Raw genomic sequence first — 60,948 nt, forward strand, 5'->3', positions numbered from 1 at the left:
ACTCTAACCCCAGACGATTTACACAAGTTCAAAATCTTTCGACCAAAAATGTTAGCAGGCTTTATGTCGCTCACTTGGTAAATCAGGTGTGTAATCAATTAAACCACTTATATCACTTTGTAATTGAGTACTCAATAGATCATGCCATATAAAGTCGTTTGTTTTACCAATTCGTCCATTCAGGTCACCAATTATAGCAATGTTACCTAATGCACCATAATGCTCTATATGTTCCTGTAAAACTTCAAATACGTCACAGTCATATTTGCGGTAAAATACATTTTTATTTGATGGTACATATATAGCACATAAGTATTAATCTTTACAATCAGACATTATAATATTGCTTATTTTCAACCATATCATACTGTCTGCACGACATTTTAAGACCTCAAGATACGGATTTAACCACTTTTTATGAAAAACAAAAACACCGCCTCCATTGCACTTCTTCCTTTGCACATAAAGTTTTTCGTAACCTGCTATCTCAAATTCTTTTGGCCATTTAACCCAACATTCGTTAAAACACAATACATGTATGTCATAATCAGCAATTTCATGTTGAAATTCGGCGTCGACTTATTTTCTGATCAAACCTTTAGAAATGTTCCGAACATACTTTTAATGAATATTTAACGGATTCGTTTCTGTTTTTATTTGTATCATTCCCCGCTTATTCCTATTCATTGTATAAAACTCCCTCCACGAATAACTTGTCCCCAACCAAGTGCGCAAGTTCTTTTCGTTTTTCCAACATTACCGGTATTAACTTCTTTCGTTTGGCTAACACTTCTTGTGAATATTGTGGACTAATTCCGAAATCTGACCCCTTTAGTCTTTTTGATGACTTTCGTACTATCTCGCGGTCACTGTACTTTGAAAATTTTTCACTATTGGCCTAGGTCTACTTTCTCCGTCTTTTTTTTTTACCCAGTCTGTACGCTTTTTCTAATTTAAGGTTCGCTTTGGCATTTTCAATTTTCAATGTTTGTTTACAGAAGTTTAAAATTATGACTAAACAGTTTTCTTGAATGTTTTTCTTTCCTTCTCCGATATAATCTTCATCTACATTACCCAGAGCCCCGTTCGTTTCATTTCTACATTAACTTTTTTTTCAAGTTTTGCGCCTCAACACCTGCTAATCTCTCCTTCACTGAATTACTGGTAGTTTTTGATACTTCAAAACTTTTTGTCAGAGTTTGAATTTTAGCTTTTATCGATTTGCGTTCATCTTTAATGTGTGACATAAATGGAGCGCTATGTTCCAATACACCAATTCTTTCTTTACATGTAATTATTTCGGTATCGACATTGCCATATTTCTGTTCAAAATTATTCAATCTGTGTTCAATAGAATCCAATTTATTGAGTCTACTTTACAACATAAAGTTTTTAGCATTAACTCAATATCACACGTATTTTGAAGCTGCTGTGATGTTGGAGGGGGTGGTGGGCCTGTGAAAGGATGTGGGTTCTGTTGGAACTGGTGTACAGGCGTGCAATGGTATGCCACATTTGGAGTACTGGACTGAATTGGCGTGTATTGATTGTTACCTTGATTCATAGTATTATTTTGATCGTAACTATTCGTTGGTGAACTGTTATTAAATGTAGTCAACGTATTTTTAGTAAATACTACCTTGTTTTGGTCACTCTTTCTTTTAGCTGTACTGTTTGTAAACAAAGAACTTGTTGTAATTGACTTGTCCGGATCTGAATATCACCGAACCCGGATATTTACCTCTAGTGTTACTGTCAACTTCCGGTGGTGAGTACTAACCAACATTGCAGAATAACCAGAGAGCTTGATGAAGACAGATATCTAATCCTCAACTCGTATCTGCCATTTGCCATCTACGTACTTGGATAACTCAAGGTAACCTTACTTATTATATAAGTCGAGTAGCAAATACTATATTGGTGTCAGAAGTTTGTTTCAACTCACCTGGAGAATACCGGAAATGATTTTGTAGCGGCAAAATATTTTCTTTTTCAATTTTGAAACAAGAAAAGATTCGAAATTGACGAAATATACGGATAATTTTCTAAGTGTTTTAAAACATTGTCAATAATCCTTTGTCAGTTTCACTGATTATTCATTTGACAATTATTTAATCATTTTAGGAACTGAAGTTTGATTGATATATTTTTCTTTGTCATTGTCAAAGGGATGCAGGCAAGTGTCAGTGTTACTGAAACTTTTAAACCTGTTAACAATTTAGTCAGTGTTACTGATTAATTAGATAGCAAGACATTGTGTCTTACATTTATTTCATTTTATAAGAAATAGATTTATTCAATCATGACAGAACCAGTGAATATTAACACAGCTACATTTGTACAACTGAAGTCGTTAAAAGGCATTAGGGAGGCTAAAGCAAATGCCATACTAAGGGCAAGAGGAGAAAAAAGTACACCTACTGAAGATAACATCTTGATATTACAGAAATTTCTAGTACTCTTTGGACATCTTTATTATAAGATAATCTAATAACTTTTAAAGAAGTTAAGTCATCGGGGGAAGATATTGCGTCAAAGTTAGCATTACTAAGGGATAAAATATCTAGTTTTGAAAAGGATCGTTCTGAAATAATGGTTGTTAGTTTTCAGTTACAGGCTGACCAGATAAGAGAGAAGAACCTGGCCATATTGGAACAACACAGGTTGCAGTATGAGCAAGAGCGAGATGAATACTTACCAAAGGTAAAACTAGAGTTAAATCATTTTAGAGAAATGGTAGAAACTAAAGATAAGGAATTAAACCCGTATCATGAAAAAACATAGAAAATGCAATCTCAAATAGAACAGCAAGAGTTTCTTGCTAGAATTCAAAAGGTAATAACTGACAGGGAATCTAAATCAGGAGTAAATTATAAACCTTCTTCAACTACCGACAAATATGGTCCATCTGCTCCAAAGCTGGCTATTTTTGATGGCAAAAGTGACTGGCGACCATACTCTTTACAGTTGTTTACCATAGCTGATAGATATGAATGGACTGATGAGCAAATATTGTTCAAATTAATAGAACGTTTAAGAGATAAGGCTCTAAAGTACTACAGTAACCGGGTTAAATCATTACACTCAGGCAAATTATAAACAGAAATTTAATGAGAAATTTTGTAAAAATGAATTTTTACGTAGATTATTACAGAATTTGAGTCAAGAGAATGAAAAGAATTTGAGAGATTTTGCAAAGAGGGCACATGAGTTGGCGGTTGATGGTTATCCTGATGCTCCCGAGAAGGTTGCTGAGACGCTGGCTACTGATGCATTTTTGAGAGGTTGTCTAGATAAAAGAGCTGCTTTGGTTGCCATGGACAAGAACCCAGAACCCTTAGATCAATCAGTCCAATTTGTACGTAGTGCTGCAGTTAACCAAAAAGTTATTATGGGCGGTAAGAAGTCTGAAGTGAAAAGAGTTACATTTTCAGATACAGAAGATGTCCAAGAGCAGGAATACAAGAGGGGTAAATGCTAGTATTGAGAAAAAACTTAAGAAAACAGAAGATGATCTTACAGAGACAAACATTATTGTGAAAAAAATTCTCATTATACTTAACCAAAACCAGGGTCAAAACCAGAGATCAAGGAGTACATATTGGTCTCCTACACCATAAAGGTCCAGGCAATTATACCGTACAGATAAATCAAGATCTTATACCCGCCATTTGTTTAGGTGATAAGGAGGGTAAAATTTCACATGTTTATAGAGTAACAGTAGGGAGGAAAACAGTTGTTCCACCTCAGTCAATAAAAATAGGTGAGGAGGTCTCAATAGTAGTACGCAATGGCTCCAATAAGTTTGTCACTTTGAAAGGAGGGTTGAAATTGAAGTTGGAATTTGCACAGAAATAGAATGCACAATACCTTTGACAGATGTAGTTGAACTTAACAGGTTTTCTGACAAGTCACTAAATAATTTTGAACCATATTTTGTAACAAATCAAGCTGCAGAGGCTGACAGAATATCTGATAGCCTGACAACTGTTTCAGAGACAAACGAAAACTCAAATATGGTTCCACAAGCACATACAATTATATCCATTAAAGCTGACAATAACCACTCTAATGCAGAATTAAGTTCACAAAATCTTAATAAAAACATGTCTCTGTCAAACAAGCCCATTCAATTAAAGATTTAAATGAACTTATCCCAAAACATATACAAGATCTGAATTCAAGGACCATTAAAGGTATGGCACTGTCAGAATGTAAGGACATAGCAGAATTATTGATTCAATTTCAAGACGTGTTTGCGAAAGGGGATATGTATTTGGGCCTATTTAAAGGGGAAATTAAACACAATATCCACACAGGAGAGGCTACTCTAGTGAACATCGTCTGAGGCGGACTCCATTAAAGTTTGAAAGTGTCGAACAAAAACATTTACAGGATATGTTGGATAAAGGGGTTATTCAGCCATCAATATCTGATTGGGCGGCATGTCCGGTCCTAGTACGGGAAAAGGGTGGCTCTATCAGTTACTGCTTAGACTATAGAGGGCTCAACAAGGCTACAACAGAAGATTTATTTCCGATAGCGAAAAAAGAAACCAGTCTAGATACTTTGCGTGGAAGCCAATACATGAGTACGGTGGATATGGCTGCAGGATATTGGCAGTTGGAAATAGACGAGAGAGACCGCTATAAGACCGCTTTTGTCACTAAGTATGGTTTGTTCGAGCACGCCAGACTGCCATTTGGTCTCTGTAACTCTCCAGCTACTTTAAGTAAAGTTTTTCAGTAAGTTTTGCAGGGTTTTACTTGGGAGGAGTGTTTGGCATATCTGGATGATCTCATGATTTTGGATTATAGTTTTGAGGATCATCTACAGAAGCTGAGACATGTATTTGAGCGATTCCAGCAGTATAATCTCAAGTTGAAACCATCAAAGTGCAATCTGGTTCAACAAGAGGTACATTTTTAGGTAAGATTGTTTACAAGGATTGAATCTCAATAGATCGTAAGAACATTGATACGGTGCAGAAATGGCCAGTTCCAAAAAGTAAGAAAGAACTAGAATCATTTTTGGGATTTGCTAATTACCACAGGGATCATGTGTCTCATTATGCTGCTCTGGCCTTACCTTTACATGTCCTTACAGGAGGAAAAGAGTTTAAATGGGAATCAGAACGTCAAGATGCCTTTAATAGTATTAAGAAGGCTTTAACTACACCACATGTATTGGGATATCCTGATCCTAACTTTCCATTTATTTTGGATACTGATGCTTCTGAAAATACTATCGGAGCAGAATGGAGTCAAATTCAAAATGGCAAGTGTGTAACGGTAAACTATGCAAGTGGCGTATTGACACCAGCTCAGAGAAAGTATTGCACTACAAGGAAGGAACTTCTAGCAATAGTAGCCTGTACCAGACAATATCGTCATTATCTTCTTGGTAACCAGTTCACTATACGAACAGTTTGAAGTGGCTCATGAACTTCAAAAACATAGCTCGCTGGTTAGAAAAGTTATCACAGTATAACCTGATCAATCAACACAGACCAGGTAAGAAACATTCAAATGCAGATGGCCTTTGCTCACACTACAGCTCAGAGATACCACTTAATTTGCTTCCTTGTGGATGATGTAAATACTGCACTCGAGCAAGGAACCAGTGGCAAATATTTGAAGAAGATGTTGACTTTTTGGTACCTTTGACAGTGAGATCTGTCAGCTGTACTTCACCAGTCGGCATTATAGGATAAACCATTAAGTCAATAAGGAATTTAACATCAGACAACAATTTGAGTATAATGGGAAGGCCTACCAGTAATTATTCAAATGATGACTTGAGGCAATTGCAAAATCAGGATAAACACCTAAGTACTATTATTGCATGCTTAACACTGAATTATACTCCTTCTAAGCAGGAATTACAGATGCAGAGTCCAGGAGTTAGACATCTTGGCAATGAAAGTCACAACTAAGATATCAAGACAGTATACTGACTTATATCTGGGAGGATCCTGTGGGTTCTTTTTGTGGCCCCAGGGCCGTCTGAAGTGCTGTCATGATCTTAGTTCCTCTGGACATTTAGGGCAGGACAAGACACCATCAAAACCAAGAAAGGCAGCATACAGCTGGTATAAAATGTTAACAGATTGCAAAATCTATGTAAGTTCATGTCATGTTTGTAATAGACAGAAGAAGGCATGCAGAAAAGTAAGAGCAGATTTGGGGCAATATCACTCTGGTGTCCCTTTTGAAAGGATACACATAGACATTTTAGGCCCTTTACCTGTAACTAAAATGGGTAACACATATATACTTGTGATCCTTGACCAATTTACCAAATGGATTGAGTTTGTGCTTTACTAAACCAACATGCAGAAACAATTGCCTAAGCTTTTATGGACAGTACGATATCAAGATTTGGAGGTCCCTTGAAGATTTATACATATCAGGGGAAAAACGTTGATGGTAATGTGATACGACAGCTGTGTGAACTCTTAGAGATAACGAAAATAAGGACTACAGCATATCATCCAGCTTCAAACGGTTAAGTTGAACGTTATAATCGCACTCTTGCGCAGATGATACGGTGCATCACTAAAAAACGACAAGATAGCTGGGATGTTCACCTACAGCAACTTACTGGTGCCATTAGAGCTACAGAAAACAGAAAAACTGGGTTCACACCAAATTTCATGGTTTTTGGCCAGGAAAATATTCAACCTATTGTCCTAGTTTTGGGTCTTGATGCACCTAACAGGACTAGGGAACAAAAAGAGCTAACATAATATATAAAGATTCTTAGAGAGACGCTGACAGAGGTACATGTCCTTGCCAGGGAAAAAATTAAAATGGCTCAGTGGAGGCAAACAAGAGACTATGACCTGAATGTCAATTGTAAGTTATATAAGGAAGAAGATACTGTTTTTAAGATAGATTCAGCCAGGAAAATTGGGGTTTGTCCAAAATTGAAGGCACCATGGAAAGTGCCCTTTGTGGTAGCTGAGGTGAAATCACCGGTCCTGTACAAAATTAGGAACAAAAAGACGTCTGAAGTTGTTCATCATGATAGGCTCAAACTCAGTCAAATTCATGATATACCTATCTGGACACAAAGGCTTAAGAAAAGAATACTAGAAAATGTGGAGTGGAAAATGCTGGAGGATTTAACTGACAAAGAAGAACACTGTGACTAATGCTTTATTGGCTTTTCAGTAACAATGCGAAAATGTCGGGGAACATGATGGACAGTAGCCTTGCACAGTCAGACTCACTGACTAGTGGAAGCAGTACTGGAATTGGACAGTCTGATTTTCTTACTAATAAAAGGAGCTCACAAGAAGCCGAACATTTTACACTACATGATTGGGAAACCCTAATGAACCTTGATGATAATTTTGGGGATCAGACAATAATCTATAATGTAGCTGATAATGTGGAAGCACAAGTTAAACTGTCTGATAGGAACAGAGGGAGGGACAGGAAGGCCCCTGCCCACTTAAGAGATTTTGAAATGGACTAATGGTGATGTAGTATGTGTATAGATAGTGTATATATGTTATATGTTTAATTAGTTTTTTCTTTATTTTATTTTTAAAGAATGGAAGAGGAAGAGCTAGACTATGAGCCAGAAGAAGAGGAAGTAAGTTTGCTGAAAGAACAAAGGATTAAAGGTAGCAGTAATAATTAAAAAAATCAAGACCTTGCTATATATGTACTGGGAGGTTTGTAAAATAAAGAAGACATGGCTCATGTACCCTGGTATACTGCACCTCTGTTGGTATGTGAGACCCGCCAACTTCAACGACTATCATAACTCTGAGCAAACACACGGATACAAAGAGGAATTTTTGGTACACGGTTTTTCCACCAACTTACATCCATTCACTCTTACATTGGAAGGTTTTAGTTTTATTGATTAAATCATCTGAGGATTCTGAAAATGTACTTTCATACAATTGTAAATTGTATCTATGCAAAATAACCTCACATCCTATACACACAGTTATTGACACTCATTTTCATTGGGACAAATTCTTCCTACAAGCTAGATTTTCTGGCTTGCCATCATACATTTGGGAAGAACAGATAATGAGAAATTTCAGATTCGGAAACTAATATCAAATTTTGTTTTTCAAAATCGGTGGACAGCTTGTCTACAATGTAGATTGGGATTTGTCAAAGGAGGATAAGATAATTCTTCATACTTTTGGAATCCATCCAAAGGTAGCAGGGAACCAGTTGGGTCGGCATTATAATGAATTGAAGAGAAGAATCCCAGGTAATTTTATAGCAATAGGGGAATGTGGATTGGACGTGAGTCAGGGGGAGAAATTACTGAGAGAGCAAGGTAAGGTACTACGAGTACAATTAGTGTTTGCCAGAAATTGCAAGTTGCCCGTCGTGATTCATTGCAGAGGTAAACACATAACTGACAGGTGCTTGGATATTATGTCAGGGATACTTGACAAGGATCATGGGGTCCACTGGTACTGTTTCTCGCAAGATAAAAGAACATACGGACATATTAAGCGGTGCTTTCCGAACACCAAATTTAGTATTTGTTTTTCATTGTTTGTTTATGTGTTACATATTTGTTTTTCGTTCATTTTTTTACATAAATAAGACCGTTAGTTTTTTCGTTTAAATTGTTTTACATTGTCTTTTCGAGGCCTTTTATAGCTGACTATGCGGTATGGGCATTGTTCATTGTTGAAGGCCGTACGGTGACCTATAATTGTTCATTTTTGTGTCATTTTCGTCTTTTGTGGATAGTTGTCTCATTAGCAATCATACCATATCTTCTTTTTTTATATATAACATAAAAAAGAAGACGTGATATGACTGCAAATGAGACAACTTTCCTGAACAGACCAAAATGACACAGAAATTAGCAACTATAGGTCATCGTACGGCCTTCAACAATAAGCAAAGCCCATACCGCATAGTCAGCTAGGAAATGCCCCGAAATGACAATGTAAAACAATTCAAACGAGTAAACTAATGGCCTTATTTATTTTGAAAAATGAACGAAAAACCAATTCATTACACATTAACAATTGACAATGAATTACTGCCTCACTGGTATCTGCTGGAATATTTGCTGGAATAGTACTTACAGTAGTTGTCGTTTGATTATGTAATTTATACGTGTTTTTCGATTCTCGTTTTTTAAAAAGATTAGACCGTTGGTATTCCCGTTTGAATGGTTTTTCACTAGTAATTTTGGAGCCCTTTATAGCTTGGTTTTCGGTGTGAGTCAAGGTACCGTGTTGAAGGCCGTACTTTGTGTTGTGTCGTTGTTCTCTTATATTTAATGCGTTTCCCTTGGTTTTAGTTTGTTACCCCGATTTTGTTTTTTGTCCATGGATTTATGAGTTTTGAACAGCGGTATACTACTGTTGCCTTTATTTGACCTATAATGGTTTTCTTTTATAAATTGTTATTTAGATGGAGAGTTACCAAATTGGCACTCTCACCACATCTTGCTATATCTATGGAATAGTACTTAGTTTAGGTTGATTTTCTTCTTGCTTCGATGTTCATAAGGGCGACACTAGCTCCCTCCATAATACTCTGTCTTTTGCTTTCTTCGCAATGACATCCCAAAATTCTTCATCTCGCTTTTCATTGTTTTTCTCATGTTTCTTTAGGTCTTCCCCTTTTCCTCTTGTCAGTTGGAGTCCACCTCAGTGACACTTTAGCGATGTTTGGTCGTTCCTTCCTTAAGACATGGCCTATTCATTTCCATCTTCTTGTTTTTATTTATCTCGTATGTATCTTTGTGCTGTCAGTTTGAATAGTTCCTGATTTATTTTTTGGGCCAAAATATTTTGCATATTCTTCTCAAGCAGATATTGTGGAATGCAGCCAAATTTGTTGAAGTCAGTTTGTATAATTCTCCAACATTCTGAGCCATAAAGCAGTACAGATTAGACATTGCTGTTGTAGATTTTAAGTTTTGTGTTTCTGGCAAAGGATGACGATTTCCAGATTGGTCTGAGTTGACAGAAAGATATTCTAGCCTTACTTAGTCTTGCTTTGATGTCTTTGGTGGTCCCATTATCACTGCTGCTTATTACACTGCCTAGGTATGTAAAGTTTTCTATTTCCTCGATTTTTATGGATCTTTATTTGATTTATTTTTGATTGGTCGTTGATTGATATGACTTTCGTTTTAGAGGGTAAATATACGGTACATGCAGCCTCTGTTATTTCTGAAACCTGCCTGTTTTTCACACAGCTTACTGCTGATGGAATCAGTAATTCTAATCTTAATGACTCTGAGGAATACTTAGCAAGGAATGGAAAGTAGTGATATACCTCGCCAGGTTTTGCAGAGTTTCAGGTCTCTCTTTTTTTGCATTTTTTTTAATAATTCCTTTGTCCTATTCAGTTGGTACTTCTTCATCTGTCCATATGTTGGTAAATAAATAATGTAGTACCTCGCTTGTTGACTGTATGCATGATTTTAGATATTATGCACTGATGTTATCTAAAAATGCCTGGTGCTTTATCCTTTTTTATTTTTTATTTTTATTGGCTTTTGGATTTCATCTTTGCATACAGCTTCTGTGTCATCTCCAAACGGTTGAAAGTCAGGTATATCATCGTTTGCATCAGCCCTATTTAGGATACTTTTGAAGTGTTCTGCCCAACGATCTAACTTTTACTTAACTGTAGTAAGAAGCTTCCCGTCTTTGGATAGTAATGGTGGGTCATTATTATGAACTTTCCACAGAGCTGCCTAATGATTTTGTATACGACACTGATCATGAGCTCTCCACGCTTTGACGTTTTTTCCACTTCATTTGCAAGTTCTTCAACATAGTTTCTCCCATCACTCTTTCCACCTTTTGTAACTTCTTTGTCTTTATCTCTATAGTTTGATTGCAATTGGAATAGTACATGCACCTTAAATTACTGGAATAGAGACATGTTAAAGAAATATGCACAGTGTTGTTGTTAAAATGTTATCATTATAAGATTGTTGCATTGTATTGCTATTAATTTTACGTGCAAACAACCTCACATTTCCGTCTAGCTATTGGTTACATTTGCACGCCTCGGAAGTGCTGTTTCGAGCAGGATAAGTTTGTTTTATTACTTAGACTGTGATAAAAAAATTATCTTGACGATACGTCCCTTTTCATAGTAGTTGAAGATGGATATGACTGAACCTAAGATAATTTCTAAGAAATCGGTTAAACCCTATCATTCATTCATTTTTATGAACGACAGTTTAATTTTGGAATTACAAAGCCATTAACATTAATGTTTAATGACATATTTGATAAGATAACACCCAGAATGAACGTTTTTCTAGCATTAAAGTTCAAATTGAAAAGAAATCTGTTCCAAACTATATATATTTAAGTTTTATCCGACCATCATTTGAATATGCAGATATTATTTGGGACAATATTCCTGATTATCTAAGTGATAAATTAGAGAATGTACAAGAAGAAGCGGCTATGATAGTTACTGGTGGTACCAAACAGGTATTTTCCCTTTTCTTTTGACAGGGAGACGGATTAATAGAAGGGAAATCTTGTAACCGGATCCCTTTGTAAATACAAAACACTGCACTAACATTTATATACATTGTGTAGGTCATATATATGAGTTTTAAAATAAAATATCTTTTAAGTAAAATGTGCCAATATTTGGAGTTTGAAAATTCGTAGGTGAAGTAAAATATAGCTCAGGTGATCAGTATATATGCTAGTCATAATACAGATTACAACGATAATAGAAAATAGAATGAAAAGAAACTTGTACCGCATTATTTCGATTGAAATGATTCCAATTAACAACAAGGGATTAATTAGAGAAAATTTCTTCTACTGAAAGACACACGAACGTCTTCAAGAATATACAATTACATTACGAAGCCATCAATCTTATCGTTCTTTTGTTATCGAAAACATGTATCAAAGTTACAGTAATCGGGCTCCTTTTACAAAGAACAACCTATATACTGCTTAAGGATACAACGGAAATGCACAAATAAATCAATATTTCTATGGTTTTCTTTTGTTGTTTTGTTGTTATTTTTTTCAAATAGATATCTGTTTATTTAAAAAGAAACACATATTTATAATTTCCTCATTCGCCCGGGATGCAAACGGGGGATTCCCATTTACATTTAAAACTAACTGTACGGGAAGCAGAAGGCTGAAAAAGGTGCACTGTACTACCAGAAAAGTAATACAATACTACAAATATTATTTTATATGACAATGAATGAAAAAGAACATCTTTCTAGGATATTTTACTAGTAATGAATAATAAAACATTATGAAATTATCCAGTGCACCTCTAAACCATGGATTAACTCGTTCAAATTAAAGAGAGACAAAAGTAATTACCACATAACATTGTGACTGTTATCTCCTACAAGGTTTGTAATTATCATATTAAATTGAGTTATGTTTTTTTTTCTTACACTATTGTATGATTTAATTTAGATACATAAAAGGGTACATATTTCAGATTTGTTATTATGTATAATTCAAAATATGTATAGATAAAAATTTTATCGCATTATATTTTATTTGAATTCTTATATTCTACAAGTACCATTTTGTCAAAATAAAATAAGATTTACAAGTAGAGTGTAGTTCGTTTGACGATTGCTATCTCCCAAAAGCATAAAATGTTTTCAATTGTCGTCATCTATGATTAACCTAGCGCGTCGATGAATCCTTCAATTTCAACTAAAAGTTGCCCTGCTATATAAAAAGTGTAAATTGCATCAACATTGTCCACGTTTAATGAAATTGAGAATGGAAATTGGGAATGTGTCAAAGAGACAACAACGCGACCATAGAACAGAAGGTCACCAACAGTCCTTCAATGTAGCGAGAAATTCCCGCTATATAAGCCTATTAAAGGTATCAAGGGAGTGTTTCTTCAAACAGTCGCTGAAAGTGAGACTGAAGGCTGGCTTTTCCGGAAGACCGCAGTTAATACCTGTACTACCATTACAGAGAGAAAACATCTGGATACCTATGTCGACTAAGCTAATATAGAAGAAAGAATGGCAATAGGGAATTTTCAAAGAGTCAACAACCTAACCAAAATATGCAAGTCAATCCACAGCCACAAAAGGGTCTACAACCCCATCACAAATTTCATACCCACAGGCAGTCCCCAAAACATAATTTGCACTAGACAAAGAAAAATGAACGCCATTCTTTACTCCGATTAATATAGATGCCTATGCACATATGATGTTAGCCTTTTGAATTGTATTTACGGATTATGACCTTGTACCGATGATAAAATTTTGTTTAAAGTTTTGACAAATTTGTGATTCGAAAGCCTTGGTGTTATAACTTTTTCGATTATACAAAGGACATACCTATAATTGTTAACTTTAGATATATTGTGACTTAGATGGAGAGATGTCTTATTGGCACTCATACCACATTTTATTAATTTATATATATTAATTTATATATCTAGAGAGAGCATGGCCATGAAAGTGCAAGCGGAGACATATCATTTCTTTTTATTGATGAATGTAGTAGAAATACTTGTCAATGGGCAATACTATTCGAAATGCGAACAACCGGAAGTGACTACATTTATCAAAGGTCCTATGCTTACCAACAGCTGTGACTCAGTCTTATATGGGAGTATAATGTGCAATAGTATACGTGGATGCGATATGTTCAAAATGACAGGGAACACATGTATATTTTACAGAAGCAATACTGGGTGTAATGAAATCGGTGTACACAATACGAGAATGTTTAAAAAGCGTAAGTTAAAATTTAAAATCACAGGAGAGGTTTTATTGTATACATCTTTCCGCCATCGGAATAGAAAGTACAAAAGACTAACAAACCATCAAATTCATTCAGATTTTCAAACCAATCATGTCAAAAAATGTCATTGTTTCTAACTACCTCTCCGTCTTCTATAAAAAAAAACTTGTTACACATTTTTGTAATAAATTATATGAAAATAATGGTATTAATAATTTTAGGAGAGTAAAAATTCTTAAGAGATTTTAGATGAAATACGTGCTTTTGATTGTCCTCTGACATCTGTTGATCGTTATGATTTTCTACTTTCTATACTACACTTCCAAACAAAATGTTCTGAAGAAATAGTTGTCATACTTATTTAAATGGTCATTTGAAAAAAATCATTGCAAAATGTTTTGCTATAACTCCAACAACGATAAACAAAGGTTTGCTAGATACAAGTACTAGAATACAAGTACTAGAAATGTGATAATATGATTGAAACTGTTCTCCTGGATAACGTTAATGTACGTTTCGGTGATAAATTATATCGACGGGGAATAAGTATTTCTATGGCACTAATTGCGCCTCTTTAGTTATGTTAATAGCAGATTATTTTGTCCGGCATTTGTATGCATCACAGTTTATGACTAAACTCAGTAAAGACACGTCATTGTTACATTAGGTTGACATAATGCATACCATTATCTTGAAGAGATGTTACAGTTTTGTTTATATAGATTAGACCGTTGGTTTTCCCGTTTGAATGGTTTTACACTAGTAATTTTGGGGCCCTTTATAGTTTGTTGTTCGGTGTGAGCCAAGGCTCCGTGTTGCAGGTCGTACTTTAACCTATAATGGTTTTCTTTTTAAATTTTTATTTGGATGGAGAGTTGTCTCATTGGCACTCACACCACATCTTCCTATATCTATATCTCTAAATGTGCTGCCGAAAGTACTTTAGATAAATCCAACAGCAGTTGTCCTTTTGTACAATAAGAAGTTTTCATTTCTAAAGGGATTTTCAAAACTAGATAAAGGCAACAGTAGTATACCGCTGTTCAAAACTCATAAATCCATGGACAAAAAACAAAATCGGGGTAACAAACTAAAACCGAGGGAAACGCATTAAATATAAGAGGAGAACAACGGCACAACACTGAAATGTAACACACACAGAAACGGACCATGCATCAGACAAAATCCCACGAGAATAACAAATATAACATCAAAACCAAATACATGAATTTGGGATAGACAAGTTCCGTGCCACGTCTTATCTTAAAATCTCAAAAATAAGAGACAACAAACGACGCAACTTTAAAATGTAACACACACAGAAACAAACAATAATATAACAATGGCAATCTAAATTTACGACAGAAGAGACGATTGTTCTTTTTTTAAGAAAATAAATTGTTTACACTATTGAAACTTTTTTGTACAGCTTCACATAAACTGATATACGATGTGATGATTCAAACAATATGGATAAATGTACTAAATAAATGACGAAGAAATATTCACAATGTAATAAGGATCATAATGTAATGTCTGGTTATAAAATGTTAACTTTAAGGAAGTGCAAGAAAAACGATTTCAAGGAAGAAAACCAAGTGAATAGTCTATATATTGGTAAATTTATCTTATTGCCGATATACGCCTACCGTTTCATTCTAGAATAAAAAAAAAGGCTTTGCATATTTATGTCAGTTTCATATGTTCCTCGACACGTATGCTAAACAATTTGCATTTAAGGTTACAATTATAATGAACTGCAGTTTCAGTGAATTAAAGGAGTGGTTAGGGCCGATTTTTTTCTTTAAATTTCAGGTTCGTCTGACAAAAGATTTTGACCACTTTTTAAACACTTTTGTGTCTATTTTATTTGAATCAATTAGTTTATGTGAAAGATTTTAACCCATATAGTAATAAAATACGTACTAATTCAAGCTGAAATATGAAAAATCTACCAAATATGCCGGAAAATGTCACTTTTCGAATGGTTTCAGAAATAAAAGTGGCCGCATCCGGGTTCATCCTCAACCTTTATATATGTTATGTATTATCATAAAATACAACTTACATTTTATTATTAAGGATGAACACGAATGCGGCCACTTTCGTCTTACACGAAAAACGTCTAAAATTTGACTAAAATGCTAGAATTATGAAGATTTCAGTTATTTAGCATGACTAAGTTGTGCTAGTACTCAATATATGTGCATTATATAGTCAACAACAGCCCATATGTATGTAGTAGAAGCTTTTTACTGTCCAATAAATAACTAAAGGTTTACATTTAAACAATTTTGTAAAACTGCAATATAAGGGGCCAAAAAAGGGTCTTACTGGACCAACTCCTTTAAATTTTGTGCTTAACCATCTATGTGGCCATCGATGTGTAATACTTAGCAAGGTAATAGACAGGGTCGAGCCTAACATAACATGTTTATACCCAACCCATTATTCATTTGTTCCACACCAGGAATCTGCTATCCATTGGTTGTCTTGCGTTAATGTCTGTAATGCATTTGTTTGTTTATTTTTTTTAGTACTAGTACAATAGTTTTCACTTTTGAATTATGTTGCAGGTTATTTTGTGTGGGTTTTGCTTATTTGTGAATCAATGCAAGGTTCTATCAAAAAGGTCTGCTGCACTCAACTGCCGTCACTTTCACATAAAGATATATAAAACATACTTTGAGGTTATTTGTCATTTACTGCATAGCGCCCAGTGAACATTGTTTCAATCATGGAAGTAAAAGGAAATATAAATTCCATGTTTGAATTAAGGAATTGTATATTTATAGAAATGTTAAAATGTGTTAACCGTATTCAGTTTTAATTTCCTAGCAATTGTAATCCATGAAATAATAAATTTGTTCATATACAAATGTAGTTCCTCATGTTTGAATTAAGGAATTGTATATTTATAGAAATGTTATTTTTTTTTAACCGTGTTCAGTTTTAATTTCGTAGAAATTGTCATCCATGAAATAATAAATTTGTTCCTATACACATGTAGTTCCTCATGTTGCTACGTTTGTATGCATCTGTGAACATAAATTTCAAGTTTTGGTAAATCTAGAAAAACCAATTTCGACATATTATTTTTATGTGATGTGGAGAAAAAAATATGTGATCATAAAATCATATATGCATACAAACAAATATTATAGTTTGAAAACATAAACGAATGTATTAACTTACTAAAATTACAATATGCAAAATTAGAGATCTTATCTTTCAGTTGCTTGTCAAGCCGGTTGGTCACTTAAAGGTAATAGATGCTACATTCAGACCACGCAAACTGTCACATGCAATGACGTACAGGTAATATATGTATTAATGAATTAAGAAACGATAGAGCTTTTGCATCTGCATAACATATATAATATGTATCTCATTAAATTATATTATTTGACAAATACAAAAAACAATCTGTATTCGCGCTTTCTGAGATCTTTGATAATGTTATACATGTTGTGCTATACATAAAAACATGCATTCTATGAGGATGTTATATGATAATTTGGAGTATATGGCAGAGCATTTAATGTTTCTTTTAAATTCACTCAAAATTTTAATTTACACGGAACGAATAGGCACTTCACATATTGTAAACACATCTTTCTATCGTTGTATACTGTTGTGTTTGGGCAGGGATTTTGTAAATATTGACTTTGGGCTACTGCCTCATTGGCATATACCACACACCAACATTCGGGTACCATATATGGAGCAGGATCTGCCAACCCTTCCGGAGCACATGAGATCACCCCAGGTTATGGTGGAGTTTGTGTTACTCCGTCTTTAGTTTTTTTATGTTGTATTTGTGAACGAATATTGTCTGATTGTCTTTTCCATTTCTAGCAATGAATGACGTCAGTATGTTTTCGATTTATGAATTTGACTAATCCATGGTACATTTTGTCCTTCTTTCATTTATATATAGACCCTATATGATATTTGAAATTAAACAGAGGCGTTTCAATGTCACATTCAATACTTCAATACTGATTCTATAAGAATAAAGCCTTTCGGAGTTGACACAGATACGATAAATGCAAGTTGTAAGCAAAATATCAAAGTGATAATTCTTCCTTTTAGTAGATACATTTACAATCTTATTTAATTAGACATCCTGCCAGGACTTGGGAGGAATCGCTGCGGAATTTCAAAGTACAGAAGAAATGAACGATGCTCTAGCAGTTATCACAAGTAAATGTATTCTATATCAAGTGTTTTACATATCTTATGTGTGTCTACGCCTTTACATACTCGCTATATATAAACATAAACATGTCCATCAAAGAAACAAGTGGTAAACTCAAACATTATTAATGCACAGTTTTGTGAAAATATTGTAATGTTGGACTGAATAAACAAGGTTTAACTCACCATTTTTTGAATTTGAAAATGCTTGTACCAAGTCAGGAAACAGTTCTTGTCCATTCGTTTTGATGTGTTTTGTTTTTTTGATTTTGCCATGTGATTATGGACTTTCCTCTAAGTTCAGTATTTTTGTGATTTTTCTTTTGAGATACACTTTGTATTTTGAAAATCAAAAAAAGAGAAGGTAAACTGTGTGTATTGATAGCTATAATTGAATATACTCTGTACACAATTGAAGAATCAACTTGTACCAGATTTTTTTATTGCATTACTATCTTTGCCCGCATATAGATGTGAACCATGTGAATAAAAACAATTTCCGAATATCAAAAACTATAATAGACAACATCTTATTGTTTTTTTTTATGTAATTCCTTTGATTCATGCATATGATAAATACGCTTTCCTGTCAATTCCTTGCATTTAAGAATTCGCATAATTTTAAAGACAAACTTATATGAGGCGTGACCATTGTTGTTAAGGTAAACTTCAAGTCGAATTATTACTAGCAGATTGAAGTCATACAAAACCCCAAGGAAACTGTCATTATGTTTGTCTCGGAGTTTTCCGATTCATTCGATCGACGGTTGTCACAAGGAGTTTAAATATCTGTCTAAATTCAGAAGTTTCTGTGTTCATACTTTAACAGAACTACGTTCACATGAAATATTGTCTTTTGTGATTAAATATTGCATAATTGAGTTAGTTTATGACTGTAATGTCATTGATGCAAATAATAAATAAATTTGATATAAGTTGGTCGTCATTAATTTTGGCTATTGTCAAAAGACATGTTTTGCTAACTCTATTTCATCGTAGGTCACCATTTGAATAAGATTTATTGTTCTGTTAAACAAAAGTCACACACATGTACCAAAGTGATCAAATGAGCCAAATTTATAGTACGCAAGACAACCATTATTCTACACAAGACTCTGTAGTGGCAACGAAATCTAGAGAGTTGGAATACAGTAGTTGAAACGACTAAAAAACAAACATTTCCAAAGTATGATACGTCGCTACAGACATATAGATTAAACAAAAACTAGCTCTCAAATTGGCTGTGCAGATATTACGTAGGGAATGACTATAACATTTTTTCTGGCTATGCAGAAATAACATAAAAATGTTGGTGCACATTGAATAACGCGCGTAGCGGATTATTTAACAGTGTGCACCACATTTTTTATGTTATTTCGAAGACAGAAAATATATTACAGTCATTTCTTATAATTTAATTCTAAATTCCATTTTAAACCATAGAAAATCATGAAAAAACGTCGATTACGTCACGGTCACATGACTAAATTATGTCTATGGGCTCATAACAAAATAACATCAGCCAACCAGAACACGCGTTACATAAAAAAATCAATTACTGTTTCGTGTTTTTACAGGTAACGTGTATGTAGGTGGTTCTCTACAATTAGGTGGTTTCCTTTGGGATGGTTCTCAACAACAAATTGATAGTGCACTCTGGATTCCTAATGAACCAGTCGGGGGAGACTGTGTGCAAATATGGAAGGACATTAATGGCCTTGATGCATTGAATCGGTGGTTCTACAATTCTGTTTTGTGTGAGCAGGTAATATATTTGTTTAAGTTTCAAAATTAGATATTGCCTGTTGCAAAAACATGGACTGATGGACACAGTTAATTTGTCACTAGTTTCATACTTTGTAAACACATGCAAGTGATAGCATTGCGTGTTACCAGGATTATCCTCTGTTCAAGTGTTTAATTAATACCTTCCCCAAAGCATAAAAATTGTCACATGAAATTAATTTAATCTAAAATGTCTTTAACGTGCAAATAAATCAAGGCATTTTTTTTTATAATATTGGTTTTTAAATTGAAGGCTATAAGTCTAGAAAGGAATCTGTGTTTTTTTAAAGATACATAACTGTTTATTCCAAAACATTTAATTTTTACAAATTGCTCAATTGCCTACAGTACAGACTAAGGATCCCCGTTTACATGGAAGCAGGTGGCTAAACTCCATTGTGTTTTTTTAAATAAAACAGTTTAGTATATATTTCATAAAAAACTAAATTATGAAACTAATAATAGAATATTTTATACATAACAATAAATGAGACCACATAACTTCGTGACTATTTTCTCCTTAATTTGTTCTATGTTTAGCATGTCATTAAACCGGGCTTTACCCACCATTTTCTCTCAACATGTCCTGTTCCAAGTCATGTAAATGGAATCTATCAGATAGTCGTTTCTTTGTATGCTGGCGTTTTTTTTTTTTGCACTTCAGTGTTCCTGTTGTTTCTTTGTTTTTATCTTAAAGTTGATGTGTCTAGGTTTTAGTTTGGAATCCGAATTTTTTTTTCTCGCAACCGACTTTTGGACACCAGTTTACTACTATGACCTTTGGATCACGTCATATTTAATTGTGTTTCTTATTTCTTGACAAGGAACATTCTATATGATATCGATTGGTATCAAACTTTAAAATGATGAATAATTGGACATGTTTATTTTTTTCATAAGTTTGTCAAATACTAAACTGCAACTAAAAATCTCATTAGTTTTTTTTCATATCTGTTTTGTTTGGTACTAATTAGCCCTTAACTGTAAGGCTGAAGTGATACTCACAAGGCTTCTGCTTCCGTATTATGTGTAGTTTTACATACCGTATAGCGGGTTATTTTCGCCGGTGTAAAATTTCGCGATTTTCATTGAACAAGGTATACGAAATATTTTAGCGGTTATTATTTTGGCGGATGAACACTTTTATTGATACCTTTGCATGTACACCTTTAATTTGGCGGAATTTATTTTGGCGATTTACTTCTATCCGCGTAAATAAGCGAAAATTTACACTCCGCGAAAATAATCCGCTATACGGTAATACATAAATAAAAAAATTCCATAACAATTCAATAATATAACAAAATGCTGAACTATAATGTATTTAGTAATATACTGTTTCGTTTCGTACAGAAAATGTCAACAGACAATCGGCATTCCTATTACAATTACCTGTGTTCCTCATCTTACCGAGTTGAACTTGATTCCTTTGAAACATACTTTACACAGGAGTTTCCAGAAAAAATGAAAACAAAGCTTGCATTTAAAGAAAGACTAAAGATTCAACAGAGATATTCAAACTCACAAGTAAAAAAATACCCCTGACAATTCCATGGCAAAACCGATCAAAAGACAAGCAACAATAAACACAGCACATCAAATAGAGAACTGAACAACACAATCCTACAAAAAAACGGGGGATCTCAAGTACTAGGATCTGCTAGAAATATACACTTCAGGAGTGAAATACTATGAAAAACGTGCTTTTAAATGAAATCTTCGTTATTTATTTTTCTATAATTCACATATGAACCTTCTATTCGGAATAAATATCTCAATTATTGAACTTTTATACACATTTCATCTGGTTATCAATTTAAGGTATTTTTGTCATATAGCTTGTCAACAGTTTCGGTACTTACACATCCTCGGATTTCAAATTTTTGGCTTTAAGCATTCCTGGTGAAGGTAAATCCAGAAAAGCGTTTCGGACGCATTAAAATTATTTAACGTGTTGTTTCAATTTTTTTCAGAGACTCTTTCGTTGGCTTTGACCTTGACAGATGATACAGAAAGACATATGTAACCTGCAGTGTTTAAATTTATCGAAATGTTTTCATATGTTGTATTCAGAAATCAATATTGTAATCATAGCTCAATACTTTAAGAATTATTTTCATGATAAATATAGTAAGAAGTCTTTTTATATTGTAATCTGCATAATGCAACGTGTATCGTCATCTGTGTTTTTTAATGACATGAAATAAGTTTGATACATGTGATATGTTCAGGGTCAACAAATTAAGTGTTTATTTAAAGTTGAATTAACTAAGCCCTAAGGGTTTTCTACCCCATTTAAAGATTGACTTAAAATGTAGCGGTACATGCATGAGTTTCGTATTATGAGTAATAGGATAACAATATTTGGTACTTGCCTACCTTGCTATCTCCTCATGCCAATCAGACAGTTTTCACATGACATTTTTGGCCCATTATAGCTTGTTGTTCGGTGTGAGCCAAGGCTCCGTGTTGAAGGCCGTACTTTAACCTATAATGGTTTACTTTTTAAATTGTTATTTGGATGGAGAGTTGTCTCATTGGAACTCACACCACATCTTCCTATATCTATGAAGGATTGTAAGCTGTATATGTCTGTCTGGCATGTATCATCTGATCTTAGGCCGTACGGTGACCTATAGTTGTTAATGTTTGTGTCATTTTGGCCTTGTGTGGATAGTTGTCTCATTGGCAATCATACCACATCTTCTTTTTTATATTACCCACTTTTTCTGTTTCATTGGTCAATGAGAAGTGTTTATGGTTAAGTGTTTTCCTTGATACTATAAGCAACAAGTCAACGTTATCAAATGCATAGAATGATTGTAAGATGTCTAGAATGGATCATCTGACCTTGACCTCATTTTGGTGTTTCATTGGTCAATGTCAAGTTTGCATTGGTTAATTTTGTTTCGTATATACGATAAGCAATAGGAAAATGGCAGTTGTTATCTTATAGTTCTTTTCTGTGTGTGTTTCATTGTCGGTTTATTTTTTGTTGCACTTCAGTGTTTCTGTTGTTTAAGTATGTAACTCGGGTTTGTTTCCTCTCAAGAGCAATCCAAGTTTAAAGCCAAAAAGTCTAGTTTTTATCCACATTTTATTTGCCTCTGACAGATTATATATATGTACCCTATTTTTTGAGAAAAAACAATCCTAAAATATGAGTATTGGTAAATACATTTTGATACATCCATTTTGTTAAATCTGAGAGATTTCTGTTGCACATTGTAAATACAAAGTCTTAGTGTTATAAATACATTTTCTGATGCCATCATTACCTAAATGATAATCATGAATTTAACATACAGTAGACAGGTTAGGAAATATTTTACAAAAGATATCCGCATACACCCATAGATGAATTATAACTATTTCTCCCAGGTCATTGATTAATATCCTGTTGTTTATTAACACAATACCCAGAGTTGTCTCTCTTCAGTCATCCAAAACTAAAGTGGAGACCAATATAATATTGTGGCAATATTGGAATTAAGAGTTATTTATTAGCTCCCTTTTAAGTTTGAGCATATTTACATTTTATATAACAAATATTGTTTACATGAAAGCTTTCACCTGTGTTTATGTACACAATAACTTTACTCCTTTTCTAAACCGGTTATTAATAGTTGAAGGTAAGATTGTGTTGGTTAAATTGCAAATCTTATTTCAAGAAAGTACCATTTGTTAAGTCATTTTGTTATTAATTATATACTGAATTCACATTTAATACATTGTCCAGAATTCATACTTTCCTCGAAGGTAATTATCAGTATTCATGCTGTTTACTAATACTGTTCTGTACTAATTCGTCTCTTAAATTGTTTGGCACTATTTAGGGTTTAAACGTTAGGACTTTGGACTAAAATGGTTTAAATGGTACAATTTAAAAGCCCTACTTACAGTAAGACATTTTCCCCTTTTATTTAACTTCAGTATTGTTGTACAACTTACTGTCATACTATTAGAATATTTATTGTGTATTTTGGTATGAAATAAATATGATAATTTAGGTATTATTTCTTTAAGACTTCCTTTCCTAGAATGCTGGCTTATACTTGTCCAAATAATTATCCGGTCAAATATTAGCTTTGTCCTCCCAGAGAATTGTCAGTTATGTTGGTTGTTGTTTTTTTTTTTTTCTTTTTTTTTCTTATAGCACTCAGATTGTTGTTGACTTTATAGAAAAATTAACGATCACATTTAAAACAATTGTACACAATTTAACAAAACAAAATATAGAAAATAGCAGGTTATAAAAGATTTGAGTTTAAGTTTAGTTGGTTGTTGTAGACACTTGTCCCCTAGTGTGACAAAGTGTCCAGGACAGAACTGGTTTATATAGTTTATGTAAAGAACCTGGGTTTATTTGGTTATTTCGTGGCTGCGCTAGCATTAAGTAAAAAGATATCCGGAAACGTTACTTTTACTTGAATTTTAGATCAGTCCGTTCACAATATAACAGAAAGTATGTGATGGTCTAATCCGTTTTCTAAAAATGAATATCGGAAGATACCAAGAACTTGTTGATAACTATTCCTTATCAACTTCTGAAATGATACACGTAAAGGGGGGACAACGGGTTAATCTGTTATGCTTTTTGGGCAATTGAACTCTTTGTTATTCAAAATATACGTTTTCAGTTAGGCGTTATTGTCTTATTCCTTGTTAGCTGTTAAAGGACGATTTATTTCTTATCACCCTCCGGCCATAGCGGAGGGGCCATTAGGTTTGACCTTTGTCCGTCTGTACGTATGTACGTACGTTCCAAAATTGGTTTCCTTTTTCTAATGCCGGTTTTTCTCGTGATTTAAACTGTGAATAAACAAAAAGTCCTAAGCATATTGTAGCTTTAAAATTAAAATGATATAAATGTTAAAGCTTATTTATTATCGTTACTATTACAAACATGCAGAAAATAAACAACAAATAGCGGCTATAAAATATATTAACAATGTATCTGTGTTATCATTTCACAATTTGAGCAGGATCTGCTCACCCTTCTGGAGCACATGAGATCACCCCCAAATTATTGTGGGGCTTGTGTTGCTTAATCCTTAGTGTTCTATGGTGTGCTTGTATACTATTTTTTTTTTTTTATATAGTTTAGCCATGGCGTTGTCAGTCTAATTTTAATTGTTTCTTTGGTATATTTCGGCCCTCCTTTATATATCATTTATTTCTTGTTATTTGTTAACATAGAAAGATTTTTACGTTTAATTGCTTTTAAAAAGTCCTTTGGAAATTCATTATATCAATATCTTGAACAACGACTGTTGTCATTTATTCCAAAAAAAAATTGTATACCGTTAAGACATTTTGTATTTTGAGGTGTAAATATATCTCCCCTATCATGACCTTGCAATCTTTGAAAACTTAAACAAATATCATTATTTGAATAACTACATGTTATTCATGTTGTAAGAATGGATTTCAAATTCACTAAGTGAAGCGATTCTAAACACTGCAAATAGGACCAAATATTAATAATTTTCGACTTGCAATGAAAATACAAACACATTTAAAAAATATATACTTTGATTCACCCATGAATATATAGTTACACAGTCAATAGGCGTGAAATCTATTATTTCATACGGTATATAAGGGTGTGAGACATATCTGTGAAAAACAAAACTGTTTAATTGTGTATAGACGGTATTATACAATTATTTGCTTCCTTGTAACTTTCATATACTTGGCATTGTTTTTCTATAATAACTTAGGACACCAGTGTTGTATTCAAACAAGGTAAAGTTAATGTTTCTTCATTAGGTTAGTGAAAAAAAATTCTTGCGATTTATCCTGTATTATTGTCTTCTGATTCTTTCTTTACCACCCATTTTTTCAACCACTTCGTTTAGTTGAAGTCTAGCAACTTTGAATATCGATCTTAGTGGCACAAGTGATAGGACTTTCTTACTTGTAACGTTGATCACCGAAATCGTTTTTTCTTATTCTAATTTTATTTTTTTCTTATTGAAATGATATATCATGTTATGGAGGCGCTTTGCGAGGATATTTCTGACCCAAGACTGTTTGTTTCGCGAACACCCTCCATTACATGTCACATTTAATAAAAACGAACAAATTTGTATTTAAACTCTCTGTATAGATGAAGATAAATAAATTTTAAATGTAAGCTGTTATTCCTAAACATGTGTATGCATTATTTTGAGGATACGTAAATATTATTGTAGAACCTCGGGAATTATACATGAACTTATTCGCGTTAATTTGGTCGCTTTATGTACATAATAACCAAAATTGTTGGCGGGAAACTACTCGCGACAGTAAAAAAGCAATATTCAACATGAAACAAATCATGGTATTTTAGGAATATTCTCTGGCAGTGGTTAAAAACAGGCAAATTAGTTTGAAATGAGGAAAAAAGGTTAGAATATGCGAAAAACACCGACTACCAACTAATCAAAATTTGGCATTCTAATATAAGGTGTACATATGCGAACAATACAATAATGTCATTGTACCTAAACTTCTTGGGAAAATGAATCTTCATATGATGAAGTCTACCTTATAGAAATAAAGGAGATTGATGGTTGCAAATAAAACAACTACCAAATAAACGTCAAACTGACGTTGATACAATAGCATTTACTATATATGGAGAATTACTAATAAGACAAGTATACTGGCATTTAAAGATCTAGAAACGAAAAAAATCGTATCTGCAATCCAATCCATAATAATGACCTGTAAAATTGTTGCAGTCGTTATTTCTCAAATCTCTTAAAGAGCGCTACGAATCACATTTATGTTTATGATGTCAGTTTAGTTTACACTTGAACAAGTTTTAACTGAGATACATAATCGCCGTGGACATGTTACTAAAAAGACGCGGAACATAGATACCTAGTTGACATAAGAAACTAATAAGATCAAATCATTAAGTTATTTTATGAATGTGTCGATATATGAATTTGCTGTCAAATGTAAAATGTTCTGATGTAAGTAAGGACAATATGGACATATCATTGTTGATTGAAGACTAATTTTATCTATGACAATAGTATGTTTGTTTGTTTTGGTCACACATCGTTGTCAATAAATGGAATTTTATGCAATATTTATCACCCAGATTGTGTTTACAGTAGCCATCTAAAAACAAACACATATAAACAAAGTGTAAAATAACAAAAATACCGATTTTCAAAGAAAATTCATAAAGTAGGCTCCCTTATCAAATGGCAAGTTAAAAAGCTCTAACAAATCTAACGAATGGAAAACAATCGTTATGTGGCTGTCTTGCTGCAGTCAGTTCCTTATGTCGAATGTTCAACAGAAGATTATTCTTATTCTTCATTTGTTCATTTGTTCATTATGTGAACTGTCCATATATCGTATTGTGATAGGATGAGCTAATCAGAGGTTGAACGAGATATTAATGTTTGTCTTTGTTGTCTTGTGATTTTATTGTCGTCCGCTTTAAGAAATATATTGAATTCATACCTCTTATTGTTAATAAACATTCTCTCTATCATAAGGATTGAAATATTCTGCAATGGTATGGTTAATTTTTTTCATAGTTTTTTCAGTATATCATGTTTCTAAAATGTTCACTTGTTTAATCAATGTTCTGACAATGATATTCTCATTTTCGCTCATGCATATTTGTTTTTCATTTTTGAGTTGCATGGACATTTACTAATGTCCTCCTTTTCTTTGTATACAACAAGTGCTTCGTTTTATACATTTGCTAATTCATCGTTTGGATTCAAACATCCTTATATTAAATGTTTGGTAAATTTAGGTAACAGATTTTAAAATCTCATTAAAATTAATAAAAATAAAGATAACATACCAATAGACAGGAAATTGCATAGATTTTAAAAGAAACTCAAAGGCTTCGTCAACATAGATTGAAAAGATTCAATCAACCCCAACGCGAACTTAAAACACCACTATCGGTAATATGTCACGATAGGTAAATTGGTTGGTCAAATGTATTTCTGTCCTTCTTCCTCATATCTTTGTCCAATAATTGTGTAAAGCACACAACCCGACTTTTTTGTATTCAATATAACTAATTTGAGCATATCAATTTAGTCATATACGATCAAGCATTATGTTTGTTACTTATTAGAAATAGGAAAGTGAAAATCATCAGGTTTGGCATAGATTCTTGTTTTTGGTGTATAAATACTGAGGACACAGTATGAAGTTGACTTTCTAGTTTCGGTAGTATCTTTATCGGTAAGAATGACTAAACATATAGTATGTAAACACTTGCTTAAATTTGTTTTATCATAAAAACAAAGGAGAGATTGACATATTTGTGATTTTCGAGAAAAGAAAACAACAAGTACAAATCTTTTGTATCTGAATTGTTTATCTGCAATTAATGTCAAAGCCGAATATTTGAACGTCAAGAATGTATAACAACACAATTTGAATGGCTGTATGCCCAAGAACGGACATAGCATTTGACTAAGACCGTTCTGTACATTTTATTACATTTTGTTTTATTTTTCAGAAAACAATATGCACATCATTGTCATTATCCTTCTGAGTAATTCATTTTACAATGTCTATTCAATGTGTTCCACGGAGCCAACATGTGAGTGTATTATACATGACGATGGGATATATGCAGACTGTAGTGGAAGGCAGTTAAACTCGTCGCCTTCTTTCAACGAAAACGTCACTTCAATCAATCTTAGTTACAACTATCTAACTTGCCCTCCTTCGAACGATAACTTACCAGAAAGTCTTAAATACCTGAATGTTTCAAACAATAGGATCAATAAATTATCTTTGGAGGGAGAGCGAATTATTTTTTGGAAAAGAACCGGCCTCCTTGCTTTAGATTTATCATTTAATGTGTTATCAATAGATGGAAGATCCTTTTTTCCAAACATTTTGTCTAACTTCTCCCGTTTGGAAATACTAGATATATCCAGAAACGTAGTTCCGGAAGAGGGATTTCAAGATTTTCATAACGTGTTGAAACCACTGATTTCTTTACAATTCCTTTCTGTTGATAGTTTTGTGAATATTTCATTCGGAAAAGGTTTTGGAAACTTGAGGAATCTAAAATCCCTAAAATTAGCGGGTGTTTGCAATATAACCAGGACTTTTATCATTACGGAGGACCTTTTCATGTATCTACCTTTTCTGGAGCACCTCGATCTCTCTACTCTTGAAGTGTGGACAAATATATATCATGATTCTAAATCGAGTTGTTACTGTTCCTTAACAAGTATACATAGAGGAGCTATTGCCAAACTTAATAATTTAAAATATCTTGACATATCAAATAATAGATATCTTGGACTTTGTGGAATTCGTAATATATCAAATGATCTTATTCATACAAACATAGAAATTTTTCGGGCTAACAATTTATACTGTGAAGACAGTCGATCTGTTACCTTGTATTGCGATGATATCAGATATCTTCGAAACACATCCCTGCAAGAACTTTATATTGATGGAAATAATATCGCACTTGGGCAGCCAGCAATACTTACGTACATGCCAAAATCTCTAAGGGTGTTAAGTATCAGAGAAAACCGTTGGGGATTAGGAATATATACCTATTATCCATATGATAACATGATAAACTTAGTTCATATCGATATAAGTAATATAAATAACGACGAAATGTCCCAATCCCCAATGGCAGATCATCCTTGTTGTTCACATTTTCTAGAGGATGTATTATGCGATAAATCAAGAATAGAGAACGTTACAGGCGACAAGGCTGCTGGTGCATGTTCTTATACTCCTAACAAATATCACAATAACATTGCAAGTAAAATACCAGAGGAACTCTCCAACAAACCGGATCCATGGAAATGTCTACCAGGATCTGATATCGATGTGCACTATATCATGGTTCCAACTCATGTCGAATCAATAATAATGAATAATTCAAGATTAGGATATGCATTTCGCTGGACAATATTTAATACTCTGTCGATCGTTAACCTTACATTAAGTAACAATCAATTTTACAGTTTCATTGGTCCTATATGTAATGCGACAAACCTCAAATATCTAGACCTTTCTGGTAACCGATGTTCCTCCCTTACACCATATTTTTTCAATGCCTTACCATCTTTGGAAACTCTTTTACTACAAAATAATCTCTTAGGTCTATCAAAAACGCTTCACAACATAAATGCGAGCTTTGTTTTTGGCACATTGACTCAACTTCAATGTTTAAATTTGTCAACAAATAAGATATCATCACTTTCTACCGACATATTTTGGAATTTGAAGAGCATACGGCAAATAAGTTTAAAAGACAATTTACTTACTGACTTTCATGTAAAATTAGACAATATGCCACATTTGACTTATTTAGATTTGTCGGAAAACCAAATTTTCCAGTTATCAAAGAACTCCACACTTTGGATTAGTCAATCCATTCGTAGAAGTAAAAGTTTTCAAATTGATTTATCAAACAACCCGATAATGTGTTCGTGTTCATCTCTCATTTTTCTGAAGTGGCTACAAAAACACCAACTAGCATTTAAGAATTTCAACGGATATAAGTGTTCTTATACCAAAACCTTTAAGACATTAACAGATGCCGTTATCTCCCTGGACAAATCCTGCCCTACATATACTACTTTGACTATTCTTATATTGCTTCTGATAATAACATTCTTGATCTGTCTCATTATGATTATTATATACAGAAACAGATGGAAATTGAAATACTGGTACTATATTGCGAAGCGTAAGTATTTTCAGCATGACTATCTGCTATTAGAAGAGAGACAAAACTATAAATTTGATGCCTTTCTTTCTTACGCTGACGAGGAACGACTTTTTGTTATTACGGATGTAATGAAAAAGCTAGAAGCAAATGAGAATTTTCGTCTGTGCATTCATGAACGGGATTTTATTCCCGGGTGCGATATCGCAGACAATATCGTCAATGCTATCCATCACAGTCGTAAAGTGATTTTCATAGTGACTCCTTCTTTCCTGAAGTCAAAATGGTGTATATACGAATTAAATATGACTTATATGGAATATCAAGTTTCCAGGCAAGGTGTTGATTGTATGATTATGGTGATAAAGGACAACATAAGAGAACGAGACATTCCAAGAAACATGTATGAAATCATGAAGGATGAGAGCTACTTAAAATTCCCTGAGAATGAAGCAGACGACTTGACATTTTGGGAACGTTTAATCGATTCCTTACGATAGATGAGGATAGATAGAAAAAAATAGGGTTTGTTAGTACGTGTAAAAAATACCAAGAGCATGTGTGTGTGTTAGAGGATAACAGAGAGATTACACTGTTTGAATTAACTTAAACAATGTTTTCTGGATGATGCATACAATATAAAAAAGAAGATGTGGTACAATTGCTAACGAGACAAATGCCCGAAAAAGAACAAAATGACACAGAAATTAACAACTATAGGTCACCATATGGCCTTTAAAAATGAGGAAAGCTCATACCACATAGTCAGCGATAAATGGCCCCAAATTAAATGACAATGTAAAACAATTCAAACGAGAAAACTAACGGCCTAATTTATGTACAAAAATAAACGAAACACAAATATGTAATACATAAACAAACTACAACCACGGAATAACAGTCTCCTGAATTGGGACAGGCATATACATACAAAATGTAGCGAGGTTGAACATGTCAGCGGGATCCTAACCCCCCCCCTAACCTGGGACAATGGTATAACATTACAACATTTATTTTTTAAGTGGGGTGTCTTTTAATCTGGTTTTATAATTAAGTACCACTACAATGTAAAATGTACCTGATTAGTTAGTTCAATGTTTTGGTTTTTTTTATTATAAAGAGCTAGATCCTGCTAAGGCAAATGTTATGGTGGTCTTAGAGAAATGATACATTGTACATAACATGTATAATATCGTCTTTTATTTTTGTACGTGAACGTTTTAAAAGACTCTGATTCTTTTGACACCAGGAATATCAGCCATATATATTTAAACAAAATACTGAGCCCATAAACTTTGAGAAAAAGAACAATGATTTCTGACCAACTTAAACATTTACTTGCTATCTTCAAAACCACAATTGAGAGCTGCAACTGTAGACCGAAAAAATAAGCAGCTTTCCATTTTTTTATTTTTACTTATATCACTAAAACTATCCCCATTATGGAAATTAGCTGTAAGACAATTCTTTATCATAAAAAGATTATCCGTGACTGAACTAATTAACATAACAAATTCATTCAAGATTTCATAATCTTGCGTTCTAAAGAAACCGATTAAATCTAAAAAAGAAAAAAAGAAATTGTCATGCAAGTTGATTTTGGGCCAGATTTTCACTTATTGAAGTATGATATTATATATGAACCAACACTGTTTTAAAACAGTCTCGGTTCATTTATATCGACATATGAAAGACAAACACACATGATATTTATTTTAAAAAAATGCATTGTTTTATTTAGAATTCGGTCAATGGAAAATATTATTAAAAACAAAGAGGTATACTGCTACTTTGAAGCATGACTTTGGTTTTGTTTGACAATAATGCATTTGTTTTCTTTTTTACAACGTCACGTTTAATGATTGCTATATGTATATATACCAAATTTGTTTTTTATGAAAACATTTCTAGTACATTTTCGCGATTACATATATACTTGCATTATATCGCCGGTATTTCTATTGTTTATGTTAATATGTGAAAATTATAATATTTAATGATAGCAAAAAAAATATTTTACTCTTTTTTATAAGAATAAAGTTTTGCCTTCAAATGTTTTGATATTAGATTTACGTTTTCAACTTACATGATGCTTTGTAGCAACAATCCAAGCAGTGCTTTCATATGGAGTATATATCTGAATGCGGATAAAACATTCAAGGCCTTTTGTTTCTAATCCTTATTTCCTTAATAGAGTGTTGCTGTGAACAAGCAAGCCATTTAACTGAGAGTTGTGAAGTTAAAATAATCTTTTCGGACATTTTAAGGATACCACGTGATGGTTTACCGATATGTAAAAGAGGGACGAAAGATACCAAAGGGACAGTCAAACTCATAAATCTAAAACAAAATGACAACGCTATGGCTAAAAATGAAAAAGACAAACAGAAAAACAATAGTAAACGTGACATAACATAGAAAACTAAAGAATAAACAACACGAACCCCACCAACAACTAAGGGTGATCTCAGGTGCTCCGGGAGGGTAAGCAGATCCTGCTCCACATGCGGCACCCGTCGTGTTGCTTATGTGATTACATTTAATATATGTTTAACAGATGACGAAGGATATATTCAATTTGTCGTTATCACCATCTCGTCCACATAATTTAAAATATTTGTGTTGTTTAAACTGGTAACAGTCGTATTTTCGCTTGTAGCTAAAAACGTATTTTAATTTCAAAATTTTACATACGGTAAAGAGATGCAATATCACACAAGAGCATATGTAAAGTACTCTGATATTTGGCAGAGCATTTGGCTGTCCTTTCGATTTATCTATGTTTTGTGATTGTATGCTGTTGTTTGATTTCTTTTCGACTTATCTATGTGTTGTGATTGTATTCTGTTGTTTTATTTCCTTTCGATTTATCTATGTAATGTGACTGTATGCAGCAAGAAAACAACATTTTTCAAAAGAACATAAAAGTGAAAAAGCATATTTAAACACAACGCATTTGACAAACAAGTCGAACAATTGATGTTCTTTAACCCTGCTGACTGCCATTGGCGATTGCCAAATAATTTTGATCACAGGATGTAACAAAATGGATCAAAATATAAATTTTATACTTAACAGAAAACAATTAACTTGTGGCCACGATGTTATGCCACAAACATACGATGTCAGTATTTTTTTTGTACACCAGATCCGGATTTCGACAATTAATGTCTCTTCTGTGATGTTAGGGATCGAAACGGTATTTGGAAGGCCATATAAAATGTACCTTCATTTTTAGATTCACTCTTGAATTTTAAGAGCCAATATAGGATAAACGGATCATATTAACCGGAGGGAAAATATGATACAAGCCCAAATGAATATATAGAAACAATTCTTAATTGAAAACTACGTTCAAACCTATAATTGCGTCGGATAAAAACCGCAATTTTTATACGTGTGCATGTAAAACAAATTTCGTTGTAAAAGGGTCTAAATACAGCAAACCTACATCTTCCAAAAGACCAAAAAAGTGCAAAAGTATATCTAAACAAAACGCATTTGACTAGCAGGTCGAACAGCTGATGTTCTTTAATCCTGCTGACTGCCATTGGCGATTGCCAAAAGAAATTGATCACAAGATGTAACAAAATGGATCTTAATATTAATTAAATACTAAACAAAAAACAATTAACTTGTGGCCACGATTTTATGCCACAAACATAAGGTGTCAATATTTTTTTGGTACACCAGATCCGGATTTCGACAATAAATGTCTCTTCAGTGATGTTAGGGATCGAAACGGTATTTCAAAGGCCATATAAAATGTACCCTCATTTTTAGATAGACTCTTGAATTTTAAGAGTCAGTATAGGATGAACGGATCATATAAACCGGAGGGAAAATATGCTGCAAGCCCAAACGAAAAAATATAAACGAATTATATATGTTCATCTCTGTAAGATTGAAGCCAATAGTATTTAGAGAAATAATGTGTCACAAAGGGGCTGATGGTGTAAGCCATTGCACCAGTGAATAACTTAATGAAAAACTACAGATTGTAGGGGGAAAATCCCTAAGGAATCTAAAGACGTTGAATTTGCATAAACACTGCCGATGGCTTCCTAAAATACCTATGATGATATCAGTAAATTACTTTGCAAGGTAAATTGTTATAATCTAATTCTTAATACTGTCATCATTGGACCTACATAGTAATACAAATTGTGTGTCTACAATAACATTTTTCGAAATTTAATTTTCGTATTCATTATACCCTTATATCAGTTCTTCTCAATAAAATTGAGAATGGAAATTGGGAATGTGTCAAAGAGACAGCAACCTGACCATACAACAAAGTAACAGAAGGTCACCAACAGGTCTTCAATGCAGTGAGAAATTCCTGGAGGCGTCTTTCAGCTGGTCCTTAAGCAAATATATATACTAGTTCAGTGATAATGAACGCTTTACTAACTTCAAAATTGTACACAAGAAACATAAAAATAATACAAGAATAACAAAGACCAGAGGCTCCTGACTTTGGACAGGCGCACACATGCGGAGGGGTTAATAGATATAGGAAGATGTGGTGTGAGTGCCAATGAGACAACTCTCCATCCAAATAACAATTAAAAAATAAACCATTTTAGGTTAAAGTACGGCCTTCAACACGGAGCCTTGGCTCACACCGAACAACAAGCTATAAAGGGCCCCAAAATTTCTAGTGTAAAACCATTCAAACGGGAAAACCAACGGTCTAATCTATATAAAAAAAAACAAGAAACGAGAAACACGTATATATTACATAAACAAACGACAACTACTGTACATCAGATTCCTGACTTAGGACAGGTGCAAACATTTGCAGCGGGATAAAACGTTTTAATGGATCCAAACCTTCTCCCTTTTTCTTAAACAATAGCATAACATTTTATGAGATCTCAACCCTCCCCCTATACATATAGCCAATGTAGAAAAGAAAACGCATAAAAATGCGCACATTAAAATTCAGTTCAAGAGAAGTACGATTCTGATGTCAGAAGATGTAACCAAAGAAAATAAACTAAATGACAATAGTACATAAATAACAACAGACTGACATGCCAGCTCCAGACTTCAATTAAACTGATTGAAAGATTATGTCTTCATCATATGAATATCAGGTATAATCCTTCCCGTTAGGGGTTTAATATCATACCATCATAACATATATGAGAAGAACATCTTCCTTTGTCTTACTGTCCTGCACCTATTCACGCTAATGCATATACAAACATATTCCTCTCTATACATTCTCTTTTTAATCACAACGTTTGCTTTTTATTATCTTCCTCCTTAAACTTTCCATCCTCTTTCTTCCTGTAGACTTTTGTTTATCTTCTATTACTTTTTCTCCATTTCATATTTTGTTTCACAACATCATATTACTTGCCTCCCTCATTCTTATGCTTTTCGTTTCTTCCACTTTTCCCCCCTCCTATCTATACATCTTCAATATTTGGGTTCAAAAGATTTATCGAACAAAACAATTGAAAATGTGACAAATGAATGTGAATCTATACATCAAGTATCTTGAATATGAATATTGTACGTTTGTCTTGGTAGCAATCCAATATTTAAATATTACACCAGTTAAACGATTTGATAAAGTATATGTTATTGATTATAGTTATAGCTATCCTACGTCAACTATAAAAGGATAAGAATAAATTTGACCTAAATAAATCGTAGATTTAAACTGTATACTTTGTTTTGCCACGAAGAAATCCGACTTTCTGTTCTCAAGGAGAAGAGTGACGTTGTAAGTAGTTTTCATTGAATTCAACATGACTATTTGCATTGAATTTTTTAAAGGTTTCCAATATCTCTTACCAAATCATATTTTGTCTTGTTTTTTGTAAAAATCTACTTTCGTTTAATGTTATGCGTAAGTGCGTTGTTAAGATCTCACAATACACATGTCAGCGATCAAGGTAAATTACGTAGATCAAAAATATTACTTTTTCTCTCGTAATTTATAAAAAAAGTCGGAAATAGATATCAACAAGTAGATTCTGTTTAACTATGTTAGGATGTTTCATTAGTTTTACATGATCAAACGATCCTTTAGATATTTAACCTAAAAAATTGACAGTGTAAATGTTAGATGTGCTGGTTTCTTTATGTACACCTCCCCACATAGATTTTATTCACAGCACAGTTTTTAGACGCATTATATGCTTTGGAACGGAACATTCATTATAAAGAAAAGAATCATATTACCTTTATCAATGAAAGTAAAGTTTAGAGGAATTACACATACTTACTGCTTCAAATGTAAGTTAGCCGTTTCATTTTTATGATTGATCCTCATTAATGTGAGGAAGACTGTCAATCCTGCTAAATGATAAGCAAAACATGATCTTTGAATACGTTGATACGGCTAAAACCAATAGTTATGTCATTACCTGGTTATATTGATGTTATTTTTGTTATTCTCATCAGATTTCGTCTAATGCTTAGTCCGTTCCTGTGTGTGTAACATTCTAATGTTGTGTCGTTGTTATCCTCTGATATTTAATGCGTTTCCCTTAGTTTTAGTTTGTTACCCCGATTTTGTTTTTTGTCCATAGATTTACGAGTTTTGAACAGCGGTATACCACTGTTGTCTTTATTTAACATTTTCTGTTTCTTTTTATGCATTAACTATGGTTTGTGGAGAGAAATTGTATGAACAATCCCAATCGTCAGGACAAGATCGAAAAATAGGTTAAAACATCTGAAATCGCCAGGGCACTCATTAGCGGTTATTAAACTTAGATTTACCTTAATTTATTTTCTTCTGGAAACTGTTTGAAATATCTATAATTTAATAGCATTGCAATGATAACAGTAATTATGAAAAAATAATCATACGTCGTCTTTGTTGACCGATTTGTATATTTTGTCAAGTAGACAATGTTTGCTATTTACAGTTTTTGATTAGCTCCTATATTTCCACCATATTTAAGGGTAAACATTATGACATATGGTAATTTAACATATTCCTATTAGCAATGATGAGGATTAAAAAGACTTTTTTTATAGAGCTGGTCGTACTCAATATTTTGATTTTAAAAAGTTTTCTGTTATTTTCTTTAGTTTTGCAAAACCAAAGTAAAACATCTTTGAACGGAGATAGCTAATGTCAGTAGTCTACAAACAATTTAAAATGTTAACTTATTTGTAGTTCTTTTCCGGCTGATTTCTTTTATCATGTACATTTTTTTAACTACTACAGTTTCACAAAAAAATCGACCTCCAAGGCAAATGAAAACAGGAGGAGTCCATATGAAGGACAAATCAAGACCCTGACTTCTACCTTGCCTTATTGGCCAGCAAATGCATCGAATATATTTGATAAACTAAATACCTCAAAAATGATAATGACTAAATTATGTTTAGTATGCCAAGTTGGTAAGAAGAGAGGGTTTCTTAAAGTTAACCGATGACGGACGACGATGACATCCCTGTGATAAAAAAAAACAGATGTACTTACGACAAAAATACAATTCAGGCAATACCTTAAAACATACACTTTCTTTTTATTACACAAACCATAGTTCAATAAATACTTATAAATAATTTTATTTTATTATTTGAATGAAAAAACTATAGCCATTTACCAGAAAAATTGGATAAGTTTGAAGAGATAAAATACTTTATTTTAATAAAGGAATAAATAAATGTATCATATTTCATTAATGAAGCGTGTGCAGTGATAGATGTGTGACGTATCGAATGACGATGATAGTGCTGACAATGACCCGGATGAAACATGGACACCACCATCTGGTAAGTTTTTAATTCATAGTATGTACACTGGTTGTAGGATTAGTGATGATCATCGTTTTAAATCTAAAAAAAAATCAATCAGTAGCCTCACGTTTGAAATAGACCTTTTTAATAGATTCAACTCGTGTTGATTTTGAATTTTGAAATATAAAAAAAAAAATGTTTTCAACTCAATCAGACAAATATGAACTTAGAGATGGAGTTCGCTATTTTTGCAAGACCTTGTTTTGTTTATATAGCTCTACGACTGTTTAAGTAGCAACATTCCAGCAGCACCTGCATACGGGGTATATATCTCTCAATTGATACGATATTCCCGTGCTTGCATTTCCTATCAAGATTTTCTTGATAGAGGGTTACTGCTCACAAGGAAGCTATTAAATCAAGAGTTCCAAATGGTGAAGTTGAAATCATCCCTTCGTAAATTTTACGGACGCCATCACGAGTTGGTTGACCGTTATGGAATAACCGTTTCACAAATAATATCGGATATGTTCCTTACGTCGTAACTACAATCCCCTTCCCTTTCTTGAATTTGACCTACCGAATTAGACTATTTACCGGATTTGTAATCACATAAGCAACACGACGGGTGCCGCATGTGGAGCAGGATCTGCTTACCCTTCCGGAGCACCTGAGATCACCCCTAGTTTTTGGTGGGGTTCGTGTTGTTTATTCTTTAGTTTTCTATGTTGTGTCATGTGTACTATTGTTTTTCTGTTTATCTTTTTCATTTTTAGCCATGGCGTTGTCAGTTTGTTTTAGATTTATGAGTTTGACTGTCCCTTTGGTATCTTTCGTCCCCCTTTTCTGACTTTTTTCTCCACCATTGGCTTTCAAATATTCAGCTTTGTGAGCGTTCACGGTGAATGCAGTTTCAGAAAAGCGCTTCCAACGCTTGAAATTTATAAGGTGTAATTTGTATTTGTTTTCATGCATCCAATTTAAATCTATATAAAAAGTTAGGCTTTAGATATTTAGAATTTACTTGAAGTGTTTAATTTTGTTTTCAGTACTAAAATGTATAATCCAGTAATGTTTAGATGATGTTGGTCTCCTTCAGAACTTATATCGACAAAATGATCGAGTAGAGGTTGTCTTATTTAGACAAGAATGTTCAATACATCTTATATTTCCACCCCTAAAAAATAAACTGAGCAAATAAATTGCATATCATCTAATCAGGTAAATGTTCAATACATCTTATATTTCCACCCCTAAAAAATAAACTGAGCACATAAATTGCATATCATCTAATCAGGTAAATGAAACTATTGTTTTGAGAATTGATAATCATTTCGTCATGAACAATAAAATAACACTTCGCACAGCAAGTTATGGATTAATGTATGGAATAATCTTATGTTTACCCTTATATGTTGTATGATTTTTTTTTTCTAAACTGAATTTATGTTTATCATGTTCTGACATCTGTCATTTCACACTCTGCTATCTAAAGTTGTAGTATAAAGTGATAGTGAAGTCCGCCCGTCTGTTCGTTGATTCATCCGTTCGAAGTTTCTCTTTCTATCCCACGCTCGTTTTCACACCTGTTTCTGAACCGCTGTACAGAATATCACAGAACGTTCCCAGAATATTACTCACAAATGATACTTTATCTCACCTCGTAGCATTTCTTCTAATTGATATTTCCGGTGTACATGGACCCCTTCATATGTGCACACGGCAGTATGGTTCCCTTGTATATCCACTTCTCTTACGAAACATCTTACTAATATGAGGCAGGAATTACCTGTGAAAGGGGACGAAGTCAGTACGATTTTTTTTTAAATTCAGACTAACCACAAAATCTATCCAAAAAGAAAGGGAAATATCGTAACGTTTCCGATTTTTGGTTCTGTTGTTAGGGATTTTAGTTGTGTCGTTATTTAAGTTACATATTCAATGTTAACAAAGAAACACTATCATCAAGAAACGTTTATTTAAAATGAAATTTATATTGTGTTCCTTGAGCTCCTATATTTTAATAGACTACTCAAAGTCTCATGTCAACGAGACCGGAAGAAGGAAGTATATTTTTGCGCAAATGCTTCAAAACAAAAAGTATAAAAAAGTTAAAGATTTTGAGTTTATTAGTAGAATGAAACTTTCTGGAAATTTTACCTTTTTTTTTTTTAATTTTTTTTTAACCGTTATATGGGACTTCGTGTCCTTATTAACATTAAAATTTTCCCAGAATCTTAATTATAAAATGGCATTTTAATAAGAATATGTTTTAGAGTTTTTTGTCCTTGATATCGAATGTGTTCCTTATGTCGTAACTAGAATCCCGTTCCCTTTACACGAATGTGACCTACCGAATAAGACTATTTAATGGTTTTTTAATATAATAAGTAACACGATGGTGCCACATGTGGATCAGGATCTGCTTACCCTTCTGGAGCACCTGATGTAATCCCTTTGTGATGGGTTTGGGTTGCATTTGTACCTCTATTTGTGATAGTTTTACCGATTGTGTTTGTTTTTTTGACACATCGTTGTCAATATAATTGAATTTGATGCGTCTGTCATAAAAACTGAGAGGTTTAGATAGATTTGCCTGTACCAAGTCAGGAATATGAAAGTTGTTATCCTTTCGTTTGATGTGTTTGAGCTTTTGATTTTTGGCATTTGGGGATTTTCCGTTTTGAATTTTCCTTGAAGTTCAGTATTTTTGTGACTTTACGTTTTTCAGATACTTTGGACTTTGCCAACTGTTTTTGGAATACCGATTTTGTATCATAATTTCCTCCTGCTAACCATATTATGTCATAGTTTATCTCCTTTTAAAGGGGTGTACCAATTTTGTATCAGAAACATTGTTGAGGTCAGTTGACAGTGTCACTAGTCTTTCAATACTGAGGTTGTTAACTAAATCACTAGACGTGGCGGTGCGTTCGACTCAACTATTACCTGCCTAAGATTGCTAGTTTTCCTTCTAAAGGTCGGTGTTTCTTTTTAGGGAACCCAAAATCATATGCCAATACATACTAGTATCGTCAATAGCCATAAAGCTGACGTTTAACATTAACAATCAATTATTAATCACACAAAGATTAATCAAAATTTTTTTTAGTTGTTAACATCCAATTAAGTCGCCTAAAACGATATATAATGGGAAAAGCATTTAGAACTTGAAAAGTTTTGTGTACAATTCATCTATATTTTTCAGCCATATCCGAAAACGAAATAAAACAATTAGAAGCTACCAACAACGATTTAGTTAATAAACTACAGAATCTTGAAGCAAAGTACGCAGATGAGAGACAGGCTAAATATGACGCAGAAAGACGGGCAGACATTGCTGAGAAGAAACTTGAGGTTTTACAAGATAGACTTAAAAGGTGTGTTTTTCTTTTTTGCAACATATAGCTCTTAGAAATGTTCATTTCAACACTTGACAAATTAATGAGAAATCAACAAAGCAAAGTATCATTTTGTTACCTAGCGGGAAAAGTTATCTTTTGGAAAAAATCTTAAACATAGACCATTTATTGTCTGTATACATTAAAGTCCAACAGTTAGTTTATGAATTTCGATTACTTTGTTGAGGAATTGAAAATAAAGTCTGATTTGTTAATAGGAAACTTTAAAGCATTGAAGGTCATTTCAAGAACTACTAGTAAACTTAAGTATAGTGTAGAAGAGAAGTTACAGATTTCAATCATTAAATATGTCAATAGAAAGAGGAAATTTTCCCACTGATCTGTATGCATGCTCCCAATGATATTTTTAAGACAATTGTAACGATTAAACAATTTATATTGTGAACGAGTCATTAATATGTGTAGATCGGGCGAGGTAGAAGAGGTAGATAACTTTTTATTGAAGTGTTTAAAATATTCTACAGAAGAATATTTCAAACTACTATATGAGACATACTTCCTACAAGTTATGGTGACGATTTGTTGAATATAACTTGTTGCGTTTTAAAAAAACAATTTCCTTAACAAGCTTGAAGGAAAAAGCTCTTATATACGTAAATGTCTGTCAGTTGTTATACATTCCTTTGATGTGTTGAGCTTTTGAATTTGCCAATTTATTAAGAACTTTCCTTTTTGAATTTTCCTCAAAGTTCAGTATTTTTGTTATGTTACTTCTTAATAGAGACCATTTTGGTATGAATCAAAACACCCTTTTGTCTTTTATTCTTTATCTTTTATCTTTATTTTGATGTTATGCACGATACTTTTTTTCTTTATATTTTTGCGACATCATACGAAAAATTAAACTATTACAATAAGTATAGTTTCCAAGATTGCCTTGTCGTTGTATGTAAAATGTGCACTGTCAAGTGGTTGACAACATCTCTGATCGAAATCTTTGTCCTAACAGGGAAACTGAAGATAACGAAAAACTTTCAGACAGGTTAAGACAACACTCAGAAGATTCAAATGAGAGAATAAAAACGTTACAAACAAAACTTGAGGAAACAGAAAGTAATCACCAGCAGCTGATAGACAAACATCAGTTGTAAGTATATGCAAAATGGAAAAGATCCGGTAGTGGGTTTACACATAATCAAAAACAGTACGTTGGCCTATTGTTTCTTAAATTGACAGTATCTATTGTATCTTGTGGGTAGTTGTCTCATTGCAATCATCAAACAAAACCTTATCAAAAAAAATATCAAACCTAAAATAAATATTCACTTCATGTTTGTCTCGATTCTCTAAGAACATATAAAGTAAAGGTTTTAGTTGTTACTATATCATCTTAATAAAATCAACTGTACCAATTTTGTTGCACCAGATGCGCATTTCGACAAAACATGTCTCTTCAGTGATGCTCGTGGCCAAAATATTTGAAATCCAAAGCTTATATAAAAGATGAAGAGCTATAATCCGAACGGTCCAAAAAGTATAGTCAAATTTGTGAAAGGAATCAGAGCTTTGCATGAAGAAGATACATTCCTTAATTTATAATAATTTCTAATATTTTCTAACAGCAAATTTTAATAACACAAAAAATCCGTATTTTCATGCCAGTACCGATGTACTGGCTACTGGGCTGGTGATACCCTCGGGGACTAATAGTCCACCAGCAGAGGCATCGACCCAGTGGTAGTAATAAAATCAACGGTACCAATTTTGTTGGACCAGATGCGCATTTCGACAAAAAACATGTCTCTTCAGTGATGCTCGTGGCCAAAATATTTGAAATCCAAAGCTTATATAAAAGATGAAGAGCTATAATCCGAAAGGTCCAAAAAATATAGTCAAATTCGTGAAAGGAATCAGAGCTTTGCATGAGGGAGATACATTCCTTAATTTATAATAATTTCTAATATTTTCTAACAGCAAATTTTAATAACACAAAAAATCCGTATTTTCATGCCAGTACCGAAGTACTGGCTACTGGGCTGGTGATACCCTCGGGGACTAATAGTCCACCAGCAGAGGCATCGAACCAGTGGTAGTAATAAAATCAACGGTACCAATTTTGTTGCACCAGATGCGCATTTCGACAAAACATGTCTCTTCAGTGATGCTCGTGGCCAAAATATTTGAAATCCAAAGCTTATATAAAAGATGAAGAGCTATAATCCGAAAGGTCCAAAAAGTATAGTCAACTTCGTGAAAGGAATCAGAGCTTTGCATGAGGGAGATACATTCCTTAATTTATAATAATTTCTAATATTTTCTAACAGCAAATTTTAATAACACAAAAAATCCGTATTTTCATGCCAGTACCGAAGTACTGGCTACTGGGCTGGTGATACCCTCGGGGACTAATAGTCCACCAGCAGAGGCATCGAACCAGTGGTAGTAATAAAATCAACGGTACCAATTTTGTTGCACCAGATGCGCATTTCGACAAAACATGTCTCTTCAGTGATGCTCGTGGCCAAAATATTTGAAATCCAAAGCTTATATAAAAGATGAAGAGCTATAATCCGAAAGGTCCAAAAATTATAGTCAAATTCGTGAAAGGAATCAGAGCTTTGCATGAGGGAGATACATTCCTTAATTTATAATAATTTCTAATATTTTCTAACAGCAAATTTTCATAACACAAAAAATCCGTATTTTCATGCCAGTACCGAAGTACTGGCTACTGGGCTGGTGATACCCTCGGGGACTAATAGTCCACCAGCGGAGGCATCGACCCAGTGGTAGTAATAAAATCAACGGTACCAATTTTGTTGCACCAGATGCGCATTTCGACAAAACATGTCTCTTCAGTGATGGTCGTGGCCAAAATATTTGAAATCCAAAGCTTATATAAAAGATGAAGAGCTATAATCCGAAAGGTCCAAAAAGTATAGTCAAATTCGTGAAAGGAATCAGAGCTTTGCATGAGGGAGATACATTCCTTAATTTATAATAATTTCTAATATTTTCTAACAGCAAATTTTAATAACACAAAAAATCCGTATTTTCATGCCAGTACCGAAGTACTGGCTACTGGGCTGGTGATACCCTCGGGGACTAATAGTCCACCAGCAGAGGCATCGACCCAGTCTTGTGCGTTTTGTTAAAAATGAAAGCAGAAACTGCAAGCATGTGTATAGTTTTTGGGAATTTTAGATCTTCAATGCTCTTCAACTTTGTATTTGTTTGGCTTTTTAATATTTCGATCGGTAGTCACTGATGATTTTTATGTAGACGAATCGCGCGTCTGGCGTACTAAATTATAATCCTGGTACTTTTGATAACTATTCGGCAAACTTTAAATTTTAACCTTTCTGCATTTGTTTGATCAAGATTATTATTTAATCAGGGAAACCAAAGACAACTGTCTATTATCAAAGAAGGTTATTGAACAACAAGAGGAATATGATGCAATAATCAAGAAATTAATGTTAGAGTTAAACGAAACAAAAACAAAACTTCAGAACGTACCAGACAAATGTCAAGAGTTACAAAGGTGAGTTTGAAGACAGATTATTAGTATTTCGTTACCATTTTCTATAATATTAACTAGTACAATGAAACGTTAAAAAAAAGAACGAGATTAGGTACACATTATGTCAAGCCAAATCATTCACATCTTTCCATATGGAATTGCAACTTCCGAAGCAAGGTTGTCGGATATCAGGACTTTCCCTAAATTTTACGTTTAATTTTTAGTTCGGTGCTTGTTTGAAAATTGATGTTCTTTGGTGGAATTCATTCAGTGATCTGCTATTTTCATCTTTTCCGTTGGTTATATCGTAGGCATCTTTTTATTTCTAAATTAGTCAAATTGAATTTAAAGGTTTGAAAAGTATGTACAAATATCAAAATCAAAAACAACACTCTAAATAATGCTACAATCATTCAATTAAGTGGACAAGTTAAGATAACATTCCAAGAAAGGGATGTTTCATACCTATTCAATATAGAAAGAGAGTAATAAATTTATTTCTGAGTAAAATTTGAGTTAGTGGGTCCAAACAGATAATCGCTATTCTCCGTGTTTCTGAAAACTTACATATTTTCAAAATATAGTACACATATGTATGTATTACTTTTAAGGGAGTTATCGAAAGAATTATGCGAACAAAGGAGTGAATATGATTTTGAATTACGAAAAGCAAAAACCGAAGCAGTAGAAGCTAATAACCAAGTTAAAACAGTAACAGACTTTTACAGAAGGTACGTACATTTTCAGTTATCAATATTTTCAGTTATATTTTCAGTAATCAACATTTTCAGTTATATTTTCAGTTATCAACATTTTCAGTTATCAATATATACGTTTTGTTATTTGATTTTGTGATTATGGACTTTCCGAATTGATTTTCCTTTAAGTTCTGTATTTCTGTGATTTTAGCTTTTTACATCCTTCCTCGGTCTCACCCCACACCCCACACCCCCCAAACAAACAACAAAAAACTTCACACCCATTATCACAAACATAAAAAGTAAAATCACAAAAAATACTGAACTCCGACGAAAATGTTATGAACATATATTTAAACAGCCACTTAACACTTCAATGAACTGTAAGTACTGCACACATTGCTTGTTGGAGTAATAGCAGGATTTCAGGATGATGACAGATATTCTCGACATTTCATATCTCTTGCAATTTATAGACACCCTTCAAGATTTCGAAAAAGAGTAGGCGAATGCCGCTACCAGTCAGCACTCGGAACCGCAAAGTGGAAAGGGATTAATATAAGTTGCATAACTTGTTTCCCAATCCACTATCAATAAATATGTTTAAATCTAAATTAACTGTCAAATGGCACAATCGGTAAATTTAAGGATCAGACGATAACTGCATTCGGTTGTTGTTATTTTGTGATTCTGAGAAAGTGTTTTCTATGTTTCAAGTCTTGATGAGGCACTCAGTATTTAATTTGGAAATTTGTAATTTTATGAGCAGAAAGATACAGTTATAACTTTTGAATATACATGTACAATATTTTTTGTCATGTAGAGAGAAGGAAGAAAACAGACAACTTCAAAAAGTGATAAGCATAATGACAGAGGAATTAGAAATAGGGAAGAAAAAGGTATTAAAATTAACGGTTCATATATATGCAGGTTGCGTATAAAAGATGGAGGCTAAATTTAGAAAAAAAATCCAATACCGAATATAGACGTTAGATAACTAATAACACCAAAAACAAAATTAATTATAGCAATATCAAGAAACAAATCTTTATTCTAAGAATGATTGACTGTTGGTTGTATAACTAATATATTCTTTATATGAAAGTGCATGTTTTATGTTTGTTTCTTTGTTGTGATTATGAGGATTGTAAAATTTCTTGTTAGTTAGGGACAATCAGAATGTGACTATAGCATATCCAATGCCTTTATGCCTGTGTTTTGCAAGTACCAGTCCACAGTATAATGATAAACATATACTTCACTTCGTCCCAACTTGTGCCAATTTGTATGAACAGCCGTGTTTAAATTAAGAAATAATTCATGGAAGCCATAGATTGATTGAAATTTACACATGGCCTGGGTCGTGATATTCGAATTTTATCCTAAGCGTTGCACAGGCCATGTGTAAATTTCAAACAATCTATGGCTTCCATGAATTATTTCGATTCTAATAGGACAAATATGGTCATTAAAAAAATTAAACGATGGTAGGAATGCTGTGTGTGTGGCTGTTCTTTTTTACTTCCGGTTCGATAAAGCTCAAACATTCATAAAATATATAGCTTGCGTGGATTGTTTCGTGAATAACAGCTAGAAAAGAATTTGTTTAATTCTTTAAATTCTCAAACCCAACATTTGCCATTTATAATTTACATGTTTTTCTTGTAAGCTACCGTCAAATCTAAAATTGATATTTCGTAACTAAGGAGCCGCCATATTGACTTGCTGAAATCAGTAAATAATGCAATAGAATAGAAAATAATACAAACCCTACCTAACAAATCAATTTTGATACACTATTATACAAATTTCGATGGTACACGTATTAGAAAACGTTGAACTGTAGTGTTTTCAGTTGTATGACGTCATGTTTTAAAATGGCTTAAATGCGTCAAAAACAGTAAAAGATTTTCGCGGAATTTGTTTTTATTTTTATTTTGTTGACTTTTCCGAGCTCTTGTGTATAATTTCTTTTTATTATGCATCTGAATAAGAATAAAAGTTATTTTGTCTTTTTTTAACTGCAATTTTTAAAACAATTAAATCGGCAAATGGTTTGCAAATAGGTTCCAATACATGTGGAAGTATATTGTAACAGCCATTATTATGTATATATCTGAGTCTGCGCTAAGTATATATATATGGAGAATTTTATCACGATGTTGTTTTCAAAGCGAAAGAAGCACGTCATATTAGAATGTGAAATAATTTATTACGGCTGCCAAAGTAATATTTATGGTTTCTACTAAGGAGCAAGTAAAACATAAATGTACGTTGTTCTTTTAAAAAAAACATATAAAAATAGGTCGCCTACTACACAAAACGCATTCATTGACAAACGAAGCCCAATAGTAATATACATATGAACCTAGTTTTGTGGTGCAAGACTAACATGCTGAGCTGTATATTGAAGTGCTACTTCACAAACGAGCTATGTTGAGTGGCTTGCCGGTTGCACATTCATACCCTGTTTGAAGTCTTTGACTTGATCCAACCGGTGATTCCCCAACCACAACCCTCATCGTAGGGAATCAAGCTGCCACGATACTTCAAGGCGGCTCACAACATTTGACGTTATATCAGAGATACATAGATCAATTTACAGTAGGTGTCGTTTCTATATTTAAAGGATATGATTAACCTTTCCCGTCGATCATATATCTTTTACTTAAATATTTTTTTATTTTTCTTATAATTATAAGCACATATACCCTTCCTTCGATGGTACTAATACCTATAACTTCAATCACATAAATATTGTTGCAAGGATGTACATACGTTTAACTATTAACCCTGAACATTCAATTAGACATTATGAACTTTGAAAATACTATCAAAATAAAGCAAAAATTCTTCTAGAGAAACGTTACCTTGCTAGTCAAATGATTTACAAGTACGTAAAAAAAAGAATGGAAATGAGGAATGTGTCAAAAACACAACAACCAGACCAGAATTTAAAAAAACAACCCGAATGGTATAAACGCCTCGGAATTATTTATGTTTAGTGTGATATCGCTCCCCCCAAAAAAACTAGTCAAAACAACCTTTGATACATAAAGTAACAATGAACTACTTGCAGTTACTAGTATGCCTGGTCCAGCTCTCAGTTAAACTTATTGACCAATTATGTCTTGATCATATGAAAATCAAATCTTTATTTCTGTCATAATTTTCATCTTTGTACAGTTGAGTGAGAAAGATGTGGAAATCGACAAGTATCTCAATGATTTTCACTCAATATTCGAAGGACAAAAAAGAGAAAGTGAATATCCAACAGACGAAGATGATCTCCTTGAAGTAAGTTAGTTACTATAAATAACTTTAAGTATATCTCATTTCTGCGTGGAAATAAACTCAATACATGCTAATTTCAATATATCATAATCGTATACAAAGACACACTCTGCATTCTGGGATAAGATATAGATTCGATTTTATTAATATCACCGCTCAAGAAAACCTCCAAGCTTTCAAATTCAAAAATAAGAGTAAAGGCCTTCATAAATAAAGGCAACAGTAGTATACCGCTGTTCGAAATACATAAATCGATTTAGAGAAAAAAACAAATTCGGGTTCCAAACTAAATCTGAAGGAAACACATCAAAAAAACATCAGAAAAACATCGACACAACAGAAACACAACATTAAAATGTAACACACACGGAAACGAACTATTATATAATGATGGTAATTTTACTGACTTGGTACAGGACATTTTACATGTTTTAAGAAAAAAATGGTGGGTTGCACCTGGTTGTGTGGCATACCAAACCTCCTTGTATGGCAATTGTAAATATAACATTAAATGACAACATTACGTGACAGGACTAAAATACAAATAAATGAGAGAACATATAGGACAAAAAAACACACGAAATATACGTAGCAAATGGTACCAGTATAAATGCGAGTAATGTTCAAAACTAAAAACAGTCGACGTTCAAATGACGCTGATATAAGAAAACAAACTAGATGTACCTTTAGGTTGAAGTTTAAGAATATATGTGTACTGCTTTACAATATGATAGCGTGTCACAAATTGGTGGTTATTACCTAATAACTATTTTCAGACGACACATTTGATGAGTAGTGAAGTAAATAAAGATATATTACAGTATGTGGGTGAAAAGGTCATTTCCAACTCTGTACTCCAAAAATATCCTGATGTCAAATTAAAGAGGAAAAGTGATAGGTTGATTTTAATATGTTCCTCTCAAGAAATGGTGAATGGTGTCCAGCAATTCCTCAATGACATGATAACATTTGCTGGGGATACACTGTCCTGGTCACTGGGCCAGACTAAAATTGAATCAGATCCGGCTTCGTCTGATGATAGTAATCCAACAATGGTCACTTTTGAAATGAGTTCAGATGACTATGACAAATTCAAGTTCTTCTGTAAAGATGACATACTGCAACATGCTTCGTATGATGGTACAAACTTAAAACTGAGACTGAAATCGACAGCTGAAAGACAAAAGTATGAAGAAATTATCATAGCTCATCAGCAACAACTGTTGTGGTTAGAACACGTGACTGTACAGTATGTCGAAACCTTGCAAAAAGATGTAACTAAAGGTGTTATTGCGGAAGAATTTCCTACTATTTATTGTCAGATAGAAAAGAACTTCATTATTTTATTTGGAGACGAATTGTCAATTCTGCAACGAGCCAAACAACGTTTAGAAATGATTTTGAACATTAACCAACAATTTCGAAAAGGAAGGAAATATAATGATATGACAAATTCCGAAACCATTGACGTGTCTAATTCAAGAGAAATAGACCAACTTTCTTCTACACACTTTGCATCTCGAAGTCTCTCCATGAATGATGTCCGCTACGATGATGGAATCTCTGCAAATTGGATTTTTACAACTGTAGAAGGCATAACTGTAAAAGTTTACTTTGGAAGTATTTTGAAACTAGATGTAGATTGCATAGTTAAGTCTAAATCTGAAAACATTTCTTTTCGTTATGGAAATTCTGCACCAATGTATGAAGCTGCAGGGAGACAGTATTATGAAGACCATGAAAACTATATAAGACGTAATGATAAATTTACTGTCCGCACCTGTGTGTCATCATCAACTAATAACCATTATTACAAATACGTTATACATACAACTGAACCTAGATGGCAAGATTATAGAGAAAATGAAAAGCACAAATGTGCTTTCGATTTTCAACAAACTATTGTATGTTGCCTTGTAGAAGCGGACAAATTGCAGTTGACATCAATCGCCTTACCGTTTGTCAGCACAGGTATGTATTCTACGGCAAAATAGAATTTATGGTATAAAGAATTATGTCCTTGATTTAAGCTTTTAAAAAACCGCATCCTTAATTTATGTTCAGGGTGAAATTTCATACGATTGAAAATGTAATGCTTTTTCAATTCTGAAAACTGTTGTAGTGATATATACGAAACAACCAAGATCAACACTTGAAATAAGCCATGGTCATATATATGTAGAAAGACAATGTTTGTTATTATCGTTTTTGTTTTAAGAAGAAAATTAATAGCATGTGAACTGTTCAGTTAAGAGTTATTTCGCATTGCAAGAGATAAGCAGGTATGTAAAAGAGGGACGAAAGAAACCAGAAGGACAGTCTAACTCAAAAATCGAAAATAAACCGAAAATGCCATGGCTACAAATGAAAAAGACATACAAACAAATAATAGTACACATGACACAACATCGAAAACTTAAGAATAAGCAACGCGAACCCTACCAAAAACTAGGGGTGATCTCAGGTGCTCTGGAATTTAGATGTAAATTAGATGTGACAACGTAGCACATTGTAAACATCCATTACAATATAGTTACAGGTTGTTCTATTCATATATCATGCAATTGTTTTAATTGTTTTATTAACAAGGAAGTAGTTTAGTCGGGTGAAAGATTTTCTTTAATTCCCTCTAATTATTGTTTGTATAATATGTATACTTTCCAATAACATAAGGAAAATTTAGGCTTTGAGTTTTGCTTTAGTGAAAGTTCACCGGACAAAACCTCATGATGAAATAAACCAAGGATTCCCAATACTTAGTATGGGTAAAATTTAATCTAAATTACAGATAACACATTTTTTAGGCAAAGAACGAATGCTTCCATAATGATATTTGTATTGTTACAGGCATTTCCCCAATTCCTAAAGAGATTTGTGCTAAAGAATACTGCAAAGCAATAGAAGAGTATAGCAGAATCAGAAAGAATACGTCAAGTTTACTTGAAATACATTTTATAGATAAAAACTATGCTCTTATTAGTTTGATCAGACAAGAATTTGCACAAGCGTTCAACCAATCAGGACAGGCTTGTGTTAGTAAACTGGAACCGGGAAGACAAAATCTCAAACCATATTCCAAGAGCACAAATGTACGTGCAGCGCAATTTCCTGTCAGATCTCGAATGGATAATGGAAACGCAGAGCTCTGTTGTATTTGCTTGAAAAAGATAGTGCAACCTTTCCAACTTCAATGCGGCCATTGGTTCTGTTCCGTTTGTATTGATCGCCATTTTAAGAATGAATCAACATGTCCACAATGTGGTGGTATACAGGGGAGTCAAACAGGGATACAGCCTCCAGGAAGAATGGAAGTTAATATCAAAAGTTCCTCCCTGTGTGGTTTTCCTGGAACAGACACTATTGAAATAGTGTATATAATACCATCAGGTATACAAGGGGTAAGTAGCTGAAATGTTTAGCAATGTTATAGCGTAGTTAGTAAGGAATTGTCGTTCAGTAACTTACATGTCAAGGAGTATAAACGCTGTATTACAAAGATACCACCAAATCAGAGAGCTGACATCATAGTCTCATTACAAACGTGACAATTTCTAGCACGCCAAAGAATGAAAACAAACTCATGTCAGCCTTTTGAACAGTTTTTGGCATATCCGGTTGGACTATTAGTATGCTAGCATCTCCGCATCATACCTTGGCATTAACAATACTTACATGGAAATAATAAACATTGGTTTTCTGCAGCATACAATATATCCTCGAACGAAGCATAAGTTTATAAGCAGTCAATCAAGGTTCATATCCGTCACAAATAAGCCAACAAATATTGCTGCTTTGATTTAATTTTCAGCATTTTACGTGCTTTTTATTTGTGTTGCTTACAATTTTCCGGAAACACAAACCACTGGTTAGTTCTTGAGGGTATTGTTTAAATTCAAAAATACTAATGAATGCTGTAGAGTATGCTCTTAACAATTTTTGATGTAAAGTCATTTCTGTGGACATGCAGCTAATGATCCATTACCAAGCACATAAACAGCTGTACTAGTTTAGCTTATGACAAAGCAAGACTGACATTTACACCACTCAAGTTTGATATAGGTTTAATATCATCATTACAAATTATTTGGTTTACCGATTTGAGGAGTCAATCTGTGTCTCGACTCATGAATGACGTTTATGTTGTATTTAACCTACAGCCGTCGAATCTATATTTACCAAGAGTCACCTATTAAATATCGTTATATTTAACTGAATTTTGAAGAATGCATGCACAGCAGAAAATAATCATAATGTTAAAGTTAAAGATGTCTACTAATTTTTTTTTTCACGATTATTTTTTGCTTTTGCAGGAAGAGCATCCGAATCCGGGGAGACCCTTTGAAGGAATAACAAGACGGGCATATCTTCCAAATAACACGAAAGGCCAGTTGATTGCAAAGCTACTGCAAATAGCATTTGATAGACGATTGATATTTACTATTGGAACATCGAGAACAACGGGTAAAACTGGAGTTGTAATTTGGAATGATATTAGTCATAAGACTAATCCAGAGCCAAACGCTATGTAAGTTAAACCTTCACCTCTTTTTAGTCTACTTTTTTTTAAAATTTTCAAAACAGTACTAGTATAGAGTTTTCTTTTGTATTAATGTAAGTGGTAAACAAGGCTGAATCTTAAAGTGTAATGTTATACTTGTCGTTGTAGTTATTGTGGTTATAGAGACCCTTTAACTCAAACTCATAGAAATACAAATAGGTCTACATATATATACGTACTGGTTCACCCTAGTTTGAACAGCAGTATACTACTGTTGCCTTTATTTACTATACCAACTAGTTTAAACGAGACTAAAAATTACGACACAGAACACTGGTATTATTCTAGTATGTTTCACAATATGAATTAGATTTTGATTAAAAACGCATATTTACCAGGAGAAAAGTAATATTCACCGCGTCAAACGTCACACGGTTCTACAGGTGAAGTGATATTGAAAGTTTGGTGTACATTTGGTTTGGTAAATATTTGTCATTAAATACACTGTTTTCTCTCGGAACATTAAATAAAACAATTACTTTCGTTTTGATGTTCAACCTGGACCACAGAACAATAAAACGATTCAATTCCAAATACCAATGACACTATTTACTAATATATTCTTCCGTCTTATAAAATCTGATACATTTGGAATATGATATAAAATGACAACAAGCATGCACACTTTAATTATAAGGGGAATCTGAGTTCACCATGATATAAAATGACAACAAGCATTCACACTTTACTTATAAGGGGAATCTGAGTTCACCATGATATAAAATGACAACAAGCATGCACACTTTACTTATAAGGGGAATCTGAGTTCACCAAGGTTTGATATATTATTCGTGTTTCTCTAAAAAAAATATTATTCAACAACAATATATCACATGCTGTTAACAGAATTCTTCACTGGTACAGCTACTTCAGTATTCGTGTTTCTCAATATGTATGTATTCGATCAGTTTTGTGTTCGATCTGAGCTAAAGACTCCGTTTAGAAGGCTGTTTTTTACCTATAATTATTTATAATACATTATGACTTGAATGGAGAGTTGTCTTCTCGACACTCATACCAGATCTTTTCATTCGTATTTAGAATATTATTTTATCTTTTAAGTGTTGAAAGGATATGCTGTCGTTTCGATATTGACGTTCTTTGGTGTTTATGAATATTCATAAATAAAAATGTAAACTTCATTCAAAAACGTTTAAATTGAAGTTTATGCAACGTTTGTTGTTTAACTGTTGCTTTTTTGTTTGCATCCCTGTAGACGAGTTTTATATATATATATATATGTTTACTATAATACTACTCATATATTAACTGTTTACACGCACATAACCCTGATAATTGAAACATCTCTATTATCTAATAAGTTGTCCCTTTATTTGATTTTTAGGTTTGGTTTCCCTGATGATATGTACTTTGATAGAGTACTTGATGATTTAGGCTTTAAAGGTGTGACAGAGAAGGATATACAGCCCTAATGAGTGACGGTATTCATATACAGTGAAATAGATTTGAATATAAAATCTCAATAGATAAAATGTAATTATGAATCAAGTTTTATTTCTTCAAAGTGTAAAAACTTTAACATGTTTAATAGCATTTCTTAAATAAATTGTGTTTTATTTCTTTACTGATTATATGCATACGACATTTAGAAGTTATTGTTGAGAATATAATATATATATTATATCCAATCCAAATAATCAGCTTTTGTATTAAGATTTTTTTTATATTTAATATACAAATATATCTATCGTTATCGGTGAAAAGAGTCAATGTTAGCAGCAACACTTACCTAAGCTCTTGAAATTTTCAATAAACGTTTAATAATTTCTTTAACACTTTTTTCACATGTGTCATTGATTAACATGATTCGGTAATGTCATATTCGAGAAAAAAGAGGACAGGTTCGGGGTTTAGACAATTTTAGTGCAACAGCCAACATAGTGTTATACTCTTAATAACTATAAAAACAAACATCTATGTCAACAACAACATCAAAAAATAGTATATAGACACTCTAGACAAAGCACATAGGCAAATATGAAAGACAAGAATACTAAACAATGGTCATCGCACAGTAACACAAATGATGTATATGTAAAAACTGAGTCAAAGGATATAACCACAAGAAAGCACATGCTAAAATGTCGACTTATGAGTCTCGTTCTTCATTGTTTGTTAATTTTCAAAAATGGTTGAGATGTTATGCACTTGACAAGGGATGTACTCGTTTGGCTTTTAAACTGTTTTGATATGAACGTCACTGGTGAGTCTTGTGTAGACGAAACGCGCGCGTGGCGAATTAAATTATAATCCTGGTACCTGTGAAAACTACATTTTCTCTAATATATAGACTAGTCAGTATAATTTGTAATGAAGCTCTTTGCGACTGTCATACATCATGTAAGAGCTTAAATTAGCTAGTTATCAAACCAGGTATTATCCTCCACTTTCGATAAAAGATAATGTCTGTATCAAGTTTGGAATATGCCAGTTGTTTTCCATTTTTCTGTGTAATGTGTGTAATTTAATGAGTTTGTTAAGGGGCATACATTTTGAATTTCCCTACGAGTGTATGTGCTAATTTTATTTTTACCGTAAGACTGAGTGCTATGATTAGAAGGTTGAGTTATAGGGTTGTATCGTAGTCAGGTCTGGTAACGAATCGGATTTATTTGTATTATTACTAAACTGCAAGAACAAATATGCAACTTTTATTGTGAAGAACAATGATCGAAAGGTCTAAACAAAAGATAAACCAATGTTTCAATTTAAATATTTCACATCTTTTTTACGGAGGTCTGCTACAAACTCATCCACTGTTTTCCTATCCCAATTGTTCATAAACATAGTATACTGTTTAAATACACTATCCATAACCTCATCGCCGTACAAACGATCACCGACCTTCATTATCAAACATATTGCTATCATAGGAACTATGCTGGGGTTAACAGTCGATATGATAGACAGTTTTATTCCAGAGAGTGTCAGTAACTTTATGATGCGTCTGTTCATTTCTATTTTTGATACATTTCCGTTTTCAAATTCATCACAAATGGCCAGATATTTCACAATAACCAGTGTAAGTGAACCAGTAGTTTTTGCGATCAGATTTGCATAAGATTCATCTTCCAACATTTTATTGAATAAAGTACGCATTGTTTCTGCTGATATTCCGTAAATCATACCATCTTTCATACCAATCGATAGTCCCTTTTCAGTTTGTTGACGAATTTTTAGCAATATCATTCGGATGTCAGATTTCTTTTTACCCTCTTCACTTAGTGTTGCAATCAACGAAGAAGAGCCCTCCAGTATGGCGGAAAATGCAATACGACCTGCTAAGGCTTCTGCAAAGTTCATGGCAGAACTATCATCAAACGATTTGGAAGATGTCTTTCCGGCAACGGTCTCTGTATATGGCAAAGAAGATGAATCATCAAATGATTCGGAGGATGTCTTTCCGGCAACGGCCTCTGCATACGCCGTAGAAGACAGATCTTCAAACGATTTGGAAGATGTCTTTCCGGCAACGGCCTCTGTTAATGGCATAAAAGACGAATCATCAAGCATGACAAATGATTTAGAAGATGTCTTTCCTGCAAAATCCTCTGTATATGGCAAAGAAGATAAATCATCAAATGATTCGGAGGATGTCTTTCCGGCAACGGCCTCTGTTAATGGCATAACAGACGAATCATCAAGCATGACAAATGATTTAGAAGATGTCTTTCCTGCAAAATCCTCTGTATATGGCAAAGAAGATAAATCATCAAATGATTCGGAGGATGTCTTTCCGGCAACGGCCTCTGTTAATGGCATAAAAGACGAATCATCAAGCATGACAAATGATTTAGAAGATGTCTTTCCTGCAAAATCCTCTGTATATGGCAAAGAAGATAAATAATCAAATGATTCGGAGGATGTCTTTCCGGCAACGGCCTCTGTTAATGGCATAAAAGACGAATCATCAAGCATGACAAATGATTTAGAAGATGTCTTTCCTGCAAAATCCTCTGTATATGGCAAAGAAGATAAATCATCAAATGATTCGGAGGATGTCTTTCCGGCAACGGCCTCTGTTAATGGCATAAAAGACGAATCATCAAGCATGACAAATGATTTAGAAGATGTCTTTCCTGCAAAATCCTCTGTATATGGCAAAGAAGATAAATCATCAAATGATTCGGAGGATGTCTTTCCGGCAACGGCCTCTGTATACGCCGTAGAAGACAGATCTTCAAATGATTCGGAAGATGTCTTTCCTGCAAAGGCCTCTGTATCCGGCGTAGGAGACGAATCTTCAAATAAGTTGGATGATGTCTTTACTGTAAAGTCATCTGTATACGGCAGAGTAGATAAATCATCAAATGATTTGGAAGATGTCTTTACTGTAAAGGCCTCTGCATATGGTGCAGAAGACGAATCTCCAAATGATTCGGGAGATGTCTTCCCTGCAAAGTATTCTGTATATGGCGCATAAGACGAATCTTCAAATGACTTAGGAGATTTCTTACATGTAATATTCTCTGTCGATGGCGTAGCAGACAAATCATCGGAAGATTTTGATGATTTCTTCCTTTCCTCATTTTCATGAAACTTACGATTGCATTCATTTTTATCGGATTCAACAGGACTTTTTATGAAATAAGTATGCAAACTTTTTAAATGTTCCGGAATGTTCTGTAACGCACGAACGTCTATCTTGGAAATATTTAAATAACTTGCAGTTGGTATATATATTTTCAATCTGTCACTGGCTGTATATCTGTACTTGCTTACAGTTTCGGTTAATCTCGTAAATATTATCGGACGTTCAGATGGAAACTTGTACTTCGAAAATGATTTAAAATAACCTCTTGAGAAAACATAAATGTTTCCTCGAATATTTGTCAAGTTGATCTTCCGCTTTTTTAATCTCGGCGCAGTAAAATAACTTGCAGTGGAATATATGTTTTTGATTCTGTAACTAGCTTTACCATGAAGAGATATATTTACACAAGAAAACATGATTATCATTCACTGGTGAATCTGCAGCAAATAAATAAACAATTAATCCTTGTAAAAATTTTCTTTTTAACATAATCGCGTCTCTGTTATATGCATAATTTCATTCATCAAAATAATTGTATTTGGCAAAACTTTAAGGATTTTTTTTCTTCAATGCTCTGCAACTTCGTACTTTATTTGGCATTTAAACATGTTTTGATTCGAGCCTCACTGGTGTGTCTTTTGTCTACGAAAAACGCGTATGATGTAAATATAAAATTTCAATTCTGGTATCTGTGATGAGTTACTAATAACAGTATTTACAAAATTAAAATATCATTCATGAGGTGTTTTTTTTTTTTATTTCTTAGACCAAGAACTGTAAAAACATGAAACTAACACTTTTAAAAAGTAGGCTCTGATCGAGAAGCTTTTTCTGATGTAAAGACGAATACGTTAAAGCAAAGGATGTATATGATCAGAAACAGTTAAATAGGTCTATGACAAAATGGTTAATAAAAAAGCCAAATCCATCAAAAAATAAATTTTATGAGGGTGTTCAAACTTTAGTTTCATTATAATCTCAATTAATCAACTGGTTATATTAATTACCTGTTATAAAGCCAGTACCAAATTAATGACTGTTTAGCTAATAATATCGTCTGGGTCTGATGGTCAGTCAGTGGCGGTATCGGCCCTGTGCTGTAAAACAACAGTAGAACGTATTTGATTTTATTTTTGAATCGTTGTCTAGATCTGCACTCTACAAATCCGAAAAGATTCCTGCAAAATACATATTAAATCTTTTTATCGGTAATTTTTGCATTTTCCCTTTGATAATACTGCCAAATATTTTCGAGTATCAACGTACTGGCTGTATCACTGAAAATATTAGGCAGTACATTGGGTGACGTCATAATTACCGATAAAGAGAATTATCGCTATTTTGTGCATATTTCCTTTGATCTTTTTTTTTGTGATAATTTTCATATCATGCTACTCGCTTGAGATGGAAAATTATCCCTAGAAACTAAGTATGCACGTGGCGTTGCTAACGAAATTGACAACGTCGTCATAGGTAAAATAGCGATAAAAAGATTATCAGTGTACATCTCAACTCGATTGCCTTTCTCGCTTTCGCCGTCCCGGCTCAAGCGAGAAAATCAATCTCGTTGAGATGATCACCGATAATCTATAATAATAGGTAGTTTCGTTTTCGATACTGACTATATCATGTGGAATATCTCAACTCGCCCCTAACGGCCGCGCGGGCTCGTCTAGATATTCCACATGATATAGTCAGTATCAAAAACGAAACTACCTATTATTCTTTGTATATGCTGTGCTGACAGTGCATAACTAATTATATATTACTGATTAAATAGCAATGTATGTAAGTTATGTGTGTGTACACAGTATATACGTTGAGCACACGTTGAGTATATATGCAGCATATATCTCCCAATTGATACGATATTCCCGTGCTTGCATTTCCTATCATGATTTTCTTGATAGAGGGTTACTGCTTACAAGGAAGCTATTAAACCAAGAGTTCCAAATGGTGAAGTTGAAATCATCTCTTCGTAAATTTTACGGACGCCATCACGAGTTGGTTGACCGTTATGGAATAGCCGTTTCACAAATGATATCGGATATGTTCCTTACGTCGTAACTACAATCCCCTTCCCTTTCATGAATTTGACCTACCGAATTAGACTATTTACCGGATTTGTAATCACATAAGCAACACGACAGGTGCCGCATGTGGAGCAGGATCTGCTTACCCTTCCGGAGCACCTGAGATCACCCCTAGTTTTTGGTGGGGTTCGTGTTGTTTATTCTTTAGTTTTCTATGTTGTGTCATGTGTACTATTGTTTTTCTGTTTGTCTTTTTCATTTTCAGCCATGGCGATGTCAGTTTGTTTTAGATTTACGAGTTTGACTGTCCCTTTGGTATCTTTCGTCCCTCTTTTGATATAACAACTCAATGACAAAGATCATTGTAAATTGATAAAAATGGTTTTATGTGGGTGTCCTAAGTACGTACCTGATGAGTCTTTTGTAGACGAAACGCGTGTCTGACGCAAATACAAATTTCAATCCAGGTATCTATGATGAGTATAATAATTATACTTACAACTGAAACTTTTAACTAGTAAATGAAAACTAGAGCATATACATTGAAACTATACGTGTTATCTAATGGGAGTTTATATCTATGATATTTATCTATGATAGAAATTCCCGATATTATTGATGGAGGTCAAAAGAAGTTTTCAGAAAACCTACACCAATTATTCCAATTGATATTTTAAAAGAACATGTATGATAACGGATTTAAATACTCTAAGGTTTTCTTAAGGCTTTAAAAATGTCATTTTTAATACTGAATAGAAAATGAAATATCATACATGTGAACAAGATTGTAATAAAGATTTTTCAA

General features: G+C 33.3%; 3 protein-coding genes across 3 annotated transcripts; all 3 read left to right on the forward strand.

The window, feature by feature from the left end:
- The first annotated feature begins 29,460 nt into the window (after nt 1–29,460).
- LOC134693142 (toll-like receptor 4) lies at nt 29,461–31,098 on the forward strand. Its single transcript, XM_063553848.1, has one exon. It carries the CDS (start codon nt 29,573–29,575, stop codon nt 30,902–30,904), a length of 1,332 nt encoding a protein of 443 aa, XP_063409918.1. The 5' UTR covers nt 29,461–29,572; the 3' UTR covers nt 30,905–31,098.
- Nucleotides 31,099–38,031: 6,933 nt separating this feature from the next.
- Nucleotides 38,032–42,633, forward strand: LOC134693477 (uncharacterized). The gene is made up of 3 exons (XM_063554310.1): nt 38,032–38,156; nt 41,329–41,500; nt 42,492–42,633. The coding sequence occupies exons 1-3, from the start codon at nt 38,087–38,089 to the stop codon at nt 42,631–42,633; spliced, it is 384 nt and encodes a 127-aa protein (XP_063410380.1). The 5' UTR covers nt 38,032–38,086.
- Nucleotides 42,634–44,940: 2,307 nt separating this feature from the next.
- On the forward strand, nt 44,941–55,138 carry LOC134693082 (uncharacterized). The gene is made up of 8 exons (XM_063553787.1): nt 44,941–45,026; nt 45,617–45,736; nt 46,527–46,602; nt 48,890–49,000; nt 49,774–50,968; nt 51,845–52,395; nt 53,308–53,522; nt 54,901–55,138. The coding sequence occupies exons 1-8, from the start codon at nt 44,959–44,961 to the stop codon at nt 54,986–54,988; spliced, it is 2,424 nt and encodes an 807-aa protein (XP_063409857.1). The 5' UTR covers nt 44,941–44,958; the 3' UTR covers nt 54,989–55,138.
- The last annotated feature ends 5,810 nt before the right edge of the window (nt 55,139–60,948 follow it).

This window comes from Mytilus trossulus, chromosome 12 (assembly GCF_036588685.1).
Source record: "Mytilus trossulus isolate FHL-02 chromosome 12, PNRI_Mtr1.1.1.hap1, whole genome shotgun sequence".
NCBI lineage: Eukaryota > Metazoa > Mollusca > Bivalvia > Mytilida > Mytilidae > Mytilus > Mytilus trossulus.

Excerpts from the sequence above, each read along its gene's own strand:
- LOC134693082 (XM_063553787.1), top strand. The coding sequence starts at position 44,959 with ATGTTAGAGTTAAACGAAACAAAAACAAAACTTCAGAACGTACCAGAC. Across the intron at positions 45,737-46,526 it reads GTAACAGACTTTTACAGAAG|AGAGAAGGAAGAAAACAGAC; the intron begins GTACGTACATTT and ends TTTGTCATGTAG. Across the intron at positions 53,523-54,900 it reads AATCCAGAGCCAAACGCTAT|GTTTGGTTTCCCTGATGATA; the intron begins GTAAGTTAAACC and ends TTTGATTTTTAG.
- LOC134693142 (XM_063553848.1), top strand. The coding sequence starts at position 29,573 with ATGGTTCCAACTCATGTCGAATCAATAATAATGAATAATTCAAGATTA.
- LOC134693477 (XM_063554310.1), top strand. The coding sequence starts at position 38,087 with ATGTGTGACGTATCGAATGACGATGATAGTGCTGACAATGACCCGGAT. Across the intron at positions 38,157-41,328 it reads AACATGGACACCACCATCTG|CCATATCCGAAAACGAAATA; the intron begins GTAAGTTTTTAA and ends TATATTTTTCAG. Across the intron at positions 41,501-42,491 it reads TTACAAGATAGACTTAAAAG|GGAAACTGAAGATAACGAAA; the intron begins GTGTGTTTTTCT and ends TTGTCCTAACAG.